The 72,089-nt window shown below is 45.3% G+C and overlaps 1 protein-coding gene across 1 annotated transcript; it reads left to right on the top strand.

The window, feature by feature from the left end:
* The first annotated feature begins 16,576 nt into the window (after window positions 1-16,576).
* Window positions 16,577-61,104, top strand: LOC137356014 (probable G-protein coupled receptor 139). The gene is made up of 2 exons (XM_068021715.1): window positions 16,577-16,757; window positions 60,206-61,104. The coding sequence occupies exons 1-2, from the start codon at window positions 16,577-16,579 to the stop codon at window positions 61,102-61,104; spliced, it is 1,080 nt and encodes a 359-aa protein (XP_067877816.1).
* The last annotated feature ends 10,985 nt before the right edge of the window (window positions 61,105-72,089 follow it).

The following is a 72,089-nucleotide window of genomic DNA, read 5'->3' as shown; positions in this document are numbered from 1 at the left end:
AACACATGTGGTTTCCTATCAACCATAAGATGGGACAACTGCCTTCATAAAGATGGCTGGAGCTACACAAGGCCGCGGGATGGGTTTCATCCATCTTGCTGTTGTAAATTGTTGAAGCTGCACTCAGCAGGCAAGTGGGAAGTACTCTACCAGCAACTGACATGTGCTTTGTAGATGGTTGAATGTGCTTGTGGAGGCAGAAGACGAGTAGCCGTCCGTGTTATACCAAGCATTTGACTTGAAAAAAAGGACTCTTGTGTGGAGGGTTTGGGAAGGTAAGGTTTTCCTTTTTTTAAAATCTCTGTTGTCAATTTAGTGCGGAGGGGATGGAAGCTCGGGCAGTTGCATGCTCCTCTTGCAGGATGTGGGAGGTGAGGGTCACTACTTGTGTCCCTGCTGACTTCACCTGTGAGAAAGGCACCCAACTCCAGCTCCTTGCAGACCGCGTTAGGGAACTGGAGCTGGAGCGGGTTGAACTTTGGATCATTCAGGATGCTGAGGGGGTGATAGCAACCAGTCATAGGGAAGTGTTGATACCTAAGTTACAGGATAAAGGCAGCTGGGTGACCGTCAGGGGAGGGAAAGGGAATAGGCACACAGTGCAGGGACCCCCTGTTGCCGTTCCCCCCAATAATATGGATATCGTTTTGGATACAGTTGGGGGGGACGACCTACCAGCGGAAAGACACAGTGGCCAGTTCTCTGGCACTGAGCCTAGTTCAGTGGCTCAGAAGGGAAGGGGGAGAATAGGAGAGCGACAGTGATAGGAGATTCAATGGTTAGAGGAACAGGCAGGAGATTCTGTGGTCACGAACGAGACTCCCGGATTGTATGTTGCCTCCCGGGTGCCAGGGTCAAGGATGTCTCGGATCGAGGCGACAGGATTCTAAAGGGCGAAGGGGTGCAGCTAGAGGTGGTGGTACATAACGGTACCAATGGCATCGCTAGGTAAAAGAATGAGGACCTGAAAAGTGAACATAGGGAGTTAGGTTGGAAGCTGAAATGCAGGACGAACAGAGTAGTAATCTCAGGATTGTTACCGGTGCCACGTGTTAGTGAGGATAGAAACAGGGAGCGAGCGAAGCTGAACACGTGGCTACAGAACTGGTGTGGGAGGGAGGGATTCAGATATGTGGATCATTGGTATAGCTTCTGGGGAAGGTGGGACCTGTACAAGAATGACGGGTTGCATCTGAACTGGAGGGGTTCCAATATCCTGGGCGGGAGGTTTGCTAGAGCTCTTCGGGAGGGTTTAAACTAGTTTGGCAGGGGGATGAGAACCAGAGCTAGAGAACAGTAGATAGGGTAGCTGTTGAACAGGCAGATATCGAGTGCAGAGAGTCTGTGAGGAAGGTTAGACAATTGACACGACAAAGGTGCAGCCAGTATGATGGGGTGAAGTGTGTCTATTTTAACGCAAGATGTGTCAGGAATAAGGGTGATGAACTTAGAGCATGGATCAGCACTTGGAGCTACGATGTTGTGGCCAATACGGAGACGTGGATATCACAGGGGGAGGAAAGGATGATGGATTTTCCGGGGTTTAGATGTTTCAAAAGGAATAGGGAGGGAGGTAAACTAGGTGGGGGAGTGGCATTGTTAATCAGGGATAGTATCACAGCTGCAGAAAGGGAGGTCGTCGAGGAGGGTTTGTCTACTGAGTCATTATGGGTGGAAGTCAGAAGCAGGAAAGGAGCAGTCACCTTGTTGGGAGTTTTCTATAGAGCGCCCAATAGAAACAGAGACACGGATGAACAGATTGGGATCCAGATTTTGGAATACTGCAGAAGTAACAGGGTTGTTGACATTGGTTAACCAACTTCCCTAATATCGATTGGAACCTGCTTAGTGCAAATAGTTTGGATGGAGCAGTTTTTGTCAGGTTTCTCCAGGAAGTTTCCTGACACAATATACAGATAGGCCGTCTAGAGGGGAGGCTATGTTGGACTTGGTGCTTGGCAACGAGCCAGGCCAGGTGTCAGATCTCTCGGTGGGAGAGCATTTCGGTGATAGTGATCACAACTCCCTGACCTTTACTATAGTCATGGAGAGGGACAGGAGCAGACGGGATGGGAATATATTTAGTTGGGGGAGGGGGCATGACAATGCTATTAGGCAGGAACTGGGGAGCATAAATTGGGAACAGATGTTCTGAGGGAAATGCACGACAGAAATGTGGAGGTTGTTTAGGGAGCACTTGCTGCGACTGCTGGATAGGTTTGTCCCGATGAGGCAAGGAAAGGATGGTAGGGTGAAGGAACCTTGGATGATAAGAGATGTGGAGCAGCTAGTTAAGTGGAAGAAGGAAGCTTACTTAAGGTTGAGGAAGAAAGGATCGGGCAGGGCTCCAGATGGTTACAAGGTAGCCAGGAAGGAACTGAAGAATGGAATTAGGAGAACTAGAATGGGACATGAAAAAGTCGTGGCGGGTAGGAATAAGGAATATCCTAAGGCGTTCTGCACTTATGTGAGGAACAAGAGGATGGCCAGAGTGAGGGTAGGGCCAATCAGGGATAGTGGCAGGAACTTGTGCCTGGAGTCGGAGGAGGTAGGGGAGGTCCTAAATGAATACTTAGCTTCAGTATTCACTAGTGAGAGGGACCTGGTCGTTTGTGAGGACAGCGTGGAACAGGCCGATATGCTCGAACAGGTCGATGTGAAGAAGGCGGATGTGCTGGAAATTTTGAATGAAATGAGGACAGATAAGTCGCCGGGGCCAGACGGGATAGAACATAGAACAAAGAACATTACAGCGCAGTACAGCCCCTTCGGTCCTCGATGTTGCGCCGACCTGTGAAACCATCTGACCTATACTATTCTATTTTCATCCTTATGTCTATCCAATGACCACTTAAATGCCCTTAAAGTTGGCGAGTCTACTACTGTTGCAGGCAGGGCGTTCCACGCCCCTACTTCTCTCTGAGTATAGAAACTATCTCTGACATCTGTCCTATATCTATCACCCCTCACCTTAAAGCTATGACCCCTCCTGTTTGCCATCACCATCCGAGGAAATGACTTCTCACTATCGACCCTATCTAACCGTCTGATTATCTTATATGTCTCTATTAAGTCACCTCTCCTCCTCCTTCTCTCTAACGAAAACAACCTCAAGTCCCTCAGCCTATCCTCGGAAGACCTTCCCTCCATACCAGGCAACATCCTAGTAAATCTCCTCGGCACCCTTTCCAAAGCTTCCACATCCTTCCTTTAATGCGGTGACCAGAACTGCACGCAATACTCCAGGTGCGACCGCACCAGAGTTCTGTACAGCTGCAGCATGACCTCATGGCTCCGAAACTCGATCCCCCTACTCATAAAAGCGAACACGCCATATGCCTTCTTAACAGCCCTATTAACCTGGGTGGCAACTTTCAGGGATTTATGCACCTGGACACCAAGATCTCTCTGCTCATCTACACTACCAAGAATCTTCCCATTAGCCCAGTACTCTGCATTCCAGTTCCACCTTCCAAAGTGAATCACCTCACACTTTTCCGCATTAAACTCCATTTGCCATCTCTCAGCCCAGCTCTGCAGCCTATCTATGTCCCTCTGAACCCTACAACATCCTTCGGCACTATCCACAACTCCACCGACCTTCGTGTCATCCGCAAATTTACTAACCCACCCTTCTACACCCTCATCCAGATCATTTATAAAAGTGACAAACAGAAGTGGGCCCGAAACAGATCCTTGCGGTACACCATTAGAAACTAAACTCCAGGATGAACATTTGCCATCAACCACCACCCTCTGTCTTCTTTCAGCTAGCCAATTTCTGATCCAAAGCACTAAGTCACCTTCAATCCCATACTTCCGTATTTTCTGCAATAGCCTACCGTGGGGAACCTTATCAAACGCCTTACTGAAATCCATATACGCCACATCCACTGCTTTACCCTCATACACCTGTTTGGTCACCTTCTCGAAAAACTCAATAATGTTTGTGAGGCACGACCTACCCTTCACAAAACCGTGCTGACTATCGCTAATGAACTTATTCTTTTCAAGATGATTATAAATCCTATCTCTTATAACCTTTTCCAACATTTTACCCACAACCGAAGTAAGGCTCACAGGTCTATAATTACAAGGGCTATCTCTACTTCCCTTCTATTATGGGAAGTGAGGGAAGAGATTGCTGCGCCTTTGGCGATGATCTTTGCATACTTACTGTCCACTGGAGTAGTACCGGATGATTGGAGTGTGGCAACGTCTGTTCCCTTGTTCAAGAAAGGGAATAGGGATAACCCTGGGAATTATAGACCAGTCACTCTTTTGACAGTAGTGGGCCAATTATTGGAGAGGATTCTGAGAGACAGGATTTATGATTATTTGGAAAAGCATGGTTTGATTAGAGACAGTCAGCATGGCTTTGTGAGGGGCAGGTCATGCCTCACAAGCCTTATTGAATTCTTTGAAGATGTGACAAAACACATTGATGAAGGAACGTCAGTGGATGTGGTGTATATGGATTTTAGTAAGGCGTTTGATAAGGTTCCCCATGGTAGGCTCATTCAGAATGTCAGGAGGCATGGGATACAGGGAAAGTTGGCTGCCTGGATACAAAATTGGCTATCCCATAGTAGACAGAGGGTCGTAGTAGATGGAAAGTATTCAGCATGGAGCTCAGTGACTAGTGGTGTTCCGCAGGGATCTGTTCTGGGACCTCTGCTCTTTGTGATTTTTATAAATGACTTGGATGAGGAAGTGGAAGGCTGGGTTAGCAAGTTTGCCGATGACACGAAGGTTGCTGGAGTTGTGGATAGTGTGGAAGGCTGTTGTCGGTTGCAACGGGACATTGACAGAATGCAGAGCTGGGCTGAGAAGTGGCAGATGGAGTTCAACCTGGAAAAGTGATTCATTTTGGAAGGTCGAATTTGAATGCAGAATACAGGCTTAAAGATAGGTTTCCTGGTAGTGCGGAGGAACAGAGGGATCTTGGGGTCCATGTCCATTGATCACTCAAAGTTGCCAACCAAGTCGATAGGGTTGTTAAAAGGGCGTGTGGTGTGTTGGCTTTCATTAACAGGAGGATTGAGTTTAAGAGCCGCGAGGTTATGCTGCAGCTCTTTAAGGCCCTGGTTCAACCACACTTGGAATATTGTGTTCAGTTAAGGTCGCCTCATTATATGACGGATGTGGAAGCTTTAGAGAAGGTGCAGAGGAGATTTGCCAGGATTCTGCCTGGACTGGAGCACATGTCTTACGAAGAAAGATTGAGGGAGCTAGGGCTTTTCTCATTGGAGCGAAGAAGGATGAGAGGTGACTTGATAGAGGTGTACAAGATGATGAGAGGCATAGATAGAGTGGATAGCCAGAGACTTTTTCCCAGGGTGGAAACGGCTATCACCAGGGGGCTTAATTTTAAGGTGATTGGAGGAATGTTTCGGGGAGATGTCAGAGGTCGGTTCTTTACACAGAGAGTGGTGGGTGCGTGGAATGCGCTGCCAGTGGTGGTAGTAGAAGCAGATACATTAGGGACATTTAAGCGACTCTTGGATAGGTACATGGATGGAAGTAGAATGAAGGGTAGGTAGTTAGTTTGATCTTAGAGCAGGTTAAAGGTTCGGCACAATATCGTGGGCCGAAAGGCCTATACTGTGCTGCACTGTTCTATGTCATATGTTCTATGTTCTACTCCTGGAGCCACAGTATTTTAATACCTGGACAGGAAAGTGTCTGGTCAATGGTAAACCCCAGGCTGTTCATGCTGTGGTATTTGGCAATGTTAACGTTGTTTTATTTCGAGTCAAATTGGTTAGATTCTCTCCTGTTGGAGGCGGTAATTGACTGGCATGTGTGTGGTGCGAATGTTACTGACCAATTATCACCCCAAGCCTGTATCAGAAGGACATCTTACTTGAAATGTAACGGGAATTGTGAAGCAAACGGGATTATTCTTCTCCTGTTATAAGTACGCTTTAGAATGAGGGAGATTTCAGTAAAGTGATTCAGCTCATGTCATTTGCTCTCGATAGTTCTTCCCATTAGATTGTGAGGGAAAGATGAGGACTGTGATTTAGCCCATGCTCCAAAAGAGCAATTATGTATCACCTGTAATTGCATGGGATGATGCCATGGAAAGACGTGTGAGAATTAGGGGTGTTGGAAGATTAGCCAAGGTGTCACAGAGGGAACTGTCCATTCAGAATGATACAAGTAAAGGGGAGGGGAAGATATGTTTGGTGGTGGCATCACCAGAACAAGTGCGACAGGGACAGGGACACTAGGAGAATGGGGACACAGAAGTCAAGGAAGGGAGGGAAGTGTATTTTCATTTCTGTAGTCAAGCTGTCAACTGGCATGTGCAAAAAGCCCACTGATTGTCCCAGTTATATTGATTACAATTCCTCACACCCTGCTTCCTGTAAGGACTCTATTTCATTCTCCCAGCTTCTCCGTCTCTGTCACCTCTATCGTTACAACGCTGGACATTCACTGCAGAGCTTCTGATGTGCCTTCATTTTTCTCAACTGTGAGTTCTCTTCCACCACGGCTGCAAGGGCCTTTGAACCTCGCCATTCCATTACTCACATTTCCAATCTCACTTTTTCCATCCTTCCATTAACCATAATAAAGTTGTCTTTACCCTCAACTTGCACGCCAGCAGCCTCTGCATTCAATGAACTATCCTCCACCACTTCTGCCAAATTCAGCACAAATTCAGACATCCTCCACTCCATTTTCAGCATTCTGAAGGTATTGCTTGACTTACTTTTCCTTCACTCAACACACCCGCTACTCTTCCAATGGCACCTTCCAATGCAAGTTCTGGGGATGCATTACCTGCCCTTTCACCTCCTCTCTTTCAACCTTTTATTTCATCCATTGTATTCATTCTTAACAATTGTCCTCTATACTACGGAGATCAATCATACATTCTGCAATTGTTTTGCTGAACACTTCCATTAACTCCCTTAGCTTCCGTTCGCTTGCAATTATAATTCCCCGTCCCACTCCCAGTTGACCTCTCTGTTCTCGGCCTCCCAAACTATTTCATTCTTCCTGAATCAGCGTCAACTTTAAAAAAAGTAATCTGGTAACTACTTGTCCATTAGTTTTTGACAGTAGGCGCTGGAAATGATTCTGCTCGTCATATCATCATTACTGCTTTCCACCCCATCACAGTTTCTCACTTTATCTCCGGCAACTGGATGCACTTAGGAGAGCGTCATAGACAGGAGTTTTAGAGAAGTGGTTACACCCAAGGTGCAGGCAGATAGATGGGTGACCGCTAGAAGAGGCACGCAGTCAGTGCAGGAATCCCCTGTGGCTATCCCCCTCTCTAACAAGTATACCGTTTTGGATACAGTTGGGGGGATGGCCGATCAGGGGAAAACCGCAGCAGCCAGAGCAGTAGCACCATGGCTGGCATTGTTATTCAGCAGAGAGAGACAAAGCGCAGACGAGCAATAGTTATCGGGGACTCTATAGTCAGGGACACAGATAGGCGCTTCTGTGCACGTGAAAGAGACTCCAGGATGGTCTGTTGCCTCCCTGGTGCCAGGGTCCAGGATGTCTCTGAACGGACAGGGTGAATTCTGAGGTGGAAGGGTGAACAGCCAGACGTTGTGGTACACATCGGTACCAATGACATTGGCTGGAAGAGTGACGAGGTCCTGCAGGGGGAGTTTAGGGAGTTAGGTAGAAAGTTAAAAGACAAGACCTCGAGGGTTGCAATCCCGGGATTACACCCTGTGCCACGTGCCAGTGAGGCTGTAAATAAGAAGATAGCACAACTAAACACATGGCTGAACAGCTGGTGTAGAAGGGAGGGTTTCAGATATCTGGACCATTGGTATCTCTTCAGGGACAGATGGGACTTGTGCAAATAGGACGGGTTGCATCTAAACTGAAGGGGCACAAATATCCTGGCTGCGAGGTTTGCTAGCGTCACTCGGGAGGGTGTAAACTAATGTGGCAGGGGGTGTGAACCAGAGCAGTTAAACAGCAAGTGAAATAAATGAGGGGGAACGAGTAAAAAAGGCCAGTAAGACTAAGAGGAAGAGCAGGCAGGGAGATGTTGCGGAGCACAGCGGAACTGGCGGTCTGAAGTGCATTTGTTTCAATGCAAGAAGTATAACAGGTAAGGCAATGAACCTAGAGCTTGGATTAGTACTTGGAACTATGATGTTGCTGCTATTACACAGACTTTGTTGATGGAAGGACAGGATTGGCAGCTAAATGTTCCAGGATTGAGAAACTCCAGGCGGGATAGGGGGGGATGTAAAAGTGGTGGGGGTGTTGCACTACTGGTTAAGGAGAATATGACAGCTGTACTGCTGGAGGAAACCTCCGGGGGGTCGTGCAGCGAGGCAATATGGGTGGAGTTCAGGATAGGAAGGGAGCAGTCACGATGTTGGGGGTTTACTACAGGCCTCCCAGCAGTCAGCGGGAGGCAGAGGAGCAGATATGTAGGCAGATTTTGGAAAGATGTAAAAGTAACAGGGTTGTAGTGCTGGGTGATTCTAACTTTCCCTATATTGACTGGGACTTACTTAGTGATAGGGGCTTAGAAGGGATAGAATTTGTAAGCAGCATCCATGAGAGCTTCTTGAAACAATATGCAGATAGTCCAACTGGGGATGGGGCCGGACTGGACCTGGTACTGGGGAATGAGCCCGGCCAGGTGGTCGAAGTTTCAGTAGGGGAGCATTTCGGGAACAGTGACCATAATTCCATAAGTTTCAATGTACTTGTGGATAAGGATGAGTAGTCCTTGGGTGAAGGTGCTAAATTGGGGGAAGGCTAATTATAACAATATTAGGCAGGAACCGAAGAATTTAGATTGGGGGCGGCTGTTTGAGGGTAAATTAACATCTGACATGTGGGAGTCTTTCAAATGTCAATTGATTTGAATCCAGGACCAGCATGTTCCTGTGAGGAAGAAATACAAGTTTGGCAAGTTTTTGGAAGCTTGGTTAACGCGTGATATTGTGAGCCTCGTCAAAAGGAAAAAGGAAGCATTCGTAATGGCTGGAAGGCTAAGAACAGACGAATCACTTGAGGAATATAAAGACATTCGAAAGGAACTTAAGCAAGGAGTCAGGAGGGTTAGAGGGGGTCATGAAAAGTCATTGGCAAACAGGATTAAGGACAATACCAACGCCTTTGGTAGATATATAAAGAGCAAGAGGGTAACTAGGGAAAGGGTTGGCCCACTCAAGGACAGAGAAGGGAAACTATGTGTGGAGCCAGAGGAAATGGGCGAGGTGTTAAATGAGTACTTTGCATCAATATTCACCAATGAGAAGGACTTGAAGGATGATGGGCCCAGGGAAGGTAGTGTAGATAGTCTCAATCATCTCATTATCAAAACGGAGGAGGTGTTAGGTGTGTTGCAAAGCATTAAGGTAGATAAGTCCCCAGGGCATCATGGGATTTACCCCAGAATACTAAGGGAGGCAAGGGTAGAAATTGCTGGGGTCTTGACAGAAATATTTGCATCCTCATTGGCTACAGGTGAGGTCCCAGAGGATTGGAGAATAGCCAAAGTTGCTCCTTTGTTCTGGAAGGGTAGCAAAGATAATCCAGGAAATTATAGGCCGGTGAACTTTCCATCAGTGGTAGGGAAATTACTGGAGCAGATTCTTCGGGACAGAATTTACTCCCATTTGGAAACAAACAAATTATTAGCGAGAGGCAGCATGGTTTTGTGAAGGGGAGGTCGTGTCTCACTAATTTGATTGAGTTTTTTGAGGAAGTGACAAAGATGCTTGATGAAGGAAGGGCAGTGGATGTCATCGATATGGACTTCAGTAAAGCCTTTTGTCAAGGTCCCTCATGGCAGACTGGTACAAAAGGTAGCTCACACGGGATCAGAGGTGAGCTGGCAAGATGGATACAGAGAAGACAGAGGATAGCAGTGCAAGGGTGCTTTTCTGAATAGAGGGCTGTGACTAGTGGTGTTCTGCAGGGATCAGTGCTGGGACCTTTGCTCTTTGTAGTTTTTATAAATGATTTGGAGGAAACTGTATGTGGTCTGATTAGTAAATTGTGGACGACACAAAGGTTGGCGGAGTTGCAGATAGTGATGATGATTGTCAGAGGATACAGCAGGATATACATCGGTTGGAGACTTGGGCGGAGAAATGGCAGATGGAGTTTAATCCAGACAAATGTGAGGTAATGCATTTTCAAAGATCTAATGCAGGTGGCAAGTATACAGTAAATTGCAGAACCCTTAGGGGTATTGACAGGCAGAGTCATCTGGGCGTACAGGTCCACAAGTTACTAAAAGTGGCAACGCAGGTGGATAAGATAGTCAAGAAGGCATACGGCATGCTTGCCTTCAGCAGTTGGAGCACAGAGTATAAAAATTGGCAAGTCATGCTGCAGCAGTACAGAACTTTAGTTAGGTCACACTTATAATATTGTGTGCAATTCTGGTCGCCATACTACCAGAAGGACGTGGAGGATTTGTAGAGGATACCGAAGAGGTTTACCAGGATGCTGCCTGGTCTGGAGAGCATTAGCTATGAGGAGAGGTTGGATAAACTCGGATTGTTTTCACTGGAACGACGGAGGTGGAGGGGTGACATGATCGAGGTTTGCAAAGTTATGAGCTGCATGGACAGAGTGGATAGTCAGAAGCTTTTTCCCAGGGTGGAAGAGTCAGTTACTAGGGGACATAGGTTTAAGGTGAGAGTGGCAAAGTTTAGAGTGGATGTGCGAGGCTAGTTCTTTACACAGAGGGTGGTGAGTGCCTGGAGCATGTTGCTGGGGAAGATGGTGGAAGCAGGTACGATAATGACGTTTAAAAGGCATCTTGACAAATACATGAATAGGATGGGAATTGAGGGATACGCTCCCCGGAAGTGCAGAAGGTTTTATTTTAGGCAGGCATCAAAATCAGCGCAGGCTTGGAGGGCCGAATGGCCTGTTCCTGTGCTTTACTGTTCTTTGTTCTTTGTTCCTCCGCTGCCCTTTTCCCAGCCTCTGTCCTTATATCAACACAGTTACAGTACAACATTTTCCAGTTCTGAAGTATATTCTCCATCTGGGATGTTTCAGTCTTTTTCTAAAAATACTTCCTCGCCTGCTAAGTATTTCCAGCATTTTCTGTTCATGTTTCAGATTGCCAGCATCCACAGTATTTTCCTTTTTAAAGAAGGTGATGTCATGCATAAATGGAGACGTGGGTTTGCAATTGAAGGTAAAGACATAGACAGACACAAAATAGATAAATAACGTTGGAAGAGGTTGTCAAAATGGAATATGATGGGATCAGGAGTTTGATCTCCTTAGACTCACGCTTGACCAAATGCTGCCTTGATGCTGAGGGCAGTCATCTCGATTACCAGTACCAACTCCTTTCCTGCTATTACCCGAAATACAGCAATCACTGTTTATCTTGACCAGTTTTGCTGTATTTGCCCGCTGTCGAGCGGCAGAGTGGATCTGAACCATTCCTCTCAAAAGTGTTACACTCCATTTCAGAACTGTGTAGCTTTACCGGGAAACCTGCCAAATATTTGAGAAAATGTGATCATTCATTGAGACTGTCGAGAGACGCAGAACACATAGACATACCAACTGCTTGTGATATGTTGCGAATTTTCATCACTGTTGAACTATACAGGGAGAGATGTGAAATGTTCCCTCTGAAAAAGGAGTTTGTTTTCTGGAAGGTGATCAGTTGTAAGCAAGAAGGGCTTTCCATGACCGAAATATATAAAAAGCAGCTCACAGTCTGCAGAACCTCAGAACAGTCACTGTGTGTTTTGTTGTTCTGCTGAACTGAGAGGAAGCACCTGGCATTGTGGTAATTTCTGTGCTTCTGTTTTTCTTGCTGCTGCTCTGTAATATCAAGATACTGCAGCAGGATATTTCACATCGGAATTTGAGATTAAGTTGCATCAAATCCAAACGGGCAATGTCTCGGGGGAAGCATGTCAGGGCAATATCATTAATTCATTGGAAAAAAAATGACAGCTTAGTGTCTGCAAATAAACGTATCTTTTATCACAAACACTGAATCGCAGTACAGATTTGCGGTAAGCTGTGTGCAATTTCCAAATGTATAAGACACAATATTAACAGGTCAGGGTAAATGATCCGGTGTCCAAATCAATCAGCACAGTCAGGTTCACCAGGAGCATCAATTTAAACTGGAATAACCCACGTGATATTGAGACTGTTTCCTGTCTCGGTTAAGAAAGAAGGAATACTGTTAAGAATCAAATACAATCAGGAGGATTGAGTCTGTGCTAATGTAAATCGGAAATGCAGCCTGTATCAATGTCAGTTCTGATTCATTTCAAAGAGGGGATCTGATTTTTCTATGAGTGAAAGTCGATCTGGACAATGAAAAGAGTCTGAAGAATTAAAACAAATCAATAACTGATTACAGCTGAGGTGCCACTATCAAGTTATTACAGGTAGAAAAACTTCAAACGAATAATTCCCCGGATCTCACATAGAATGAAACTAAAACTCTCCAGAAATGGACATTTAATTAAAGAATTCCATACGAAAGTCATTTGAAAAAAGGTAAAGCCCCCCATAACTCTGCCAACCACTCTTTGGTTTCTGCAGGCGTATCCGATCGTTTCCCAAACTGATAGACTCGTCCCTCTGAGCTGTGTTTGCAGATATCACAGAGTGACAATTTCAGTATGACCTATGGGTGTTGACAGCAACCGGTTATCAGAGAAACTTGAAACACACACACAGAATGGTGGAGGTTTAAGATATCTGGGTCAGTCTGTTGTATCTGCGAGGAGAATGCAGTATAAAAGGAGAGATATGGGGATCTCTCTGTCAACACTGTAATTTCCTGGGATCCCAGTTCATAATTTGATATTCAGGCGACCCAATAAATACTGACGTTATAAAACAGAAAGTGATGGATATAGTCATTACATCTGACCTCATCTCATAGAGTGATAGAGGTATACAGCACATAAACATCCTATTCAGCGATTTGTGTCTGTGCCGGCCATCAAGCACCTAATTATTCGAATCCAATTTGCCAGTTCTTGGCCCGTAGCCTTGTGTGCTATGACGTTTCAAGTGCTCATCTAAGTAACTCTTAAATGTTGTGAGGGTTCCTGACTCTACCACCTCTTCAGGCAGTAAATTCTGTATTCCAACCACCCTCTGGGTGACACAAACTTTCCTCAAATCCCCTCTAAACCTCCTACCCCTTACCTTAAATCCATGCCCCCTACATATTAATCCGTCCACTAAGGCAAAATGTCTCTTCCTATCTCACCTATCAGTGCCCCTCTTAATTTTTTATACCTCAGCCGTGACCCCCGCCCCCTCAGCCTTCTCTGATCTAAGGAACACAACCCTATCCTTTTCAGTCTTTCTACATAGCTGAAATGCTCCAGCCCAGGCAACATCCTAACGAATCTCCTCTGCATCCTCTCCAGAGCAATCACATCCTTCCTATAGTATGGTGCCAAAACTGAGCACATTCCACCAGCTGTGGCCGAACTGGAGTTTTATACAGCTCCATCACCTGCTCTTATATTCCATGTCTCAGCTAATAAAGGCAAGTATCCCATATGCCTTCTTAACCTCCTTATCTACCTGTGCTGCTGCCTTCAGTGATCTATGGACAAGTACATATGGGCGGCACAGTGGCGCAGTGGTTAGCATCGCAGCCTCATAGCTCCAGGGACCCGGGTTCGATTCCGGGTACTGCTTGTGTGGAGTTTGCACAAGTTCTCCTTGTGTCTGCGTGGGTTTTCTTCGGGTGCTCCGGTTTCCTCCCACAAGCCAAAAGACTTGCAGGTTGATAGGTAAATTGGCCATTATAAATTGTCACTAGTATAGGTAGGTGGTAGGGAAATATAGAGACAGGTGGGGATGTTTGGTAGGAATATGGGATTAGTGTAGGATTAGTATAAATGGGTGGTTGATGTTCGGCACAGACTGGGTGGGCCGAAGGGCCTGTTTCAGTGCTGTATCTCTAATCTACACCAAGGTCCCTCTGACCTGCTGTACTTCCTAGGGTCCTGCCATCCATTGTATATTCTATTGCCTTGTTAGTCCTCCAAAAATGCATCACCTCAGGATTCTCACGATTAAATTATATTTGCTACTGCTCCACCCATCTTACCAGCCCATCTATATCATCCTGTAGTCTAACGCTTTCCTCCTCACTATTTATGACACCACCAATTTTCATGTCATCTGCGAATTTACTCATCATACCTCCTATATTCACGTCCAAATCATTTATGTGCACTGAAAACAGGAAGGGTCACAGTACCGAACCCTGTAGTCACAGTCTTCCACTCACAAAAACAACGCTCAAACATCACTGTCTGCTTCCTGCCACTAAGTCAAATATGTATCCATTTTGCCAAATTGACCTGGATTCCATGGGCTCTTACCTTCTTAACCAATCTCCCATGTGGGACTTTATCAAAAGCCTTACTTAAATCCATGTAGACTACATCAACTGATTTACCCTCATCTGCACATCTGGACACCGCCTTGAAAAATTCAATCAAGTTAGTTAGGCACGATCTTCCCCTGACAAAACCATGCTGACTATCACTGAATAATCCCTGCCTCTCCAAGTGGAGATTAATCCTGTCCCTCAGAACTTTTTTCCCAATAATTTTCCAACCACTGATGTTAGGCTCACCGGCCAGTAACCTTGTTTAAAACCTTGTTTATCCCTACTACCCTTCTTGAATAATGGTACCACATTCGCTGTCCTCTAGTGCTCTGGTACGTCTCCTGTTAACAAAGAGGATCTGAAAATTTGTGTCAGAGCCCACGCTATCTCCTCCCTTGACTCACATAACAGCCTGGGATACATCTCACCTGGGCCTGGGGATTTATCCACTTTTAAGCACGCTACAACATCCAATACTTCCTTTCAATGCTAATATGTTCAAGTATATCGCAATCAACTTCCCTGATCTCTACACCTACACCTTCCTTCTCCATAGTGAACAGCGATGAAAAATAATCCTTTAAAACCTCACCTATGTCCTCAGGCACCTCACACAGATTGCCACTTTGATCCCGAATGGGCCCTACTCTTTCCATGGTTATCCTCTTGCCCTTAATATACTTACAAAACGCCTTAGGAATTTCCTTTATCTTGCCCGCCAATGTTTTTTTCATGTCCCTTCTTCGCTCTCCTAATTATATTTTTAAGTACCACCTCCACTACACTTTCTATACTCCTCTAATTCACCGCTGTTTTCAGCGCACCGAATCTACCATAAGCTTCCTTTTTTTCCTGATCCAATAGTCTATATCCCTTGACATCCATGGTTCCCTGCACTTGATGGTCCTACCCTTCACCTTAACGGGTGCATATTGGCTCTGAATCCTCACTATTTCCTCTTTGAATAATTCCTACTGATCTGATGTAGACTTACCTACAAGTAGCTGCTCCCAGTCACTTTGGCCAGATCTTGTTTTATCAGATTTAAATCATCTTTCTCTCAATTCAGTACATTTATTTATGGTCCGTCGTTGTCCTTTTGCATAACTACCTTAAATCTTACAGAGTTATGATCATTATTCCCGAAATGTTCCGCCACTGACACTTGTACCACTTGTGCGGCTTCATTACCGAGGATTAGGTTTAGTACTGCCCCTTCTCTTGTAGAACTTTCTACGTACTGGCTCAAAAAGATCTCCTTTATGCAGCTGAAGAACTCTGCCCCCTTTAAGCCTTTTGCACGAAGCCTATCGCAGTTGATATTAGGGAAGTTGAAATCCCCAACTACTATTGCCGTATTATTTTTACATATCTCTGAGATTTGCCTACATATCTGCTCCTCTTTCTCTCCCTGACCTGTAGTACACTCCCAGCCAAGTGATTGCCCCCTTTTTGTTTTTAATTCTTCCCATATGGCCTCTTCCGACGTACCTTCTAGGATATCCTCCCTCCTTACTGCAGTATTTGACTCATTGATCAACAGTGCAATACCACCTCTTCGTTTATCCCCTTCCCTGTCACGCCTGAAAATTCTATACCCTGGAATATTGAGTTGCCAGTCCTTCCCCTCCCTCAACCATGTCTCCGTGAAAGCAATAATATCAAAATCCCATGTGCTAATCAATGCCCTTAATACATCTGCCTTATTAGTAAGACTCCTTGCATTGGTTAAAAGTCATCCAGCCTTGCATTTTGTAATTGTGCCTTAACAGGACTATATTTTCTCTGCCTTCCAGAATGACTCAGTTTCTCTGCTATATTTGACTGTACATCATCCCCAACTATCCGCAGTCACCACTTCAATATCCAAAGAAGATTGGAGGATTATGGTCATTGCCTCTGCTATTCCCATCATTCTTTTCACCAGAAACCCTCATGCATCCTATTTGGATCAGGTGAATGTTCTAATTTATTCTGGTTCAAAAAGTGTTGGATTGAAAGTGGTTAACTGAACCTGTTTGTTCAGTGACTGTAATTAATGTCAATCTCCATGGGCCCTGATTGTGTCACTGGAGAGTTCCCTTTTTCTATTAATAAGAGACTCCTTTCAATGTGTTATCCTATAATGTCAGAAAGAGCATCACGCCCAGTACTAACAGGGATCTGCGGCTCCAGAGAGAGGTAGAGGACAGATCAGAATCTGTTACAACAATGAGTCAGAATCTGAAAACGATAGAATGGAATGTTACAACAATGAACAAGGGTTTCTCCTATTGGTTTAACCATCTTACCGCAGATGATGGTTGGATGCGATTAGAATGGCGGATCGAATACGCATTGAAGATGATTCAAAGCATTTACTATCCACTTCTGGCTATTGTTGGTGTCCCTGGTAAGTTTCTCTGTCCAGGTATTAATTTTAGAAATCATGTTTACCTGTATTGGTGATTTTGTCTTTCACTCTGCCCTCATTGCTAATGTTGTTATTCCTGGTAAATTTCTCTGTCCAGTTATTAGCTCCATAAACTATTGCTAACTGTATTTCTGTTCCTTTAATTTACTGAATCATCTTTGATTGTGCTGGTAAGTCTATCTCTACAGCCATTACATGCGTAAACTATGATTCAATGCATTACGGCCTTGTTATTTAAGTATTAGAAACACAGAAAATAGGAGCAGGAATTGGCCATTCAGCCCTTTAGGCCTGCTCCACAATTCATTATGATCATGGTTGATCATCCAACTCAGTAACCTGTTCCCAATTTTCCCCACATCCTTTGATCTCTTTCGACCCAAGAGCTATATATATATATATATATATATATATATATATATATTGCGAGATACAGCACTGAACAAGACTGATGTCCCTCACTCCTTCACGTGCATGAAGTGTGTCCAGCTGCAGCTCTTGTTAGACTGCATGACGGCTCTGGAGCAGCAGATGGACTCACGTTGGAGCATCCGCGATGCTGAGGAGGTCGTGGAGAGCACGTTTAGTGAATTGGTCACACCGCAGATTAGGATTGCTGAGGGAGAAAGGGAATGGGTGACCAAAAGGCAGAGAAAGAGCAGGAAGTCAGTGCAGGTGTCCCCTGCGGTTATCTCCCTCCAAAACAGGTATACCGTTTTGGATACTGTTGAGGGAGATGGCTCACCAGGGGAAGGCAGCAGTAGCCAGTTCATGGCACAGTGGCTGGCTCTGCTGTTCAGAAGGGCGGGAAACAGAGTGGAAGGGCTATAGTCATAGGGGATTCAATTGTAAGGGGAGTAGATAGGCGGTTCTGTGGTCGAAAACGAGACTCCCGAATGGTATGTTGCCTCCCAGGTGCACGGGTCAGGGATATCTCAGATCGGCTGCAGAACATTCTGAAGGGGGAGGGTGAACAGCCAGTTCTCGTTGTGCACATAGGCACCAATGATATAGGTAAAACCGGGATGAGGTCCTACAAGCAGAATTTAGGGAGTTAGGAGCCAGGTTTGAAAAGTAGGACCTCAGAGGCAGTAATCTCAGGATTGCTGCCAGTGCCACGTGATAGTTAGAGAAAAAATGAAAGAATAGTCAGGATGAATGCGTAGCTTGAGAAATTGTGCAGGAGGGAGGGGTTCAGATTTTTGGGACATTGGGACCGGTTCTGGGGGAGGTGGGACTATTGCAAATTGAATGGTCTACACCTTGGCCGGACTGGAACCAATGACCTTGGGGGTGCTTTTGCTAATGCTGTTGGGGAGGGTTTAAACTAATGTGGCAGGGGGATGGGAACCAAATGAGGAGGTCAGTGGAAAGTAAGGAGGTAGTAAATAAAGCCTGTAAGGAACTAAATAATGAAGTCAGCCTGACTGAGGGGAAGAGTAGGCAGGGAGCAGATGATGTAGGCAAAGGGACTGGTGGTCTGAGGTGCATTTCTTTAATGCAAGGAGTGTAGTAGGTAAGGCAGGTGAACTTAGGGCTTGGATTAATACCTGGGAGTATGATGTTATTGCTATTACTAAGACTTGGTCGAGGGAAGGGCATGATTGGCAACTAAATATCCCAGGATATCGATGCTTCAGGCGGGATAGAGAGGGAGGTAAAAGGGGTGGAGGAGTTGCATTCCTGGTCAAAGAGGATATCACAGCTGTGCTGAAGGAGGGCACTATGGAGAACTCGAGCAGTGAGACAATATGGGCAGAATTCAGAAATAGGAAGGGTGCGGTAACAATGTTGGGGCTGTACTACAGGCCTCCCAACAGCGAGCGTGAGATTGAGGTTCTTCTTTGGCCTCCTTATCTCGATAGACAATGGATACGCGCCTGGAGCCGTTCAGTGGTTTGTGAAGCAGCGCCTGGTTTGGCGGTAAAGACCAATTCTAGAGTGACAGGCTCTTCCACAGGTGCTGCAGAGAAATTTGTTTGTCGGGGCTGTTGCACAGCTGTCTCTCCCCTTGCGCCTCTGTCTTTTTACCTGCCAACTACTAAGTCTCTTTGACTCCCCACATTTTAGCCCCGTCTTTATGGCTGCCCGCCAGCTCTGGCGAACGCTGGCAACTGACTCCCACGACTTGTGATCAATGTCAGAGGATTTCATGTCGCGTTTGCAGACGTCTTTGAAGCGGAGACATGGACGGCCGGTGGATCTGATACCAGTGGCGTGCTCGCTGTACAATGTGTCTTGGGGATCCTGCCATCTTCCATGCGGCTCACATGGCCAAGCCATCTCAAGCGCCGCTGACTCAGTAGTGTGCACAAGCTGGGGATGTTGCAAACCCCCCCCCGCCCCCGAGGACTTCTGTGTTGGAGATACGGTCCTGCCACCGGATGCCAAGTATTCTCTGGAGGCAGCGAAGATGGAATGAATTGAGACGTTGCTCTTGGCTGACATACGTTGTCCAGGCCTCTCTGCCATAGAGCAAGGTACTGAGGACACAGGCCTGATACACTCGGACTTTTGTGTTCCGTGTCAGTGCGCCATTTTCCCACACTCTCTTGGCCAGTCTGGACATAGCAGTAAAAGCCTTTCCCATGCGCTTGTTGATTTCTGCATCTAGAGACAGGTTACTGGTGATAGTTGAGCCTAGGTAGGTGAACACTTGAACCACTTCCAGAGCGCGGTCGCAAATATTGATGGATGGAACATTTCTGACGTCCTGCCCCATGATTTTCTTGAGGCTGCTGGTTCTGCCAAATTCATTGCAGGCAGCCGCAAACCTGTCGATGAGACTCTGCAGGCACTTTTCAGTGTGAAATGTTAAAGCAGCATCGTCAGCAAAGAGCAGTTCCCTGATGAGGGCATTCCGTACTTTGGACTTTACTCTTAGACGGGCAAGGTTGAACAACCTGCCCCCTGATCTTGTATGGAGGAAAATTCCTTCTTCAGAGGACTTGAACGCATGTGAAAGCAGCAGGGAGAAGAAAATCCCAAAAAGAGTGGGTGCGAGAACACAGCCCTGTTTCACACCACTCAGGATAGGAAAGGGCTCTGATGAGGAGCCACCATGTTGAATTGTGCCTTTCATATTGTCATGGAACGAGGTGATGGTACTTAGTAGCTTTGGTGGGCATGTAATCTTTTCTAGTAGTCTGAAGAGACCACGTCTGCTGACGAGGTCAAAGGCTTTGGTGAGATCAATGAAAGCAATGTAGAGGGGCATCTGTTGTTCACGGCATTTCTCCTGTGTCTGACGAAGGGAGAACAGCATGTCAACGGTCGATCTCTCTGCACGAAAGCCACACTGTGCCTCAGGGGAGAGGCGCTCGGCCAGCTTCTGGAGCCTGATCTGAGCGACTCGAGCAAAGACGTTCCCCACGATGCTGAGCAGGGAGATTCCACGGTAGATGCTGCAGTCACCGCGGTCACCTTTGTTTTTACAGAGGGTGATGATATTGGCATCGCGCATGTCCTAAAGTATTGCTCCCTCGTCCCAGCACAGGCATAGCAGTTCATGTAGTGCTGAGAGTATAGCAGGCTTGGCACTCTTGATTATTTCAGGAGTAATGCTGTCCTTCCCAGTGGCTTTTCCGCAATCTAGAGAATCTATGGCATCACTGAGTTCCGATTTGGTTGGCTGTATTTCCAGTTCATCCATGACTGGTAGAGGCTGGGCTGCATTGAGGGCAGTCTCAGTGACAACATTCTCCCTGGCGTACAGTTCTAAGTAGTGCTCAACCCAGCGGTCCATTTGTTTCTGTTGGTCAGTGATTTTGTCCCGTGATTTAGATTTGAGAGGGGCGATCTTCTTGATGGTTGGCCCAAGAGCTCTCTTAATGCCATCATACATTCCCCTGATGTTTCCGGTGTCTGAGGCCAGCTGAATATGACTGCAAAGGTGTTGCCAGTAGTCGTTTGCGCAGCGCCTGGCTGCTCTTTGTGCATTGCTTCTGGCTGCTTTAAGTGCTGCGGATGTTAAATCGTTGGGGGCTTTCTTGTACTTCAACAGTGCAATGCGGTTAGCGGCTATGACAGGTTCCAGCTCTTCATTATGAGATTGAAACCAGTCTGTAGTTCTCTTCGCACTTTTGCCATAGGTGGTCAAGGCTGACTCATAGATGGCGTCTCTGATGTGGGCCCACTTGGTCTCAGCATCCCCGGTGGGAGTGTTTTGAGGTACAAATATATAACCAGATTATGGAAAGATGTGGGAGCAACAGGGTGGTGGAGATAGAAGATTTTAATTTCCCAACATTGACTGGGATTCACTTCGTGTTAGAGGTCTAGATGGAGCAGAATCTGTTCATCCAGGAGGGTCTTCTAGAGCAGTATGTAAATAGTCCAACTCGGGAAGGGGCCATACTAGACCTGGTGTTGGGGAATGAGCCCGGCCAGGTGGCTGAAGTTTCAGTAGGGGACCACTTTGGGAATAGTGATCACAATTCTGTAAGTTTTAGAATACTCAGGGATAAAGATGAGAGTGGTCCTAAAGGAAGAGTGCTAAATTGGGGGAAGGCCAACTATGCCAAAATGCGGCAGGAGCTGGGGAATGTAGATTGGGAGCAGCTGTTTGAAGGTAGATCCACATTTTTTTTAAGAACATTGCAGCGCAGTACAGGCCCTTCGGCCCTCGATGTTGCGCCGACCATCTGACCTACACTATTCCATTTTCATCCATATGTCTATCCAATGACCACTTAAATGCCCTTAAAGTTGGCCAGTCTACTACTGTTGCAGGCAGGGCGTTCCACGCCCCTACTACTCTCTGCGTAAAGAAACTACCTCTGACATCTTTCCTATATCTTTTACCCATCAGCTTAAAGCTATGTCCCCTCGCGTTTGCCATCATCATCCGAGGAAAAAGACTCTCACTATCCACCCTATCTAACCCTCTGATTATCTTGTCTGTCTCTATTAAGTCACCTCTCCTCCTCCTACTCTCTAACGAAAACAACCCCAAGTCCCTCAGCCTTTCCTCGGATGACCTTCCTTCCATACCAGGCAACATCCTAGTAAATCTCCTCTGCACCCTTTCCAAAGCTTCCACATCCTTCCTATAATGCGGTGACCAGAAGTGCACGCAATACTCAAGGTGCGGCCTCACCAGAGTTTTGTACAGCTGCATCATGACCTCGTGGCTCCGAAACTCGATCCCCCTACTAATAAAAGCTAACACACCATATGCCTTCTTAACAGCCCTATTAACCTGGGTAGCAACTTTCAGGGATTTATGTACCTGGACACCAAGATCTCTCTGCTCATCTACACTACCAAGAATCTTCCCATTAGCCCAGTACTCTGCATTCCTGTTACTCCTTCCAAAGTGAATCACCTCACACTTCTCCGCATTGAACTCCATTTGCCATCTCTCAGCCCAGCTCTGCAGCCTATCTATGTCCCTCTGTACGGTACAACACCCTTCGACACTATCCACAACTCCACCGACCTTCGTGTCATCCGCAAATTTACTAACCCACCCTTCTACACCCTCATCCAGGTCATTTATAAAAATGACAAACAGCAGTGGCCCCAAAACAGAACCTTGTGGTACACCACCAGTAACTAAACTCCAGGATGAACATTTGCCATCAACCACCACCCTCTGTCTTCTTTCAGCTAGACAATTTCTGATCCAAAGCTCTAAATCACCTTCAACCCCATACTTACGTATTTTCTGCAATAGCCTACCGTGGGGAACCTTATCAAACGCCTTACTGAAATCCATATACACCACAACCACGGCTTTACTCTCATCCACCTGTTTGGTCACCTTCTCGAAAAACTCAAGAAGGTTTGTGAGGCACGACCTACCTTTCACAAATGAACTTATTCTTTTCAAGATGATTATAAATCCTATCTCTTATAACCTTTTCCAACATTTTACCCACAACCGAAGTAAGTCTCACAGGTCTATAATTACCAGGGCTGTCTCTACTCCCCTTCTTGAACAAGGGGACAACATTTGTGATCCTCCAGTCCTCCGGCACCACTCCTGTCGACAATGACGACATAAAGATCAACAACAACGGCTCTGCAATCTCCTCCCTGGCTTCCCAGAGAATCCTAGGATAAATCCCATCTGGCCCAGGGGACTTATCTATTTTCACTCTTTCCAAAATTGCTAACACCTCCTCCTTGTGAATCTCAATCCCATCGAGCCCAGTAGGCTGTATCTCAGTATTCTCCTCGGCAACATTTTCTTTCTCTAATGTAAATACTGACGAAAAATATTCATTTAACGCTTCCCCTATCTCCTCTGATTCCGCACACAACATCCCACTACTATCCTCGATTGGCCCTGTTCTAACTCTTATCATTCTTTTATTCATGATATACCTATAGAAAGCCTTAGGGTTTTCTTTGATCCGATCCGCCAATGACTTATCGTGTCCTCTCCTTGCTCTTCATAGCCCTCCCTTTCCATCCTTCCTGGCTAGCTTGTAACTCCCAAGCGCACTAACTGACCCTTCACGTCTCATCCTAACATAAGCCGCCCTCTTCCTCTTGACAAGCGCTTCAACTTCTTGAGTAAACCACGGCTCCCTCGCTCGACAACTTCCTCCCTGCCTGACAGGTACATAATTATCAAGGACACGCATTAGCTGCTCCTTGATTAAGCTCCACATTTCGTTTGTGCCCATCCCCTGCAGTTTCCTTCCCCATCCTACACATCCTAAATCTTGCCGAATCGCGTCATAATTTCCTTTCCCCCAGCTATAATTCTTGCCCTGCGGTATATACCTGTCCCTGCCCATCGCTAAGATAAACCTAACCGAATTGTGATCACTATCGCCAAAGTGCTCACCTACATCTAAATCTAACACCTGGCCGGGTTCATTACCCAGTACCAAATCCAATGTGGCATCGCCCCTGGTTGGCCTGTCCACATACTGTGTCAGAAAACCCTCCTGCACACACTGGACAAAAACAGACCCATCTAAAGTACTCGAACTATAGTATTTCCAGTCAATATTTGGAAAGTTAAAGTACCCCTTAACCACTACCCTGTTACTCTCGCTCCTGTCGAGAATCATCTTCGCTATCCTTTCCTCTACATCTCTGGAACTATTCGGAGGTCCATAGAAAACTCCCAACAGGGTGGCCTCTCCTCTCCTGTTTCTAACCTCGGCCCATACTACCTCAGTAGACGAGTCCTCAAACGTCCTTTCTGCCGCTATAATACTTTCCTTGATTAACAATGCCACACCCCCCCCTCTTTTACCCTCTTCTCTGTTCTTACTGAAACATCTAAATCCCGGAACCTGCAACATCCATTCCTGCCCCTGCTCCACCCATGTCTCTGAAATGGCCACAGCATCAGGATCCCAGGTACCAACCCATGCTGCAAGCTCAATCACCTTATTCCAGATGCTCCTGGCGTTGAAGTAGACACACTTTAAACCAAGTTCTTGCTTGCCAGTGCCCTCTTGCATCCCTGTAACCTTATCCCCTGCCTCACTACTCTCAACAGCCTGTACACTGGAACTACAATGTAGGTTCCCATTCTCCTGCTGATTTAGTTTAAACCCCCCCCCCCCCCCGAAGTGCACTAACAAATCTCCCCCCCAGGATATTGGTCCCCCTCTGGTTCAGGTGAAGACCATCCTGTTTGTAGAGGTCCTACCTACCCCAGAAAGAGCCCCAATTATCCAGGAAACCAAAACCCTCCCTCCTACACCATCCCTGCAGCCACGTGTTCAACTCCTCTCTCTCCCTATTCCTCTCTTCGCTAGCACGTGGCACGGGCAACAACCCAGAGATAACAACTCTGGTTGTTCTCGCTCTGAGCTTCCACCCTAGCTCCCTGAATTTCTGCCTTAAATCCCCATCTCTCTTCCTACCTATGTAGTTGGTGCCTATGTGGACCACGACTTGGGGGTGCTCCCCCTCCCCCTTAAGGATCCCAAAAACACGATCAGAGACATCCCATACCCTGGCAACTGCGAGGCAACACACCAACCGTGAGTCTCTCTCGTTCCCACAGAACCTCCTATCTGTTCCCCTAACTATGAAGTCCCCAATGACTAATGCTCTGCTCCTCTTCCCCTTTCCCTGCTGAGCAACAGGGACAGACTCTGTGCCAGAGACCTGCACCCCATTGCTTACCCCTGGTAAGTCGTCCCTCTCAACAGTATCCAAAACGGTATACCTGTTGTTGAGGGAAACGGCCACAGGGGATCCCTGCACTGCCTGCTGGTTCCCTTTCCTTCCCCTGACGGTAACCCATCTACCTACTTCTTTTACCTGAGGTGTGACCGCCTCCCTATAACTCCTGTCAATAATCCCCTCCGCCTCCCGAATGATCCGAAGTTCATCCAGCTCCAGCTCCAGTTCCCTAACACGGTCTGCGAGGAGCTGGAGTTGGGTGCACTTCCCGCAGATGCAGTCAGCAGGGACACTCTTGGCGACCCCTACCTCCCACATTCTGCAGGAGGAACATACAACTGCCTTTACCTCCATTCCCACTATCCTATGTGATTTGATATGTGGGAGGCTTTTAAAGAGAGGTTGATTAGCGTGCAGGAGAGACATGTTCCTGTGAAAATGAGGGATAGAAATGGCAAGATTAGGGAACCATGGATGAAAGGTGATATTGTGAGACTAGCTGAGAGGAAAAAGGAAGCGTGCATAAGGTCTAGGAGGCTGAATAAAGACGAAGCTTTGAAAGAATATCGGGAATCTAGGACCAATCTGAAACGAGCAATTAAGAGGGCTAAAAGGGGTCATGAAATATCTTTAGCAAACAGGGTTAAGGAAAATCCCAAAGCCTTTTATTCATATATAAGGAGCAAGAGGTTAACTAGAGAAAGGATTGGCTCAATTAAGGACAAAGGGGGAAAATTATGCGTGGAGTCAGAGAAAATGGGTGAGATTCTAAACGAGTACTTTGCATCGGTATTCACCGAGGAGAGTGACATGACGGATGTTGAGGTGAGGGACAGATGTTTGATTACTCTAGGTCAAGTCGGTATAAGGAGGGAGGAAGTGTTGGGTATTCTAAAAGGCATTCAGGTGGACAAGTCCCCAGGTCCGGATGGGACCTATCCCAGGTTACTGAGGGAAGCGAGAGAGGAAATAGCTGGGGCCTTAATAGATATCTTTGCAGCATCCTTAAACACGGGTGAGGTCCCGCAGGACTGGGGAATTGCTAATGTTGCCCCCTTGTTTAAGAAGGGTAGCAGGGAAAAACCAGGTAATTGTAGACCGGTGAGCCTGACTTCAGTGGTAGGGAAGCTGCTGGTGAAGATACTGAGGGATAGGATCTTTTCCCATTTGGTAGAAAATGTGTTATCAGTGATAGGCAACATGACTTTGTGCAGGGAAAGTCATGTCTTACCAACTTAATAGAATTCTTTGAGGAAGTGACAAAGTTGATTGATGAGGGAAGGGCTGTAGATGTGATATCCATGGACTTCAGAAAAGCTTTTGATAAGGTTCCCCATGGTAGGCTGATGGAGAAAGCGAAGTCGCATGGGGTCCAGGGTGTACTAGATAGATGGATAAAGAACTGGCTGGGCAACAGAGGACAGAGAGTAGTAGTGGAAGGGAGTTTCTCAAAATGGAGTCGTGTGACCAGTGGTGTTCCACAGGGATCCGTGCTGCGACCACTGTTGTTTGTGATACACATAAATGATTTGGAGGAAAGTATAGGTGGTCTGATTAGCAAGTTTGCAGACGACAGTTAAATTGGTGGAGTCGCAGATAGTGACGGGGACTGTCAGAGTATACAGCAGAATATAGATAGATTGGAGAATTGGGCAGAGAAATGGCAGATGGAGTTCAATCAGGGGAAATGCGAGGTGATCCATTTTGGAAGATCCAATTCAAGAGTGAACTATACAGTAAATGGAAAAGTCCTGGGGAAAATTGATTTACAGAGAGATTTGGGTGTTCAGGTCCATTTTTCCCTGAAGATGGCGACGCAGGCCAATAGAGTGGTCAAGAAGGCATACGGCATGCTTTCCTTCATCGGACGGGGTATTGAGTACAAAAGTTCGCAGGTCATGTTACAGTTGTATAAGACTTTGGTTCGGCCACATTTGGAATACTGCGTGCCGTTCTGGTCGCCACATTACCAAAAGGATGTAGATGCTCTGGAGAGGGTGCAGGGGAGGTTCATCAGGATGTTGTTTGGTATGGATGGCGCTAGCTATGAAGAGAGGTTGAGTAGATTAGGATTATTTTCATAGAACATAGAACATTACAGCGCAGTACAGGCCCTTCGGCCCTCGATGTTCCGCCGACCTGTGAAACCATCTGACCTACACTATTCCATTTTCATCCATATGTCTATCCAATGACCACTTAATTGCCCTTACATTTGGCGACACCACTACTGTTAATTTTCGTTAGAAAGACGGAGATTGAGGGGGGACCTGATTGAGGTGTACAAAATCATGAGAGGTATAGACAGGGTGGATAGCAAGAAGCTTTTTCCCAGAGTGGGGGATTCAATTACTCGGGGTCACGAGTTCAAAGTGAGAGGGGAAAAGTTTAGGGGGGATATGCATGAAAAGTTCATTACGCAGAGGGTGGTGGGTGCCTGGAAAGCGTTGCCAGCGGAGGTGGTAGACGCGTGCACGATAGCGTTTTTTAAGATGTATCTGGACAGATACATGAATGGGCAGGAAGCAAAGAGATACAGACCCTTAGAAAATAGGCGACATGTTTCGATAGAGGATCTGGATCGGCGCAGGCTTGGAGGGCCGAAGGGCCTTTTCCTGTGCTGTAATTTGTTTTGTTCTTTTGTTCTTTCGCCCAACGAGTCTGTGCCGACCATCAAACACCCATTTACACTAATCCTACACTAATCCCATATTCCTACCACATCCCCACCTGTCCCTATATTTCCCTACTACCTACCTATATCTAGCTCCTTCTTGAAAACATAAAAAGTTTTGGCCTCAACTGCTTTCTGTGGTATCGAATTCCACAGTGCCACCACTCTCTGGGGAGATTAAAACCATTGTTTTCCAACCACAACATAAATTCTGTTTTCTATCCAACGAATCGTCCAATATATGAGGCTCAAACAGACTGCTCACTTCCTTGTTGATCTTTTTGACCCTGAGCTGAATTCCAATACCATACCACGTCCATCACCAATCCTGTCTACTACTACCCCCTTCTGTCTAAGGCCATCTGCTCCGTAAACTACCATCTATCTATTTGTTAAATCCAGTCTCAACTGTCCTAATGCTTCTGTTTGAAGGGTTTTATTTTGTATCAAAAACTTAGAATTTTGTGTGTTTAAAAAATAAAAATAAAAAGGATTTTCAGTAGTTATTGACAACTGCAAATAGCTAATTTTGTGGATGTCTTGTCAAGGAAGCTGCAATTGCACAAGAACAAGGTAACAAGCAATTGCAAGGTAAGCAGCCATGGGTTTGACCTCCTCTGAGCAACTTTTTCAATGACAAGGGCGACTCGATGTCTGGACATGCGACCTGTCCAGAAAGGTTTTTGCTTTCATTTTGGACCCTTTAAACAACAGCAACGTGGACAAAGAACAGATATTTGACATTTGGTTTTTGACCTGCCTACATCTCTTGAGTAGAAACCCTGCATTTGAAACATGGCCATTTTATATTTTCCCTGACTGTGAATAATCCCTGCATCCAGGGTGGTTCATGTTACCTCCTGTGTTTTAAAAATTCCTGCAATGTGAATAAATCTTCTACTGATATACTTCTATTGTAAGACATATGCAGACCTGTTGCGACACACCTCCTGAAAGATCTATGTGACACTTGCTGCAGTTGGAGTGCTTTAAATGCTTACCCATCACAGACTGTTCATCAACCTCGCCTGTAGATACTTCGAGTGACGTCTGATTGTTCAACTCTGGGACACCTCACCAAACTGAAGAACCTCCTACCAGAATATGACATACTAAGTTATTTTATTCCTTTTATTCCTATTTAAACCAAAATCCTACCCACCACCACCCCCCACTCCCCCACTTTCCCAGTTAACCGTTTTTTCATGTATTTGAGTATGCATGAGGGCACGGGAAATAAGGTGTTTAGATTGATCTATCTCATTATTGGTTGAGTCTGTTTTTATCATAAATATTCAGTGTTGATGTTGATTAAAGGAACCTAGACAGTGTGCTTTATTCCGGGGGACAACGAGAGTATCTAATTGCCTGTGCATCGGTCGGGAGGATCATTCATTGATATGCTGTGGCCCATGGAGAAGTCGGACTCAATTAACAGTGCATTCCTCCACCTTGGTCGTAACACTACCCTGGTAAGTCTCAGTTACAAACCTACATAATGCACAGCCCATTGAAATTTCGGCTGCCCGTATCCTCACTCACACCAAATCCCGATTACCCTTCACTGTTGTGCTCACTGACCTACAATGGTGCCTGGTTTAGTTAAACCCCAATAGCATTATTCTTATTCTTGTGTTCAGGTCAACTAGGGCCCCACTCATCCAATTAGTCCCATTCTCTTATCAATTTTTCCATATTCATGCAAATTGTTTCCGATTGGGTATTTATCCATTTCACTTTGAAAAGTGTTTTTTTTTCTCCCTCTGTATAACCGTGGCAGCAGGTCCGGCTCTGTCCAGCCACTGGTTCCGAGGCTATGAAACCAAGAAGCTTTAAAATAGTAGGGGATGCACCACCGGCTACTTGTGGCTTCTTTACAGTGGTGTTTCATGATAAGCAGTGTCTTTCAAACTTGGACTCTGCATTTCCATGTCCACTGACGGCCTGTGGTAGTCACTGTCACTGAACATACATTCAGCAGCATGAGGAACCCCCTCTAGTGTTACTTCAAAGGAACAGGCATCTAACTTACAGGTGAGTGGCTTTTGACTTAGTTCTGCGATTGTAAAGTTAGTAGAAGTGCTGTGGATGGTTTTCTGGAGGTTGTGTTGTGAGCTGCTGCAGACATTCAGGGAGGACAGAGGATTTGGTGTCTCAGCTCTGGACGATGTAGTGGCACCGTAGTTACTGTGTCTCTGAGTCTGTAAAATGACCAAACAATTGAGCACAGGCTGCAGATAGGAAGTTCTGCAAAGAGAAAGGAGGAGGGGGATCTTCCCTCCCCACCCTGGGTTTTCCAAGAGCACTTCTCCTACCTACACCTAACTCAGGAGGAGAGTGTGAGGAGACACTGATTCAATAAAGAGGTGGTCACAGAACAGTGTCATCTCTTGCAACACGACCTGGAGCCTCACACCAGCGTGCGTACAAAGCTGTCAGTGGCTTTAATGTCACAGTTTCATTGAATGTCTATGCACCTAGATCTTTCCAGGCAGCAGCGGGTGACGCATCCATTATCTCTCTCGATGCTGTCCATTGATGCATCTGCTTGTTGACAGCGGCATTCTATATCAACTGAGGTGAATACATAATTTTCACCCCAGCAGGGAGAAGCAGGATTTCAGGTCTGGTGTCTTTGCCAGGTTAGCTGCATTCTTGAATTTGTCGGTGGGTTAGCGGGGCTCCCATGACAAGGTGCAGGAACTGAAAGAACTCTCACTCCATTAATGCACAGTTGGTGTTTGAGCATGCCCAGTATATCATGCTGGTGAATGTCCACTATCCTGGGTGCAACGACGATACCTTCATTCTGAAGCAGTCAGCAGTTCCCAACATTTTCGGGCCGACAGGGAGAACCAGAATGTGGCTCCTCAAAAATAAAGGCTACCCATCTTTACATGACGCTTTAACCCCGTCCCTGCCCACCTCCCACATCTAACTCCAACCAACCACATGATAAAAACCCGTGCATGACGTGAGTAATGGAGCCACAAGGAACATGGTGTAACAGACCATCGGTGAGATGAAGTAATGCGTCTGATGTCTGAACCGCTCGGGGGAGCACTCCAGTGCACACTGGAGCAGATGTGCAAGTTCATGGCGTTCGGCTGCAACCTTCATATCATCACCATCATGAGGACATAGACATTGCCACCAAGCATCCGGAACCCACCTGAGGAGGAGAAAGGGGATATAGGAGGCAGGAACTCCTGCAATTATATCCTGGGACAGAGATAATTGATCTCCAACAACTACAAATATTTTCCTTTCGGCTAGTTATGACTTCCAACAGTGGAGAGTTTTCCCCCGATTCCCAATTGACTCCAGTTTTGCTAGGACTCCTTGATGTCATGCTCAGTCAAATACACGATGGGCCTAAAGGCTTCATTCGGTTCTTTAACATCCTGTGATACTGTGACTTAGTACTTGCAGATTTCGACTATATACCAACCTCTAAGTTCCACGCAGTGTAAGCATTTGAGCTGGAGACTGCGATGATTAGCTCAAGAGATGGGGCTTCACCATCAGTGCCATCATCTGTTGCTATCTCTCTCTCTGCCTCCTGGAGCTGCTGTGACTGGGAAGGTGGCAGTTCTGGGTTATCATTGGAAATTATGAAATAAGAAGGGGAGGGTTGGGGTAAGGGATTGGGTGTGGGATGGAAAGCAGGAGGTCCATGGTCCCACCATCTGCAGCTTGTAAATCATCCCAGCCAACAGGATGAGGGGGAGGTAGGAGTTCAGAAGGGAGATCAGGCAGAACATAGCATCATCCTGAATGCTCTCGGTGATTCTGGATGCGACGGGCTCTGTCACAGCCGGTCCCATGATGTGGAGAACCATCTCCTCCCTCAGGATCAGGGAATGAAGTTATGCCTGGCTCCCGCCGGTTCACTGCTGCTCCATGTGATTATGGAGCACCTTGTCCTGTAAGAGAGAGCAGTATGTCAGTGATTGCGTTGCACTGTGTTTGGGTGACATGCGTTCCATAGCTGAACAGCTGGGGTCTGTGGAGGTGGGTGTGAGAGATGGGTGTGAGGCTGGTATCAGTGGAAAGTGTGTGATGGTGAGTGGGGTATATGAGTTTACAAGAATACATCTGACATGCATGAGAGTGTTATCGACCCAAATATCTTCAGCTGCTTCATCAATGACGTTCCATCCCTCATAAGGTCAGAAATGGAATGGTCGCTAATGACATTCAGTGGCATTCACAACTTCTCAGATAATGAGACAGTCCGTGAGCAACATTCAGGCTTAGCGCATGCGTGAAAATTGAAATTTGGGCCACACATGTGCCAGGCAATGACCATCTTCAATAACAGAGAAGAAAACCATCACCCCTTAATATTCAATATAATTACGATTGCTGAATCCCCCACTGTCAACATCCTGGGGGTTACCATTGACAGAAACCGAACCGGAACCAGCCATGTAAATACCGTGACAACAGGAGCAGGTCAGAAGCGTGGAATCCTGCGGCGACTAACTCACCTCCTGACTCCCGAAATCCTATCCAGACACAGGTCAGGATGTGATGGCATACTCTCCTCTTGCGTGGATGAGTGCAGCTGCAACAACACTCAAGAACCTCGACGCTATACAGGACAAAGCAGCCCACGTGATCGACATCCCATCCACAAACATTCACTCCCTCCTCCACCGACACGTAGCAGCGGGACTGTGTACCACCTACAAGATGCACTGTGGCACCTCACCAAGGCACTTGTCACAGCACCTTCCAAAGGCGCGGCCTCTACCACTGAGAAAGAGTGACTCAAAGAGTGGTGTCGGAAGAAAGGGTTTTGATTCTTTGGGCACTGGCATCAGTATTCAGGGAAGAGGGAGCTATTCCGTTGGATGGGCTTCACTTGAAACGGACTGGAACCAGTGTCCTGGCCAATCGGAAAACTAGTGCTTTGACAGGGCACTAAACTAACAGTGGTGGCGGGGGTGGGGGGGGAGGGTGGTGTGGCGGGGGTTGGGTAAAGGCCAATTTAGAGATCCAAGGATAGAAGGCAGGGCATCGGAGCAGAATAGTGATGTGGGCAACTCCCAACATAATGGGGCAGGAAGGGAAAGAGAGTTTAACAAAAACTGGAGATTGTCAAATAAGATAATTGCAGGGAATAGAGATTAAAAAAATAAATTAAATTTCCTCTGTCAGAGTGCATGAAGCATCTGTCATAAGACGAATGAAATATTGGCACGGATGGAGGTACGATATCTAGATCAAAGGGCCATCACCAAAACATTGTTACACGGAGACCAAGGTTGGGGAATGAGTATTCCAGGGTGCACAATATTTCAGATAGGTAGACAGACAGAATTCTTAAGGAGGAGTGCAAAGAGGGAATGTGGGAATTGTAACAACAAAACAAAAGTAATGTTGGAAATACTCAGCAGGTCTGGCAGCATCTGTTGAGAGAAACAAAGTTAACGTTTCAGGCCCATGATCTTATGGTCAGCATGTTCTCTGTGACCTTGTCCTAGCAACACCTTCTCTTTTGTTAACTCTTGCCCCACCCCCGCTTTACTTGGTTAAAACATTTTATATTTCAAATATTTGTCCGTTCTGATGAAGGGTCACTGACCTGAAACGTTAACTCTGCTCCTCTCTCCACAGATGCTGCCAGACCTGCTGAATATTTCCAGCATATATTGTTTTTATTTAAAATTTCCTGTATCTTTTATGATATTCATCTTTTAATCGTGGTGAACTTTAATTTGCACGTAGACTGTGACAATCAGATAGGCAACAGTGGTCTAGAAAATGAATTTGCCGATATTATCATGGCATGTTCTTGGAGAAATACGTTTTATAACTGACCAGGTACAGTGCTATCTTATATCTCGTATTGCGTAATAAAGCACGGTTAACAAGCCATGTCATAGTAAAAGATCAGCTGGGAAATAGTGATCATAATACCATTTAAATTTATGTCAAGTTTTAAAGTGAGACTTTTCAATCACAAACAAGAATCTTAAACCTAAACAAAGCCAATTATGAAGGTATGAGTGGAAAACTGGCTAAGGTTAATTGGGTATATAGAATGGGAGATATGGCAGCAAATGAACAATGGGAAAGAGCTAACAAAACAATTCAAAGCGTTCAACAAAAGTGCATTCCATTCAAAAACATTACCTCGTCAGCAATGACACATCCGTGGCTCACTCACAAGTTAAGGAGGCTATTAGACTAAAAGCAGCAGCTTACTATGCTGCTAAACGATCGTAGCAAGGGCCAGCACTAATTTGACAAAAATGTAAAAATATGGAATATGAGAGTAAGCTAGCCAGCAATATAAAAACAGATTGTAAGAGCTATTATAAGTACATAAAAAAGAAGCGAGTTGTAAAAGTAAACGTCGGTCCCTTACAGACAGAGAAAAGAAAAATCATAATGGGGATGAGGCATTGAACACATATTGCATCTATCTTCACAGTGGAAGGCATAAATTCCATACCAGAAATAGGCAGTAACATAAGGACGAAAAAGAGAGGGGTCATTAAGGATATCGATATCAGCCAAGATAGGGTATTGCAAAAAAAAAACTTGAGGGACTAACATCTGACAAGTCCACGCGACCACATGGCCGACATTCTCGGGTTCTAAAATAGATAGCTGCAGAGATAGTGGATGCCCTCGCTATGACTTTCCAGAATTCCTTACATTCAGGAATGATCCCGTCAGAGTGGAAGTTAGCAAATGTAATGCTACTTTACAAGAAAGGAGATTGAGAGAAAACGGGAACTGCAAGCCAGACAGCCAATCATCAGTCATTGGGAAAATGTTGGAAACTGTTATAAAAGTGCTAACGTTGCACTTTCTGCCAATTTGTTATCCATGCTGCTGTTGAAAATAAAAAAAGACCTGTATTCATATAGAGCTGTTCATGACCACCGGATGTCCCAAAGTACTTCAAGATCAATTAAAGCAGCAGATAATTTGGACAATGCAGCAAGCTGCCCCAAACAGCAAATGGATGTAAACAGATAATATGTAGTTTTGCTGTTGATTGAGAGACAAACATTCGGCAGGATACCGGCATAACACACCTGCTTTTCTTCAGAATAGTGCCCTGGGATATTTTACATCCACCTGAGAGGGAAGGAGGGGTATCCGAAAGACAGTATCTCTCACAGTGCAGTACATCCTAAGTAGTGCGCTGGAGTATCAGTCTTGACTATTTTCTCGATTCCTGGAGTGGAGCATGAAGCAATAACCTGGATGTCTCTGAACGGACAGGGGGCATTCTGAAGGGGGAGGGTGAACAGCCAGAGGTTGTGGCACACATTGGTACCGACGATATAGGCAGGAAGAGTGACGAGTTCCTGCAGGGGAATCAGGGAGTTAGATAGAAAGTTAATTTCAGAACCTCTAGGGTTGTAATCTCGGGATTACTCCCTGAGCCTCGTGCCAGTGAGGTTAGAAATAGGAAGATCGCGCAGCTAAGCACGTTGTTAAACTGCTGGTGTAGGAGAGAGGGTGTCAGATATCTGGATCATGAGTCTCTCTGCCAGGACAGGTAAGACCTGTGCAAGAAGGACGGGTTGCATTTAAACTGGAGGGACACAAATATCCTGGCTGCGTGGTTTGCTAGCGTCACTCGGGAGGGTTTACACTAGTGTGGCAGGAGGGTGGGAACCAGAGCAGTAGGTCAGCAGGTGACAAAACTGAGGGGGAACGAGTGAATAAGGCCAGTAAGACTGAGAGGAAGAGCAGGCAGGGAGATGTTGGCTGAGCACAGCGGGACTGGTGGTCTGAAGTGCATTTATTTCAATACGAGAAGTATAACAGGTGAGGCAGATTAATTTAGAGCTTGGATTTGTACTTGTAACTATGATGTTGTTGCGATTACAGAGACTTGGTTGAGCGAGTGACAGGATTGGCAGCTAAATGTTCCGGGATTCAGATGCTTTAGGCGGGAGAGAGGGGGATGTAAAAGGGCTGGGGTAATTGCATTTCTGGTTAAGGAGAATATCACAGCTGTACTGCGGGAGGACACCTCGGAGGGATCATGCAGCGAGGCAATATGGGAAGAGCTCTGGAATAGGAAGGGTGCAGTCACAATGTTGGGGGTTTACGACAGGCCTCCCAACAGCCAGCGGGAGACAGAGGAGCAGATATGTAGACAGATTTTGGAAAGACGTAAAAGCAACAGGGGTTGTAGTGGTGGGTAATTTTAACTTCCCCCATACTGACTGGGACTCACTTTGCACTAGCGGCTTGGATGGGACAGAATTTGTAAGGAATATCCAGGAGAGCTTCCTGAAACAATATGTAGATAGTCCAACTAGGGAAGGGACCACACTGGAGCAGGTTTTTATGGAATGAGCCGGGCCGAAGTTTCAGAAGGGGACCATTTCGGGAACAGTGACCATATTTCCGTAAGTTTTAAGGTATTTGTGGAGAAGGATAAGAGTAGTCCTCGGGTGAAGGTGCTAAATTGGGGGAAGGCTAATTATAATAATATTAGGCAGGAACTGAAGAATTTAGATTGGGGGCGGCTGTTTGAGGGTAAATCAACATCTGACATGTGGGACTATTTCAAACGTCAGTTGATTAGAATCCAGGAACAGCATGTTCCTGTGAGGAAGAAGGATATTTTTGGCAAGTTTCGGGAACCTTGGTTAATGAGGGATATTGTGAGCCAGTCAAAAAAGAAAAAGGAAGCATTCATAAGGGCTGGAAGGCTAGGATCAGACGGATCCCTTGAGGAATAGAAAGACAGTAGGAAGGATGTTAAGCAAGGAGTCAGGAGGGTAGCCAAGAAAATGGTTGGCCCGCTCAAGGACAGAGGAGGGCATCTATGTGTGGAGCCAGAGGAAATGGGCGACTTGCTAAATAAGTACTTTGCATCAGTATTCGCCAAAGAGAAGGACTTGGTGGATGATGTGCCTAGGGAAGGGAGTGTAGATAGTCTCAGTCATCTCATTATCAAAAAGGAGGAGGTGTTGGGTGGCTTGCAAATCATGAAGGTAGATAAGTCCCTAGGGCCTGATGGGATCTACCACAGAATACTGAGGGAGGCAAGGGAGGAAATTGCTTGGACCTTGACAGAAATCGTTGCATTCTCACTGGCCACAGGTGAGGTCCCAGAGGACTCGAGAATAGTCACTGTTGTTCCTTTGCTTAAGAAGGGTAGCAAGGAAAGTCCAGGAAATTATAGGCCGGTGAGCCTTATGTCAGTGGTAGGGAAATTATTAGAGAGGATTCTTCGGGACAGGATTTGCTCCCATTTGGAAACAAAAGGACTTATTAACGACAAGCAGCATGATTTTTTGAAGGGGAGGTCGTGTTTCACTAACTTTTTTTTGAGGAAGTGACGAAGATGATTGATGAAGGAAGGGCACTAGATGCTGTCTACATGGACTTCAGTAAAGCCTTTGACAATGTACCGAATGGCAGACTGGTACAAAAGGGGAAGTCATACGGGATCAGAGGTGAGCTGGCAAGAAACGACAGAACTGTCTCGGTCATAGAAGACAGAGGGTAGCACTGGAAGGGTGTTTGTCTGAATGGAGGGATGTGACGAGTGGTGTTCCGCAGGGAGCAGTGCTGGGCTCTTTGCTGATGTGGTGCAAAAAAATATTTTGGAGGAAAATGTAGCTGGTCTGATTCGTAAGTTTGCGGACGACACAAAGGTTGGTGGAGTTGTGGATAGTTATGAGGATTGTCAGAGGATACAGCAGGAGAGAGCGCGGTTGGAGACTTGGGCAGAGAAATGGCAGATGGAGTTTAATCCGGACAAATGTGAGGTAATGCATATTGGAAGTTTTAGTACAGGTGGGAAGCACACAATAAATGACAGAACCCTTCGGAGTATTGGCAGGCAGAGAGATCTGGGCATACAGGTCCACAGGTGGATAAGGTAGTCAAGAAGGCATATTAGATGCTTGCCTTCATCGGTCGGGGCAAAGAGTATAAAAATTGGCAAGTCATGCTGCCACTGTGGAAAACCTTAGTTTGGCCACTCTTGGAATATTGCGTACGATTCTGGTCGCCACACTACCAGAAGGACGTGGAGGCTTTGGAGAGGGTACAGAGGAGGTTTACCAAGATGTAGCCTCGTCTGGAGGGCATTAGCTATGAGGCGAGGTTGGATAAACTCTGATTGTTTTCACTGGAACGACGGAGGTGGAGGGGCGACATGATCGAGGTTTACAAAGTTATGAGTGGCATCGACAGAGTGGATAGTTAAAAGCTTTTTCCCAGGGTAGAGGGGCAAAGTTGAGACGGGATGTGCGAGGCAAGTTTTTTGCACAGAGGGTGGTGAGTGCATGGAACTTGCTGCCAGGGGAGGTGGTGGAAGCAGGTACGATAGCGACGTTTAAGACGCATCTTGACAAATACATGAATAGGATGGGAATAGAGGGATACGGACCCCGGAAGTGCAGAACGTTTTAGTTTAGACAGGCCTCACGGTCGGCGCAGGCTTGGAGCGCCAAATGGTCTGTTCCTTTGCTGTATTGTCCTTTTTACTTTGTTCTTTGTAACACAAATCCAGGAGAGCTGCAAACTGAGGCGGACCTGACATTGGTCCTTTCATCCTTTGTGTTGCGAATTGATAGCTAGTCTTAATGTGGTACTTTATCAAACAACTTTTGAAAATGTTGGAGAAATTAGAAAGTATGGTCAGAATCAATCATAGAACCATAGAATCGCACGGCACCAAAGAGAGTCTATTGTCCATCCAATTTGTGCCGACCTTTTTCAAAAGTAATCCTGTTTGTCCAACTGCTGGTACTTCGTCTATGTCCTTGCATTTTTGTCCTTCAAATATTTATCGAACTCTGTTTGGTTACTATTCAATCTGTATCCACTGCCATATCAGACAGGCATTCCAAATCCAAACCACTCATTATGTAAAAAAAAAAAGATTTTCTTCCGGTTCCAACTGACCTCTGGAGTTCAGCTCTTTTGTCCATGTTTGGACGAAGGCTGCAATGTGGTCAGGAGCTGAGTGCCCCTGGCAGAACCCAATCTGAACGTCAGTGGGCAGGTTAATGTTGAGCAAGTGCCAGTTGTTCGCATTGTCAATGACACCTTCCATCACTTTATTCATGACTGAGGATGGTCTGATGGGACGATAATTGGCCTGGTTTGATTTGTTCAGCTTTTTGTGCACAGGGCACACCTGGGCAATTTTCCAATTTGGCAGGTAGATGCCAGTGTTGCAGCTAGCCGAGTATTAGCTGATGGCATAAAGAGTAGGGCACACAGATTTAAGGTTGTGCCAAGAGACACAGGGGATGTAAGGAAGAGCTGTTTTCACATAATTATTGCTAATGACCATGAACCCGCTACCAACACGGGTGGTGGAAGTGGAGACAATCAATTATTTCAATCGGATTTTCGATGGACGGTTGAAAGAATTAAACTTGTGAGCTATGGTGACAGAGCGGGGGAATGAGGCTGATCAGGTTGCTCCACAGGGTGTTGGTATGGATTCAATGGGCCGAATGGCCTCATTCTGTGGCATAATAACTCCATGACTGTGTGCCATGTTACTCCTACTTTTATATACAGGGATGGTTTATAATGGACTGGGCAGTATCACTGGGCTGAACCTCGTGATGTAAGTGAAATGTTTTATGCTCCAGAACATGGTTAACAAATGCCCTTCACAAACAGAGTAAATCAGTTCATCCCCACTCACAATTCTGGGGTAATTCACAATGGGGAGTAGTTTCTCCTGGTTATCTCTACATAGGGCAGCAGCCAGAATTTTCACTGTGCCCCCACCTCCATGTGCAAAGTCTTATCAAGGTTAGGTGAGATAAGACACGTTGCCTGGTCGATAGCTTTCTTCAATTGTGTTACTGCATCCGTGCTCTCTTCAGGCCAACCGGGATAAAGCTGGTCATCATCACCATAGGTAGTTCACAAAGAGGAGCCACAGTCTCTGCAAATCGAGGGATCTGGGTCCACTGATACACCACGAGCCTAAGGATAGGACACAGGGCTGTCTTTGAGGTGGACAGGGGTAGACACTAGATGAGGGTCCACTGATACCCCACCAGCCTGAGGATAGGATGCAGGGCAGTCTTTGAGGTGGGCAGGGGTAGAAACTGGATGGTCTCTACCTGATGTTGGTCTGGGCTGATGCTGGAGGATCCAATCTGGATACCTCGGAAGGTGATACGATATTGCATCAATTGGGCCTTATATGAGTCGACCTTTGCTCCAGCTCCAAAGTAGCTGCAATAGTTCCTATGAAAGTGTTTAATGCGTGCACAGGGTCTGTGGAGAGAGCATCAACATATTGCAGCATGCAAGAAGATTGCAAACATCCGATATGGCACCGGCCAGAGGTTTGTGTGAGGATGAATGGGGTTATTTTGGTATCCCTGTGGCAGACATGTCGAAGGGTATCTCTGGTCCTCAGAAGCCAATGCAAATTTAAATTATTTCTCCAGTTTTATGGGGATGCTTCAAATAACCATTCGAGATAAATAAGGAGAAGAAGACAACCTTGCTTCTGGGAATTCCCGACAGGAGGGTGGATATCTCTCAGACAACCAGGTTCATATAGAGATGACTAAGTTCTGTTTGTGGTCGTCAATAGTCATTCATCAACTCCCATCCAGTTTTCTAACCGACCAGATCAGGGAGGATAGCGGGAATCACTGTTAATATCACCCTCAACAATGTGCCTATTGCAAAAGTGACAGGGACACCGGCCAGCCTGGAGGATAGCGGGAATCACTGTGAATGTCCGCCTCACCAATGTCCCTATTGCAGCATTCCCAGGTTCAGTGGTCCATACTGGATGGTAGCGGGGATCAATGTTACTGCCAGCCTCACCAATATGCCTATTGCAGCATTCGCAGACACAGTGAAACAGGTGGTAGCAACTGAAACTCTTTCTGGATCAATTTTTGTATGCAGGTGTTCAGACCATCAGAATGTCTGAATGGCTGGTGGACTCGACAGCCACTACCTTAAATTTGGTGGATTTTTGGGGAATAATAGCATGTGTCTGCACCCAAGCCTTTCAGCAATGTGTATGCAGTTGGACAGAGGGTATGTTTTTGGTGATGCAAATGCCACAACTAAATGGATTATGGTTGGACTCCATTCAAGATGAGGGGTTTCAAACCTGGGGTATTAAAATAGTTTACACCATGGTCTCTGGTGTGCCTCAAGAATTCATCGAGACTATCTGTGAAGACTCCCGGACTCTCGGTAAGTCCTGCTTGTCATTGGCCAGAACCTGATAGACGTCAATGTTCCCTGTGCCAATGCTCCCAATAGGTCAGTGTCTATATCCTCTATCGTGTCCTCGACCAGAATTATCAGATTCACCTGTTGCTTTAACTTCTTAGAACACGTGGGCAGGCGAACCTGTTTAAGATCGATCCCTTCTAATTCAGAATAAGTGACTTAAAAAATGTTCACCTTGGTATGCAATCGAGGGAACTGCTGCTCTTATCCACTGTTCCCAGTTTCTTTTTTAGAGCTCTGGCCTCAACGGGGGTAGAGGCCCCGTTGCATCAGCTGGGCCTTATATGAGTCGACCTTAGCTCCAGCTCCCAAAGTAGCTGCAGTAGTTCCTGTGAAAGTGTTTAATGTGTGCACAGGGTCTGTGGGAAGATCATCAACATATTGCAACAACCAACGGTGGTTATTGGGATGACATGTCCCTCACGGTCAGTGACCGTGAATGATTGTTCACAGATCTTGTTCTTAGTCTGGTCTGTAGCTTCGGCCCAGGTTACCACACCCTGGCATTTTCCCAATTACCTTAGCGACCTTGGATGGAGGAGGCGGTGCAGAGAGTGTGAGGTGCATAAATACGTTGTCCCGACAGGAATTGGGAAATCCGGCTTTGGGTTGGGGATTACAGCCGCCACGACTGCCCACTGTTTACTAATTGGGTCTAAAGCTGTTGTGTTGTAGGTAAAGACAGAGTTTGGTCAGATTCAGTGGAGTCATATTTCTGGCACTGGTCTAATTACCGCAAATTACCTCCTCACATCTTCTAACCACTCACCTAGTCTGGTATTTTCTGTCAGTAGCTCAATATTGTGGTTCACTGATTGTTCCATTTTTCTCTGAATATAATATAGTCCGTCATGAGCCTCCTGTTCCCAGAGTAACTTATTGTTCGGGATGCAAACTGCACTTTCCTTCTCTAACTTGTCCACCTATTCCTTTAATTGGTCGTTTTTTTAATTTATGCAACTGTCAGGTGCACAGGTATGCCCCATTGTCCAAATTATGCCCTCCCTTTATCAGTTTAAATTTGCAATTCTGGATGTTCTCAGAGGTTCTCCCTAGAATGTAATTGGAATCCCCATTTCACTCCCCTAAAAACCTTAGGATGTGTATATCCCCAGGTGTGACTGTTTCTCTCTGTTAGGCCATCTATCAGTTATTTCCTGTGATATGCTAATGACATTGCACTTCTGGCTTTAATTATTCAAAAAATTCCCACGGTTCCCGACTTGTTCTTACCGATGATTACACGTGGTTGACCGAGTGTAAACACTATATCTTTGTCTCAAAATTTCCTACCCAATCTTAGCGATGGTCATATGTATTTGATAGAGTGTCAAGTCTCTTTCACAAAAGTTACTACCTGATTCCAGCGATGATCACACATGTTTGAGCGAGAGTAAACTCTCTCTCTCGGTCCCGAAATGTCTTATCCGGCCCCAGTGATGATCACAAATGGTCAACTGAGTTTGTCCTTTCTCACAAACCAAGGAAATCAAGGCAATAATCCCAGCCTCTGTGATTCCACTCCCGAAACCACTGTAAGAGCTGATTAATAGTCACAGATTATCCAAAGGGAGATCGAGGAGTATCAAGCAGTTTATTGAGGGGTGACAGTTCAAATGCAACACAAGATCGGAATAGACAGTGCAGATAGGTTAAAAAAAAGACTTTCTGGGCCTGGGTCGCATGGATAAAATGGTTTGGCCTCTTCTGTCTGTTGTATTGATCTTTTTGTTGCCTTTATGCCGATCAAGATGTGAAGTGGAAGTGAGCACAGATCCAACCTGATGAGCCTCCCACTCTTGACCATGTTTTTCTCTTCTCCGCTTCCCGTTTATGTACTTTAATATGGGGGGTGATGCCAATCACTCGTTCAGTAACATCTTTCCATTCAATTGTCCAGTTGCCAAGGGACAGGTACCTAGGGGGGACAACTCCTATTCCACGACCGCCTACACATAACACCATCCCTTTGCTTATCTCTTGTAAGGACCTCTCATCATCTCCAGTCCGGCAGTGCAAGAGGTACTAATATTACTTGAATCAAAATTTGTGGTTGAGAATTGTGGGACTATTCAACCCAGCAGAATCGATAGTTTAACTGAAATAGAGGAAGCTATGCTTTAACATATTTTTTCATGAGATGTGAGTGTCACTGACAAGGCCAGCATTTGTTCCCCAATCACAAAACCCTTTGTTGTCTCCAGGTGTACAGAAAACTGATTGAACCTGACCAGCATGTATTGCGAAGGTCAAAAAGGCTTTTCCGAGCTGAAGTCCCCTGTCAACAGCTGCAAGCTTTTTTTAAAATTGCATATTAAGAGTCACTAGCGAAGGAAAACATTTAAGTCTATGGAATAGAAATATAGAAACATAGAAAGTAGGAGCAGGCCATTCGGCACTTAGAGCCTATTCCACCATTCATTGTGATTATGACCGATCATCCAACTCAATAACCTGCTCTCGCTTTACCCACATATCCTGTGATCCCTTTAAAGCCAAGAGCTATATCTAACTCCTTCTTGCAAACAGACAATGTTTTGGCCCCAACTACTTCCTGTGGTAGCGAATTCCACAGGCTCACCACTCTCTGGGTGAAGACATTTCTGCACATCTCATTCCTGAAAGGTTTACCCCGTACTGTTAGCCTATGACCCCTGGTTCTGGACTCCCCCACCATCGGGAACATCCTTCCTGCATTTAGCCTGTCAAGTCCTGTTAGAATTTTAAGGGTTTCTATGAGATCTCGCCTCATTCTTCTGAACTCCAGCGAACATAATCCTAACTGACTCAATTTCTCCTCGTATGTCCATCCCGCCATCCCAGGAATGAGTCTGGTAAACCTTCGCTGCACTTCCTCTATAGCAAGAACATCCTTCCTCAGTTAAGGGGACCAAAACTGCACACAATATTCCAGGTGTGGCCTCAGAATAATTACAGCAAGACATCCCTGTTCCTGTACTCGAATACTCTCGCCATGAAGGCCAACATACCATTTGCCGTTTTTTACCACCTGTTGCACCTGTTAAACCTTCAGCGACTGGTGTACGAGAACACCCAGGTCTCATTGCATATTCCTCTCTCTCAGTTTATTTGCGTTCAGATAATAATCTGCCTTCCTATTTTTGCTACCAATGTGGATAACAAAACATTTATTATGCATCTGCCATGCATTTACCCATTCACTCAACTTGTCCAAATCATCCTGAAGCCGTTCTGCGCCTCCTCATAACTCACCCTCCCACCCAGTTTTGTGTCATCTGAAAATTTGGAGATATTGCATTTAGTTCCCTCATCGAAATCATTAATATGTATTGTGAATAGCTGGGGTCCGAGCACCGATCCCTGCAGTACCCCACTAGTCACTGCCTGCTATTTGGGGGAAAAAAGACCCGTTTATTCATACTCTTTGTTTCCTGTCTGCCGACCAATTTTCTATCCATCGCAATGCACTACCCCCAATCCCATGTACTTGAATTTAACATGCTAATCTCTTGTGTGGGACTTTGTCGAAAGCCTTCTGAAAGTCCAGATAAACCACATCCACTGGCTTCCCTCATCAACTCTCTCAGTTACGTCCTCAAATAATTCCAGCAGATTTGTCAAGCATAATTTCCTTTTCGTAATTCCATGCTGACTTTGTCCCACTCTACCACTGTTCTCCAACTGCTCTGCTATGACATCTTTGATAATGGGCTCCAGAATTTTCCCCACCACAGACATCAGGCTGACTCGACGATTTCCTTTAGTACTCTGGGATGCATACCATCAGGCCCTGGGAATTTATCGGCCTTCAACCCCATCAACTTCCCCAACACTATTTCTCGACTAACACTGATTTTCCTCAGTTCCTCCCTCCCACTAAACTCTGCTTTCCCCAACATTTCTGGTATGATATTTGTGTCCTCTTTTGTGAAGACAGAACCAAAGTATGCATTCAGTTGGTCAGCCATTTCTTAATTCCCCATAATAAATTCCCCTGTTTTTGTCTGTAAGGGAATTACATTTGTCTTCACCAATCTTTTTCTTTTCACATCCCGATAGAAACGTTGGCAGTCAGTTTTTATGTTCCCCACAAGCTTACTCTCGTACTTTATTTTCCCTTACATAAGAAGTCCCTTAGAACATAGAACATAGAACATTACAGCGCAGTACAGGCCCTTCAGCCCTCGATGTTGCGCCGACCTGTGAAACCATCTGACCTACATTATTCCATTTTCATCCATATGACTATCCAATGACCACTTAAATGCCCTTAAAGTTGGCGAGTCTACGACTGTTGCAGGCAGGGCGTTCCACGCCCCTACTACTCTCTGAGTAAAGAAACTACCTCTGACATCTGTCCTATATCCATCACCCCTCAACTTAAAGCTATGTCCCCTCGTGTTTGCCATCACCATCCGAGGAAAAAGACTCTCACTATCCACCCTATCTAACCCTTTGATTATCTTATATGTCTCTATTAAGTCACCTCTACTCCTCCTTCTCTCTAACGAAAACAACCTCAAGTCCCTCAGCCTTTCGTCGTAAGACCTTCCCTCCATACCAGGCAACATCCTAGTAAATCTCCTCTGCACCTTTTCCAAAGCTTCCACATCCTTCCTATAATGCGGTGACCAGAACTGCATGCAGTACTCCAGGTGCGGCCGCACCAGAGATTTGTACAGCTGCAGCATGACCTCGTGGCTCCGAAACTCGATCCCCCTACTAATGAAAGCTAACACACCATATGCCTTCTTAACAGCTCTATTAACCTGGGTGGCAACTTTCAGGGATTTTTGTACCTGGACACCAAGATCTCTCTGCTCATCTACACTACCAAGAATCTTCCCATTAGCCCAGTATTCTGCAATCCTGTTACTCCTTCCGAAGTGAATCACCTCACACTTTTCCGCATTAAACTCCATTTGCCATTTCTCAGCCCAGCTCTGCAGCCTATCTATGTCCCTTTGTAACCTACAACATCCTTCGGCACTATCCACAACTCCACCAACCTTCGTGTCATCCGCAAATTTACTAACCCACCCTTCTACACCCTCATCCAGGTTATTTATAAAAATGACAAACAGCAGTGGCCCCAAAACAGATCCTTGTGGTACAGCACTAGAAACTGTACTCCAGGATGAACATTTACCATCAACCACCACCCTCTGTCTTCTTTCAGATCGCCAATTTCTGATCCAAAGCACTAATTCACCTTCAATCCCATACTTCTGTATTTTCTGCAATAGCCTACCGAGGGGAACTTTATCAAACGCCTTACTGAAATCCATATAGACAACATCCACGGCTTTGCCCTCATCCACCTGTTTGGTCACCTTGTCAAAAAACTCAATAAGTTTTGTGAGGCATGACCTACCCTTCACAAAACCGTGCTGACTATCGCTAATGAACTTATTCTTTTCAAGATGATTATAAATCCTATCTCTTATCACCTTTTCCAACATTTTACCCACAACCGAAGTAAGGCTCACAGGTCTATAATTACCAGGGCTGTCTCTACTCCCCTTCTTGAACAAGGGGACAACATTTGCTATCCTCCAGTCTTCCGGCACTATTCCTGTCGACAATGACGACATAAAGGTCAAGGACAAAGGCTCTGCAATCTCCTCCCTGGCTTCCCAGAGAAGCCTAGGATAAATCCCATCTGGCCCAGGGGACTTATCTATTTTCACACTTTCCAAAATTGCAAACACCTCCTCCTCGTGAACCTCAATCCCATCGAGCCTAGTAAGCTGTATCCCAGTATTCTCCTCGACAACATTTTCTTTCTCCACAGTAAATACTGACGAAAAATATTCATTTATCACTCCCCTATCTCCTCCGATTCCACACACAACTTCCCACTACTATCCTTGATTGGCCCTAACCTATCTCTAGTCATTCTTTTATTCCTGATATACCTATAGAAAGCCTTAGGGTTTTCTTTGATCCTATCCGCCAATGACTTCTCGTGTCCTCTCCTTGCTCTTCTTATCTCTCCCTTTCGATCATTCCTGGCTAGCTTGTAACTCACAAGCGCCCTAACTGAGCCTTCACGTCACATCCTAACATAAGCCTTCTTCTTCCTCTTGACAAGCTCTTCAACTTCTTTAGTAAACCACGGCTCCCTCGCTCGACAACTTCCTCCCTGCCTCACTGGTACATCCTTCTCAAGGACACGCAGTAGCTGCTCCTTGAATAAGCTCCACATTTCGATTGTGCCCATCCCCTGAAGTTTCCTTCCCCATCCTCCGCATCCTAAATCTTGCCTAATCGCATCATAATTTCCTTTCCCCCAGCTATAATTCTTGCCCTGCTGTATATGCCTGTCCCTGCCCATCGCTAAGGTAAACCTAACCGAAATGTGATCACTATCGCCAAAGTGCTCACCTACATCTAAATCGAACACCTGGCCGGGTTCATTACCCAGTACCAAATCCAATGTAGCATCGCCCCTGGTTGGCCTGTCTACATTCTGTTTCAGAAAACCCTCCTGCACACATTGGACAAAAACAGACCCATCTAAAGTACTCGAACTATAGTATTTCCAGTCAATATTTGGAAAGCTAAAGTCCCCCATAACCACGACCGTGTTACTCTCGCTCCTGTCAAGAATCATCTTTGCTATCCTTTCCTCTACATCTCTGGAACTATTTGGAGGTCTATAGAAAACACCCAACAGGGTGACCTCTCCTCTCCTGTTTCTAACCTCGGCCCAGACTACCTCAGTGTACGAGTCCTCAAACGTCCTTTCTGCCGCTGTAATACTTTCCTTGATTAACAATGCCACACCCGCCCCCCACACCTCTTATAACATCTTCTCTGTTCTTCGTGAAACATCTGAATCCCGGAACCCGCAACATCCATTCCTGTCCCTGCTCTACCCATGTCTCTGAAATGGCCACAACATCGAGATCCCAGGTACCAACCCATGCTGCAAGCTCACCCACCTTATTCCGGATGCTCCTGGCGTTGAAGTAGACACATTTTAAACCAAGCTCTTGCTTGCCAGTGCCCTCTTGTGTCCTTGTAACCTTATCCCTGACCTCACTACTCTCAACATCCTGCACACTGGAACTACAATTCAGGTTCCCTTGGTCCTCCTTTGCTGAATTCAAAACTGCTCCCAGTCCTCAGGTCGTTTTTTTATAATTACTATTTTGGCGAATTTGTGTGCCTCTTCCTGGGATCTGATGCTGTCCATAATTTCCCTTGGAAGCTATGGTTTATCAAAAAGCAGAGCAGTCGTAAAAATCATGCCAAAAGAAATTTGGAGACATACTTCAAAATTGTTTCCTTTTAATGCCGAGTTTGAACTTTGGAGAAGTTATACCTGCACAAAACCTACAATCACTGTGTCTTGGTATGACTTAAAATGTTTTAAAATGCTAATGCAGCTGGTCTAAGAGGTCCAACGTGTTTTGAAAGGTTACCAGTGAGTGACACAAACTAAAACGAATTAATGATGTCAGAGTTTGTCTTCTTTTAAAATGCAAAGAAGCTAGAAATTCTCCAAGCAACAGTCTGTATGACATGAGGAATTTAATTGACTTGGATTTCTTAATTGTCTAGTGTTTTTAAAATGTGTGTGTGTGCCTATGGCCAGGAGGCGAAGCTGCTATTGTGTGTGCTGATATCTGGCTTGAAGGCATCTGTAACATCCACGAGGAGTGATGAAATTACTGATTGCCAACCGACAAGGCAGCCTTTCCTATCATCGTCTGAACAACAAATTAGACCCCTGAATGGCCAATTGAATCTTAAGGTGGATTTTGACAGGGCAGTGAGATCTTGTGAATGATTCATCCCGCAACCTTGGAAAGAGCTTTATGCAAATCATCGCAAATAGTGATTCGGTGCTTGAGTCGGGTAGTTTTGCCAGCAACTGAACAGAACGATCGGCAGGGAAGTGACTGCTCACTGGACAATTATGTCTGTTGACTCCTTGTAACGTGCTTGTGAGTAATGGGTGTATTGATGACAGGTGTATGGCTAATGGGTGTTTTGCACTGTTGTTAACTAGTAGTATTCCCACAGAAACTCTTAACGTCTTAAGTGTTTAATTTGAACATTTAATTTTGTCTCTTTATTTCTCGTAATTCTCATGTTCAAACCATAGAGTCAAGGGTAAAACATTACAAACTATAAGCAACAGCTGTCTATAGATGGAGACATGAGGCTCCACATTAACAAGCTCAGGAATTTCTACATAAAAGCATGTTACCTGAGTAATGTCTCTGATTAGATAACACGCCTTGTAGAACACGCAATCTACCTGAATGTGCTTTCTCTGTTTGTGCTCGCTCTCGCAGGCTGCTGAATTATTATGCATAATAAGGGAACGAGACCATTGGTATAATACTACAACATTTTTATGTTTTTTTCTGTAATTCTATAACGCACTTAAAAAAACCACTACTGACAACATTCCACTGAATGTAGAAGAATGAGAGGTGATCTAACTTAAACATAAAGCAGTCTTCCAAAGTTCGTTCAGATCGATGCTGTGTGGTGGTGGCTGTATTTTCTTTGGCTATTGAGTATAGAACAGGAGCCCAAGTCACAAATTAATGGATTAGCCATTTAGGAATGCGATGATAAGAAATATCTTCACTTAGAGAGTTGTGAATCTTTGGAATTCTCTATCCCAGAGAACTGTTGATGTTCATTGGCTGACTATATTCAAGACACAGACTGATAGATTTTGGGGTACTCAGGTTATTAAGGACTACGTGATATTTTGGGAAGGTGGAGTTGAGGTACATGAACAGCCGTGATTTTCTTGAATGGCAGAGCAGGTTCGATGGCCTGATGGCCTAGTCCTGTCCCTATTTATATTCTATGTAAGTTATTAGAGAAGGGGGAAGAGCGAGAAAAGGTACTGTGATAGAGTGAAAATGAACAGCAGAGTGTGGAGAAAGAAAGTAAGACAGACAGAGTAATGGGGACAAACAGAGACAAATGTACTGATAGAGGCAGGGATGCAGAGATAAGAAGACAGAGAGAGGTGGAGAAGGGCAGATAGATAGACCATGTGAGAGCCATAGGCAGAGTTTAAAAGATAAGTATGGTAAAATAGGCATTCTTTGGGACAGAGAGTGAGGGACATAAAGAAAGAAACAGAGAGACACAGTTCATCTGATGAAACCCTCATCCATGCCTTTGTTACCTCGAGAATTGACTATTCCAACAAACTCCTAGCTGGTCTCCCACATTCTATTCTCTGTAACCTTGTGGTCATGCAAATCCCTTCCAGCCTAATCTAATTGGCAAAAAGAAAAAATCTGTTCACCCAACATTCCTGTGCTTGGTGACCTACGTTGCCTCCTGGGCCAGTAACAACTGAATTTTAAAATTCACACTCGTGTGATCAAATCCCTTCATGGCCTCACCCAGTGATTATCCCAATCCCCTGTCCGTTTCCAATATTCCTGCAACTTGTTTACCTTAATGTATTTTTTCTAACTACCTTTTTAAAGAGAATTTATTGCCGTCTGTATCTATCCCTGTATTTGCACTTCAGCTGTCCAGCTACGCTGGTGTTGTGGAAGTTTGAATCCATGAAATCGAGTGAGCTGCACTGCCAGTCACAGCCAGCACATAGTGCAGGACAGCCAGACTACCTGATGCACGAGCATGGGCATACCGTGCGTGCCTGTAACGTGAGGAGGGGTCTGAATATAGTGTCAATCGGCCATTCTGACTGCATTTATGTACGTCTTTGAAACTTGGTCTGTTCATGTCCACTGACCGCCTGTGTTATTCACTCTCAGCTGGGCATTCATTCAGCAGCACGAGGAACCCCCTCTCGTGTTATTTTAAAGAATCAGGCATACAACGTTTGACTTACTATCGCTATTGTAAAATGAGTGGAGGTGCTGTGGATGGTTTTCTGGAGGTTGTGTTGTGAGCTGCTGCAGACATTCGGGTGGACAGTGGATTTGGTGATCCAACTCTGGATGAGGTATGGGGACTGTAGTTACTGTGTCTCTGTGTCTGTAACATGAACAACAAACGGAGCAGAGTCTGCAGAGAGCGCAGCTCTGTAAAGAGGGAGGAAGAGGGGGCTCTGCCCTACCCACTCCGGGTTTTACAAGTGCACTTTTCCTACCTGCACCGAACACAATAGCAGTGTGTGAGGCGACTTTGATTCAATAAGGAGGTGGTCACAGATTGCTTCACCTCCTGTAACAGGACCTTGATCCTCACACCAGGGTAAGGACGCAGCTGCAATTGGCCATTGATGTCCTGCTTTCTTTGAATTTCTATGCATCCAGATCTTTCCAGCCAGGAGCGGGTAACGCATCCATCATAGAGTCATAAATAGTGATAGGGTCATAAAGACACAGAAAGAAATGATTCAGCTCAAGTCAGTGCCGGTTCTCTGACGAACAGTACAGTCAGTCTCGCGCCCCCGCTCGATCCCCGTAAGCCTGCCAGTTCATTTCCTTGAAGTACCTATCACTTTTGGTTTTGAAATAATTGATTGCCTCTGCTTCCACCACCCTCGTGGGCAGCCAGATCCAGATCATTCGATGCGCTGTACAAATTTGCTCTTCTTCATATTTCCCTTGCATCTCTTGCCCAAAACCTTCTGTCTGTGTCACCAAGTCCTTCATTGATCAATTAATGGAAAGATGTTTCCTTGTCTTCCTTAACCAAGCCTGTCAGAATCTTATACACCGCAATCAAATCTCCCTTCAAATTCTTTTGCTCCAGGGAGAATAAACCCAGCTTCGCCAACCTAACTTTGTAACCACAATTCTCCATCCTGGGAGCCGTTATGATAAATCTCCTATTCAAACTCACTATGACCTTCCTAAAGTGTGGTGGCCAGAACTGGACATAGTAATCGAGTTGGGGCCTAACCAGAGATTTATCAAGGTTCAGCATATCTTATTTTCTTTTATACTCTATGTCTGTATTTATGAATCCCAAGATCTCATATGCTTTGCTAACTATTCTCAATATGACCCGCTAAAGTTCGACAAACATACATCCCCGGTTCCTCCGTTCCCTCACACTCTTTAGCACTGTGACATTGAGCATACATTGCCTCTCCCTATTCCTTCTGCCAAAATGCATCACCTCACATTTGTCAGTATTAAATTCCAATTGCTATTTGACAGTGCAATCTGATAGTCTATCTATTTCCTGTTGCAGGCAGTTAGTATCATCCTCACTGTTTCCCACACCGCCATGTTTGGTAACAGAGACATATTTTGAAATTCTACTCTGTATTCCAAGATCCAAGTCATTTCTATGTAGCAAAAAAGTGTTCCTAGCACTGACCCTTCACGAACAACACATTCCCCCAGTCTGAAAAGCAACCATTGACTATCACACGCCTTTTTCTGTTCTTCAATAATGTTTTATCCAATTGGTCACTGACCGTCCTATTCCATGAGCCTCTCATTTTCTGAACATTCTTTTGTGTTGTACTTTATCAAACACCGTCTTAAAAGCCATCGAAACAACATCCACCGCATTTCCTTCTTCGACATTCTCTGTTGCTTCGTCAAAGCATTCTATTCGATTAGTCAAGTCTTTTACAATTCCATGACGTTTATCCTTCATTAAGTCAAACTTCTCCAAGTACCTGTTGATTTTTACCCGATTATTGTTTTTAAAACCTTATTCACCAGTGATGTTAAATTAACTGGCCAGTCGTTGCTCGGCCTGTGTGTTGTCAATTGATAATTCTGAGAGGTGAGGGTGACCAGCTATGTCATTATTTTCTCCCTCAGCAGAGAGAAGCAGGATGAGAGATCCCGTGGCTTTGTCAGGATAGCGGGATTCCTGATGGTGCAGGTGGCTCTGCGTGCCTCCATGTCAACGGGGAGAGGTTCAGAAACTGAACGAACTCTCACTCCATTAACAAAAATAAGAAATGCTGGAATCACTCAGCAGGTCTGGCAGCATCTGTGGTAAGAGAAGCAGAGTTAACGTTTCGGGTCAGTGACCCTTCTTCGGAACTCCGAATTTTGCTTTTATCTCACTCCATTAATGTTGGTGTGTGAGCATGCCCAGTACATCATGTTGGTGAATGTGCACTATCCTGACAGCAGCCACCATTCCTTCATGCTGAAGCAGTCAGCCATTACCTACATTTTCGGCCTCCACAGAGAACCGAATCTGTCTCTTCGGATACAATGGATACCCCCTCTATGCACGGCTCATGTTTCTTCGCGCACGAATAGTCGGAACAACCCCGCTACTGACCAATGACACACATATACCTCGTATAGAACGTGAGCAATGGAGCCACCAGGAACATCACGGAGCAGCCCAACGGCTTTCGATTCCTGAAAAACCCGGAGTGAGCCCTTCAGTACACATTGGAGCTGGTGGCCAAGTTTAAGGTGTTCTGCTGCACCCTTTATATCATCACCATCATGAGGACACAGACAGTGGCACCATGAATCTGGTGGCCACCTCAGAAGGAAGAGGAGGAGGTGGCAGGGTGTATATTTCCAGGATTTCTTCGACCAGTACAGGTGGCTGAAGAGTGTCTGGTAAGATTCTGGTTCCCATAGGACAACTTCCCATTCCCACCATGGATCCCCCATTCTCCATCATTACACCCATCTGACACGCCCCATCACAGCGTCCCTTTGGTTACCATACTGCAATAAAAACCACTAACAAAACCTTTTCATTAACATCTTTATCCAACAACACATCCAATTATACAAACAAAACTAACATCTTCGCCCTTTTGTATTCCCTTCGTGCCTGTCTTGCGGATTCCCTCAACTTGCGAAATGTTCCTACACAGTGTTTCCACAGGGGCTGCAGCTTGGCTGGTGGAAAGCTGCTGACTTTAACTGGGGGAGACTGCCGATAGCCTTGTAGGACGCCCTGGAGTAGTTCTTGACCCTGAGGGCTCGGAATCAGTCTGCACCACCTCGACATGAGCAGCAGTCTGGTCCGGGTGATGAGCAACAGCACGGAAACTGGTTGACTAGCAGTGAAGGGAAAACAGATACTGTCATCCTGAGAGACGACAGCAGGTTCTTGTTCCATGGAGACACTGCCACTCCCACAGGGCACCACCTCAGAAATCCTAGTAATCTACTGGATCAGAGATCGCTGGACTGCTGTGAGAGCCTGCAAACCCCTTTGAGCACTGAGATGCACACCCATGATGGCAACATTATTATCCTGCATGGCAGCACGCATGGATCTCATGACCTCAGTCTGACATTCCACTGCAGCACTGAGACGTTGGGTGCCTGCCGCCTGTGCTGTAGTGTAAGCTGAGGGGGCAGCACAGTGGCGCAGTGGTTCGTACCTCAGCCTCACAGCTCCAGCAACTCGGGTTTGGTTCCAGGTACTGCCTGTGCGGAGCTTGCAATTTTTCCCTGTGACCACGTGAGTTTCGTCCAGATACTCCAGTGTCCTCCCATATGCCAAGGACATGCGTGTTGATAGGTAAATTGGCCATTGTAAATTGCCCCTAGTGTAGACAGGTGGTATGAGAATTGAGGGATGGTGGGGATGGTAGAGGGCAATGGGATTAATGTAGGATTAGCATAAATGGGTGGTTGATGGTCAGCACGGACTCGTTAGACCGAAGGGCCTGTTTTGGTGCTGTATCTCTCTGTATGACTCTATGACAATGGTCACCAGACACTGCATCACGGCTGGGTCCGCTAGTGCTGTCATGGAGTTAGTGATCACTTCACAGTGGAAAGAATGCAAGCTGTCTGCAATGTCCTGTGCCATGTTGGAGCCACACTCCTCCATGTTCCGTGGTAGTGACAACAGACTGTCTGACAGGCCTGTCAATGAGCAAATTATCTCAGAGTGCATGCCAAATCGCATTTTCCTGTATGCAGCCCCATGCAACATAACTTAGCAGTAACCTCAACCCTCTGGGTGCAGCCCACTCGTGTCCAGTACTTCAAGGATAACATTAACAGTCACATGGACAAATCTGAACTAATTAAGGAAATCCAGAACGGATTTGTTAAAGACAAATTATATTTAAGTAACTTGATTGACACAGAGCTTTGATGTAGTGTACATGGACTTCCAAAAGGTATTTGATGACGTGCCACTTAACAGACCTGTTTGTAAAGTTATAGCTTAAGGAATAAAAGTGACTGTAGCAACATGGATGCGAAATTGGCTTAGTGACAGGAAACATAGACTATTGGTGAATGGTTATTTCTCAGGAGGCAGGTTTATAGTGGAGCTCCCCAGGGGTAGGTGATAATGCATTGCTTTGATTGATCTATATTATTGACCTGTACTTTGGTCTGCAGGGATCTATTTCAACATTTGCAAATGACACAAACTTTGACGAGGATAGTGATAAGTCACCAAAGGGCATAGACAGGCTTGTGGAATGGGGGGACACGTGGCAGATGAAATGTAATCTAGAGAAGTGTGAAGTGATTCTATTTTCTAGAAGGATCGCAGAGATACAACAGGAAATAATGGAGCATTGGAGGTGGCAGGACGTGTTAAAACGCAATTGAAACAGATACGGTATCCTGGGTTCTATTAAAGTCGACACAGTGTAAAAGAAGCAAGGAAGTTATCATGAAGCTTAATGAAGCACAGTTTGGACCGCAAATGGAATGTTGCATCCTGTCCTTGGCACACACTTTAGGAAGGTTGTGAAAGCATTAGGGTGGGTGCATAAAAGATTTATGAAAACAGTTACATGAATAATACACTTCAGTCATTTGGATGGATTGGAGAAGCCGTGTCTTTTTCGCTGTGGAGAAGGTAAGGTCAAGAGGAGAGTTGATAGAAACATTTAAAACTATGAGGTGTCTGGACAGGGTAGATAAGGAGAAACTGCGTCCATCAACGTAACGATCAGATGCTACCGATTTTACCCCCAATTCCAAGTGCTCTAACTTAATTTATTAACCTCCTGTGCGGGACCTTATCAAATGCCTTCTTTAAATCCACATACACCACATTCACTGGTTCTCCTTTATCATTCTTACAAGGAACAATCTTTAAACACTTCAAAAGGTTTGTTAAACACGATTTCGTCTTCATAAATTCATGTTGACTCCGTCAATTTTGCCAGTATTTTTAAGCATCCGGTTATCACATCCTTTATAATAGATTCTATCATTTTCCCTACTACTAATGTCAAACTAACAGGTCTGTACTTTTCCATTCTCCCTCTCCCAATCCTTAGGCTTAGACCTTTTTTCTGGAATCCTTATAATCACTTCCTTTGATCTAATGCAATAAACTTCGTTTATTAGCCACTGTCGGTTCAAATGTCCCATTGGGTGTTTGCGCCTCAGAGGAATTATATCTGTTGTAGACCATGCAGTATTCCTTAAATATAAGCCAATTCCTGCCTACTGCCAAAGGTTTTGGTGCATTTCCCAATCTACAACAACCAACTTTCCCCTCATATCCTCATATATTCTCTTGTTCAGATTTAAGACGCCAGTTTCAGAATTATCACATTCAGATGCAATGTGAAATTCTAGCAGATTATGGTCACTATTTCCCCAACGCTCCTTTACAGCAAGGTTATTAATTAGCCTTTTCTCTTTGTATATTACTAAATCTAAAATAGCCGGACCCCTTGTTGGTTCTTCAACGAACTACCACAGGAACCCATTTCGTACATATTGAAGTAAAGTTGGATCACACCTGACTTATCTAATTGCATATGTTGATGAAGTAACAGATAAGGTTGATTAAATAAATGTGGTGGATGTTGCTAATGTGGATTTTAAGAAAAAGTTTGATAAGGTACCACATAAAAGGCTGGTTAACAAAGCTGAGGCTCATGGAATAAGTGAGCCATTGTCAAATTGCACTAAAATTGCTTAAGGGCAGAAAACGGCGAGTCGTAGGAAATGGTTGTCGTTAAGATTGGAGGATGGTCGACAGTGGTGTTCCCTAAAGGTAAGTGTTGGGACCACAGCTTTGTTGCGATATACAAATGACTTGGATCATGCAATTACAGAATAGAATCTCAAAAGTGGCCTAGAATACCAACTTCAAGATGTCACAAACTGTATGGATGATGTGATCAGTCTGCAACATGTCATGACATATATCAGCTAGCAGAATGGGCAGACACGTGGCTGGTGGAATGTAACACTGGTAAGTGTGAGGTGAGACATTTTGGCAGAAGGAATAGCAGAAAGCAATGGCACAGTTTTAAGGAGTGTGCAGGAACAGAAGGACCTGGGGGTTCATGCGCATCTACCTTTGAAGGTGGCCGGACATATAGAGAGAGTGGTTAGTAAAGCATACGGGATCTGGGCTTTATCCATACAAGCATAGAGTAAATAGCAAGGGAAGTTACATTGGACATTTATAAAGCACTCATTAGGCCCCAACTGGACCAGTGCATCCAGTTCAGATTGCCACACTTTAGAAATCATGTGAGGGTCCTTGAGTGGGTGCAGAGGAGATGTGCCAGAGTGGTTCCAGAGATGGGAGATTTAGGTTGGAAAAAATTCCTTTGCTCTCCTTAGCACAAAGGAAGTTGAGTGGAGACTTAATCAAGGTGTACAAGAAAATGCCAGGCTTAGATAAGTTAGACAGGGAAAAACTGTTCCCATTAACTGATAGTAAAAGGACTAGGGGACACAGATGGAAGATTTTGGGCAAGAGATGCAGGGGGAATATGAGGAAGATTTTTTGTTTGCACAGCGGCTGATAATGACCTGGTACTCGCTTCCCCACAAGGGTGGTAGAATCTACGATAATCAATGACTTCAAAAGGAAAGCCTATGGCTACTTGAAGGAAATAAACCTTCAGGGATATGCGGATTGAGGGGGGATTCGGAGTGACTGGATCGCTCAGTGGAGAGCAGGCATGGACTCGATGGGCTGAATGCCTTCCTTGTATACCATAGGTGACTTTATAACTCCATCGAACGTTTTGACATGGGAAATCCTTTCTCCTTCATTACCCTAACAAAGCTATTAATGATATTGAAGTTCTTATATGAATTCTCCTCTTAACTTCACTGTTCTAAAAAGAATAATCCCAGATTTTTCCATCTATCCACACAACTGAATTGCCAGATCCCTGGTACCATTCCAGTAATTCACTTCTGTAGTTTCACGAAGTCCTTGACATCCTTACCAAAGAACTCTAAAATGATGACGGAAACTGCCAGCAATGCTCAGCAGGTCTGTCAGCATCTATGGAGAGATAAACAGTGTTAGTGTTTCAGGTCTGTGACTCTTCATCAAAACAGTTGAACGTTAGAAATGTAACAGTCTGTCATTTAATCTCTCCCCTCTCAGTCGCATCATAGTCTTTCCTTCTTGTGCTTCTTCCCGCTTCCCCTCTTTCATTTGTTCAAAGTCTGGTACATTTCTAAGATGTGCCAGTTTTGATGAATGGTTAAACATTAAACACCCCAACACTAAACAGGAACGCTCACCAACTTTCAAGGTACGATTGGATTGGCACGAGCAACCGCACCACACTCACCTGGAGACTGGGAATTCAAGGTTGCTCCTGATACCATTCCTGGCTTCGTTCTCGCAGTGGCATCTGCTCCCTAACTGGCCTCACTTGCCCCACCTAACTTACCTGGGGTCCAGCGCTCCAGCGATTGCCCTGCTCCCAGGACTGGTCCACTGCCAGAAGTTGTAACTGCTCTGTGACTAGTCGCAACTGCCATGTCACAAATACATGACGACTGGATCTCCAGGATGGTCACGGTCCCAGACCTGGTTTCGTCCTGACTGTGACTCCTACTTCTTTACAGTCTCAGATGGCAGTGCCACACTTATCTTGGCTATGGCTGTCCTGGTCATAGGCCAGCTGTTGCACTGGCACTGGCCACCGTTCCTTGACTGATCCCGGCTATCCCATTACATCTATCTGGGCTCCGACCTACAGTGAAGGTCCTGATCCAAGATCATGTGTAATATAGGCAGTGAACGAGAGTTTCTGACTGGCCCTGAAACCCCACAACACTTACCTAGAGTTTGGAACTCCAAAATGCATCTGTTTCCAGGTCTGGTGTAGCACTGGCAGTGAGCCTCAAACTCTTACTGGCTCCCACAAATCCCTACACTTATCAGGCGTCTGGAACACCAGTGATGGCCAGGTTCCAGTATTACAGTCGCCCCCACTCCCATGCCAACCCCAGTGACCTCAAAATATTTATCTGGGTTGCACGCACCACAGCAGTGGGTTTGGGCTCGGGGTTGCTGTAGTTCCAGCAGAGATCCCGGTACCTGACGGGCCCTGGCGACCCTGCCACACTTACAGGGGCTCCGGAGCTCCAGAGATAGTCCTGGTCCCAGGCCTGGTGCGGTATGGGCAGTCGCCCCACTATTCGACTGGTTCCAGTGTCCTTGTCACACTTATCTGGGCTCTTTGTCTCCAGTATGGTCCTGTTTCCAGGCCAGGTGTATTACCGGCAGTGATCCCGACTAACTGCCTGGCCCTGATGTCCTCACCACAATTACCTGAGGTCCAGGGCTCCGGTGAACGTCTTGCACACAGACCAGGTGTCGTATTTGCAGTTCCACTGCTCCCGGTGATTTTGCCAATACTGTTGAGCTACCAGCCCTCTGATTGCTCAGAAACATTGGGAGAGTGGGGTACTCATCCTTAAAGGGATGTCGACCGTTGTGCCAGGCAGTTAGCTTCCTAAACGCCATTGAATTGCGCTGGATGTGGGCTCCAAATTGCCTAGACGGAGATCCCACACATTCTTGACCCACCATCAGGACCGCAGCTGCCTCCACTAAATTCGGCTCCCTGTCTCCAGTCGAAATCTCCGTCACTGGTACCAGAATTATATACATATCGAATGTGGTAACAGATGAGCAAATATCACCCCAAAATCCTTCAAACCGTTGCTTTTACTCCAAAACTGATGAATTATTTCTTCATAATTTCCCTTGTTTACAGTTTACTTGGTGATGATTGAAATTATTGGTTTCATTAATTTTTCAGTGGACTCATTTACAATTATTGCTTTAAAGTAATTGAATTCCGTGCTGCCTGTCACACCTGAGGGAATCTCTTCGTCAATCCAACATTTAACTTATCAGACAAGAAAAAAGTGCGGCAGATGCTGAAAATCTGAAAGAAAACAGATCATGCTGGAAATGTTCAGCAGGTCTGGCAGCCTCTGTGGAGAGAGAAACTGAGTCACTGCTTTAGGTTGGTGACCCGTCATCAGAACTGGGAGAGATTAGAGATGAAACATTTTTTTAAACCAGACGGGAAAGACGGATGGGCGGAGTATGATCAACATTGAACTTACCAATTTCAATATCATCCATTTGTTATTTAATTTCTCCTATCTTCCACCAAATCACAGACTTTCCCGTTTGTACTTTCAGGTCTAATCATTTCACTGCTTCACTGGATACAGGAAAACATTTCTAAATCTCAGTATGTCCTCAATCAACCTGGTCACGTTGCTCCAGCCTGATGTATAATTTCTCTGTTTATTTCCCTTCTTCATAGTTAACTTGCTCACGATTGGGATCCTGTCTCGGGGAAAGTGCGGTCTCTCCAAATGTGTCAATCTCTACCTGGTGGCCATGTCAGCGGCAGATCTACTGGTCGTAATCCTCGACCTGATATTGAGGCACATTCCCATTGTTTATAAGGAACAGTTTCAGTTCCTGGAGTTAATCCCCGTCTGTAATATCCACGCCGTCCTGGTTTACATAGTCACAGACTGTGCTGTCTGGTTCACCGTCACTTTCACCTTTGATCGATTTGTGGCAATTTGTTGCCAGAAGCTGAAAAGTAAATATTGCAGTGAGAAAACGTCGGCTGTGGTTCTGGGAACAGTGACTGCGCTGAGCTGTTTTAAGAATGTTTTCTGGTATTTTATGTTAACAGGTTGGTATTTGCTGGGGAACGAACCCTGGTTTTGTGATGTAACAGAGGATGTTTATTTCTCTCTCGCCTGGACAACAGGTGAGTTCCTCCATTTCATTATAACGCCGGGGCTCCCATTTATGGTGATTCTAATGCTCAATGCTCTCACGGTCAGACACATTTTAGTGAGCAACAGAGGACGCAGGAGACTCCGGGCTCATAGCAGTGGCGAGAGTCACAGAGACCCCGAGATTGAGAGCCGAAGTAAATCTATGATTTTACTGTTAGTTATCTCGGCCAATTTCATCCTCTTATGGGCACTGTTAATGCTGTATTCAATATGGAGGCGGATATGGGATTTGGGATATGAATTTGTATGGTTACCTGATTTTCTGCTGGAATTAGCCTTCATGCTGCAGCTCCTGAGTTGCTGCACAAACACTGCGATTTACGCCGTGACCCAGACGCAGTTCAGAGAACAGTTGAAGAATGTGCTGAAATATCCCTTTACTACATTTGTTAAATTCATTCAATGATGAGAAGAACGGAATCACTGACGATTTCCAGAAGCTGGGGGGCGGTGTCTGTGTTATGATGTCAGAGCGGGAGCAGGGCCTGTTGCAATAGTGCTCGACTTGGGACGAGGCCTGTCACTATGGTTACAGAGTGGGGGTGGGGCCTGTGTCCCATGGTGACCAGAGATTGGGGGCGGATCCTCTTCATCAGGCTAACGGTGAAGTGGGGGCGGAGCCTGTTTTCTTTGTTGAGAGTTAGAGTGGGTGAGGGGCCTGTTGCGCATGGTGACGGTGGAGTGGGAGGGGGGCTGTTACCTATGGTTACGAGGGGGCAAGAAGGACCTGTTTTACGGTGTCAGGGAGTGGCCTGTCTGTGGTGAACGGCGGTGGGAGTGTGGCCTGTAACCATGGTGAGGAGGATTGCGGGAAGGGCCTGTTTCCCATGGTGACAGGTAAGTGTGGGAGGGGCCTGTTCCAGCTGACAGGGGAATGGGAGAGAGGCCTGGTTCCCAGGCATGGTTCCCAGGAGCGCTGGCAGAGCCTCTTCTGTACAATCATATATCACCTTTGCAATACTTAATATACTTTATAAATCTTCAAAGCCATTTGTAAGCATTTATGCAGCTCTACATCTCTTTATAAACTGTATCGTACTTGATCATCATTTCTATCCAATTTCAATCATTCATAACCTTTTATGATACTTCATAACTCTTTTGAATCAACCATAATCCTTTGTAACAATTTATAAAGCTTTATAACCCTTGATAAACCGTTCTCACGTTTTATGAGACTTTATACTTATTTATTCATACTTTCAATGCCGTGAAGAGAAAACACCGAACATGATCACCATGGATGGCTCTCAATTCCAACAGGCCACCGTGCATATCATTTAAAATCGCCGCACAGCGTGTCTGTTAAAATGACACAGTGCAGGCAATTTGAAATGGCCGCACTACAAATCATTAAAAATGGCCGAACTGCAGATCATTTAAAATGGTTGCCGAGCATGTCCTTCAAATAGGCTGCAGTGCCTAACACTTAAAATGGCCACAGCGCATGCCACTTAAAATGTTCAAATGGCAGCGCATATCACTTTAAATTGTGGCAGTACATGTCACTTCAAATGGCCACAATGCATATCACTTAAAATGGCCGTTGTGCATAGCACTTGAAGTAGTCACAGTGCATCTCACTTGAACTGGCTGCAGGGCATGTCACTTCAAACGGCCATGGAACATGTCACAACAAATGGCCACAATGCATATCACTTAAAATTGCGGTAGTGTGCATTATTTCAAACGGCTGCCGTGCTTAACTGACTGTGGTGCAGGTCAGTTTACACGACCACACAGCATGTCACTTGAAACAGTCGCATTACAGGTCACTTAAAATCTTTAAAGGGCATAGCAGTTGAAATGGCTGCAGTGCATGTCAGTTCAAACGGCCATAGAGCATATCACTTAACATAATCGCACTGCAGATCATCACAAATGTTCGGACGGCATATCACTTAAAATGGCCACAGTGCATTTCAGATAAAATGGTCGCACTGTGAGTCACGCCAAATGGACACAATGCATGTCATTTAAAATGGTCGAAATGCATATCTCTTAAAATTGTCATTTAAAAGGACCACAAAGCACATCATTAAAAATGACAATACCAAATATCACTTAAAATGGTCGCACTGCATATCATACATACACCCAGAAAGGGCCAACTTCAACCAGACCTTTGTTAATCCCAACTATAGTGGTACTGGGCCCCATTTACATATAAGCAAAGAGCCAACTCAAACCATATCTGTGTTAATATCAGCTGGAGTCGTTTCGAGTCCAGCTCACACTCCAGGAAAGGGCAAATTCAAGCCAGGCCTCTGTCAATCCCATCTGGAGTGGTACTGAGTGACACTCGTAGATTAGCAAAGAACGATTTCAAACAAGGCCTGTGTTAATTCCATCTGGAAAGGTACTGAGTTCAACTCTCATAACAGGAACGGGCCAGTTCAATCGAGCCCTGTATTAATCCAAGTTTGAATGGCACATAAGCCTACGCATGCATCCAGAAAGGGCCAATACCAACCAGGACTGTGCTAATACCAGCTAGAATGGTACAGAGCCCCACTCACACACAGAAAAGGGCCCATTCAATACAGTCCTCTATTAATCGCGGTTGGAGTGGAAAGTAGTCACACACACAGGCCAAGAAAGGGCGAATTGAAACCAGACCTGTTTTAATCCCAGCCAGAGTGGTACTGAGTCCAACTCAGAAATTTAGGAAACAGCAAATTTCAACCAATCCTGTGTTAATTCCATCGGGATAGGTACTGAGTCCCACTCACATTCCAGGAACTGCACAATTCAAACCAGGGATGTGCTAATCCCAAATAAATGGTAGAAGTGCTGGAAATACTCAGAAGGTCTGGCAGCAAATGTGGAGAGAGTAGCAGAGTTAACGTTTCAAGTCCATGACCTTTCATAGAACTGGGTGGTGCTTCTGGAGAGAGAGGTCCAGTGTGTACATGTGGCAGTGCATGGCACTGAGTGTGGATATCAGGATGCAGCGATAACAACAGTCTGAGGAACATTGAATTTCTCGAAGATACCTATAATCCTGGATGGATTCAAAACACGAGGGATGGAACTTCAGTTGGAATCCACATGGAATAAGTCGGAGCTGGAAACAGTCATTGAGGAAGGAGATGTGGCGGTGAAAACGACTATTGGTAGCAACTTTATCAAACACCAGCAAGGAAATTGAAAGCATGAAGGTGAGCAAGATAAATGAGACAAACGAAAATCCTGTCGGAAAGAAGAGCAGAACTTCTTCAAGGTGGGCATTCCTGGAAGAGACGTGGCAGTGAAGTAAACACGAAAATAAAAAAAAAATACTGGAAATCTGAGATAAAAACAAGAACTTCTGGAAATACTCAGCAAGTTTAGCAGCATCTCTGACGTTCCAGATCAATGACCTTTCGTCAGAAACGTTAATCCCATCTGTCGTGGTACTGTGCTCAACCTACACACCGGGAAAGGGCACATTCAATGCAGGGCTGTGCTAATCCCATTTGGTGTTGTACTGGGCCCCACGCACAAACTAGTATATGGCTAATGTTAACCAGGACTGTGTTAATTCCATCAGGAGATATACTGAACGCCATGCACAGTCCAGGAAATGGCCAATGTGAACCAGGCCTGTTATAAAGACATCAGGGAAGTGGCTAGTCATAGCAGACCGCTTTCAACCCAGCTGCAGTGCTTCTGAGTACCGCTCACACACCACGATTGGGCCACTCAAACAAGTCCTGTGTTAACCACAGTGGTACTGTGTGCCGCTCACAATCCAGTAAAGGACCAATTTGTACCAAGCCTGTGTTAATCCCATCTGGACTGATACTGAGTCCCAATCACACAGCAGCAAATGGCCAATGCAAAAAAGGCTTGTTAAAAGCCAAGCTGTTGTGGTGCTGAGCCCACCTCGCATTCCAGGAAAGCGCCAGTCAAGCCAGGCCTGTGTTGATCCCAACTCGAGTGGAATTAAGTCTCACTCATACACTATGAATAGCCAATTCAAACAAAACCTATATTAATCCCAGCTGGAGTAGTACTGAGTCCAACTCTCACACTAGAAAAGGGCCAATTCAATCGAGGTTTGTGTTAATCCCAGTTGGATTGGTACTGAGTCCAACTCACTCACCAGGAAAGGGCCAATTCTACCTGGCCTGTGTTAATCCCAGCTGGAGTGGTTGTGAATCCCAGGCACACATCAGAAAAGGGCCAATTCAAACAGGCCTTTCTTAATACCAGCAGCCGTGGTACTGAATGCCACCCACATGCCAGGAAATAGCCAACACAAACAAAGCTTTTATTAATCCCAGCTGTAGTGGTACTGAGTCCCACTCACACACTACGCAAGGGCCTATTCAAACCAGGGCTGTGATATTCCTATCTTTAGTGATACGGATACCAGTCACACAGCAGGAAATAACCAATTAAAACAAAGCTGTTTTAATTACAGTTGGAGTGTTTCAGACTCCCACTCAAAAACCAGAAAAGGGTCAATTGCACCAGGCCTGTGTTAATCCCAATTGGAGTGGCACTGATTCCGAAACACACCACGGAAGGGCCAATATGGAACCAGGACATTGTTAATCCCAATTTGAGTGGCACAGAAGCCCACACACACACCAGGAATCTGAAAACTCTAAACACGTCTGTGCTGAACCCATCTGGAATTGTTGAATCTTACTTACACTGCAGGAAAGGGCCAATATAAGCCAAGCTCGCATTCATCCCAACTGGAGAGGTACTGATACCCATGCACATACACCTCTCAAGCTGATGCGGTCCCGACAATCGATACCAACCCTCCAACCAATGTAGTCGCTCCAAATAATAGAACCCTTCAAACGAATGCTCTGCCCCAGCCCATGCACAGCCTGTAGCCTGGGCAGGCCCTTCAGTGGATACAGCCTCTCCAACTGATGTAGACCATCGAAACAATATGGACACTCGAACCATATTGAACAAATTCTCCTTCAACTCCACTCACTTCCTTCAAGTAAAAGGTGTTGCTATTGCTACCCGCATGGGTCCTAGTTATGCCTGACTCTTTGTGGGATATGTCGAGCATTCTTTGTTCCAATCCTACTCAGAACCCTTCCCTCAACTTGTTTTCCAGAACATCGATGACTATATCGGTGCCGTTTGCTGCTCCCGCCCAAAACTGGAAAACTTTATCAACTTTGCTCCCAATTTCCACCCTTCTCTCATATTTACACGGTCCATCTCTGACACTTCCCTTCCCTTCCTCGACTTCTCTGTCTCCGTCTCTGGGGGCATGTTGTCTGCACATATCCATTACAAGCCCACCGATTCCCACAGCTACCTCGACTACACTTCTTCACACCCTCCCTCCTGTAAGGACTCCATTCCATTCTACCATTTTCTCCCTCTCCGACGCATCTGCTCTGATGATGCTACCTTCCAAGAAGGTGATTCTGAAATGACCTCCTTTTTCCTCAACCGAAGATTCCCCCCCCCCCCCACTGTTGTTGACAGGGCCCTCAACCGTGGCTGGCCCATTTCCAGCACCTCTACCCTCACCCCTTCCCCTCCGTCTCAGAACCGTAACAGAGTTCCCCTTATCCTCACTTTCCACCCCATCAGCCTCCATATCCAAAAGATCATCCTCTGCCATTCCCCCCACCTCCAGCGTGATGCCATTACCAAACGCATCTTCCCCTACTTTCCCTGTCAGCATTCCGAAAGGATCATTCCCTCCGTGACACCCTGGTCCATTACTCCATTAGCCCCCCCCCCCCCACCACCTCGTCCCTGTCCCACGGCACCTTCCCCTGAAATCTCAGGAGGTGTAACACCTGCCCATTTACCTCCTCTCTCCTCACTATCCCAGGCCCCAAACACTCCTTTCAGGTGAAGCAGCGATTTACTTGTACTTCTTTCAAAGTAGTTTACTGTATTCGCTGCTCACAATGTGGTCTCCTCTACATTGGGGAGAACAAATGCAGACTGGGTGACTGCTTTGTGGAACACCTCCGCTCAGTACGCAAGCAGGACCCTGAGCTTCCAGTTGCTTGCCATTTCAACATTCCCCCCTGCTCTCATGCTCACAACTCTTTTCTGGGATTGCTGCAGTGTTCCAGTGAACATCAACGCAAGCTCGAGGAACAGCATCTCATCTACCGATTAGGCACACTACAGCCTGCCAGCCTGAACACTGAGTTCAATAATTTCAGAGCATGACGGGCCCCCCATTTTACTTCTTTTTTTAGTTATTTTTTCTTTTTACTTTTTTTCTATTTTACATTTTTTACAATTTTAAAATAAGTTTCTTTGCTTTCATGTTAGTTTGTTCAGTTTGATTACCCACTGTTTTTTCATGTTTGTACTTGCTGCTGTTTAATCGTCAGTTCGTTAACACCCTATCTGTACTAATGCTTTGTCTTTGAGATTTGGGTGTTCAGGTCCACTGTTCCCTGAAGGTGGCAACGCAGGTAAATAGATTGGTCAAGAAGGCATACGGCATGCTTTCCTTCATCGGACGGGGCATTGAGTACAAGAGTTGGCAGGTCATGTTACAGTTGTATAGGACTTTGGTTCGGCCACATTTGGAATACTGCGTGCCGTTCTGGTCGCCACATTATCAAAAGGATGTGGATGCTTTGGAGAGGGTGCAGAGGAGGTTCACCAGGATGTTGCCTGGTATGGAGGGCGCTAGCTATGAAGAGAGGTTGAGTAGATTAGGATTATTTTCATTAGAAAGACGGAGGTTGAGGGGGGACCTGATTGAGGTGTACAAAATCATGAGAGGTATAGACAGGGTGGACAGCAAGAGGCTTTTTCCCAGAGTGGGGGTTTCAATTACTAGAGGACACGAGTTCAAAGTGAAAGCGGAAATGTTTAGGGGGGATATGCGTGGAAATTTCTTTACGCAGAGGGTGGTGGGCACCTGGAACGCGTTGCCAGCGGAGGTGGTAGACGCGGGCACGATGGAGTCTTTTAAGATGTATCTAGACAGATACATGAATGGGCAGGAAGAAAAGAGATACAGAACCTTAGAAAATAGGCGACATGTTTAGAGAGAGGATCTGGATTGGCGCAGGCTTGGAGGGCCGAAGGGCCTGTTCCTGTGCTGTAATTATCTTTGTTCTTTGTTCTTTGTAACACACCATGAACATATTGTTAGCCTTTGCTCCATGACCTTTTGGTCAGCCATGTGGCCTTGTCCAATCTACACCTTCTCCTTTGTTATCTATTGCCCCACCCCCACCTCACTTACTTATAACCTGTGACATTTCAAATATTTGTCAGTTCTGAAAAAGGGTCACTGACCCGAAACGTTAACTCTGCTTCTCTTTCCACAGATGTTGCCAGACCTGCTGAGTGGTTCCAGCATTTCTTGTTTTGATATCAGATTTCCAGCATCCGCAGTATTTTGCTTTTATTTCAGGGAATGCATCCTGGATACCCAGCAACAACCATTCATGGACACAGGAACGCATATGCAATGTTGCAAATATCTTTAGAAGTGGCTTTTTTGTTGAAAACAGACTTTTCTAGTGAGAGGACACAGACAGACAGCTGGTGTTATCACTTGAAAGAAGAACTCCCATTCGCTAAACTGAAGGAAGAGAATTGAGTCTGTTTATAATTATTATTTTATCAAAAGTTCAAAAAAGTCAAGCCAAAACAGAGATGACTGATTATTTTACCTTAAGGAAGGGAAGGTAGACGGTGACAATCTTTTATCCCTCAAAAACCCCAAAGTTAGATTGATTCTATTGAAAGTGTTTGCAAGTTATTGATTGTTGAAATGCATCACTAAATAAGGAAAGCGTAACTTACTACTGGTAATGGACTGTTCTTTTTTCCCCCCATCAGACGCCTGTGAGAACTTCAAGCAACATTGGACTGTAAACACTGCAAAGACGCTAACATTTTTATTTCAACTGTTGTTTTCCCTAAGAATTTAGTTTTTCTATTGAAACAGTTAATTTGTTTATTTAAAGACACCTGGTTTGGTTAGCCTCATTCGGGGGTTAATAGATGGTAACATTTGGCTGTGCATTTCTTTGATTTGGAAAGTTTGAAATGATATGTTAGGTGATCTGTGGAGGCACGGGATTGAATTAACAGTGCCTTTCTCCCACGACAATCAGAATCATTTACTTTGATTGGGAGCTTTGACTGGAGCGGTCTGTCGTATCATATTAATTGGGACTGGTCCGGGGTATGAATCAAATTTTAATGAGGGGATTTATAGAGATTTTAATCATATATTAATTGTGTTTCTGGATTTGAATCGTATCTTAATTGGGAGTTCGCTCGCATTTGAATCAGATCTCAATTCGAAGGTTCACGTCCTTGATCAGAACCAGACTAATCTGGGGGTCTCACATTAGGAATCATATTAATTACTCGTTTCTGAGATAACATATTCAAATTGGAGTTTTGCGTTTGGCATCCTGTTTAATTACTCTCGAGTCTGGGACCATATCAATTAGAAACTCGATTGTTGGCATCTAAATCTAACACCAATTACAAAGAAGTGAAAAGAAGCAGATGTCGTGTATAATAACGTTCACACTATACCATTGTTATGGAGTTAGCGGTTGCAGCAGAGATTTTTGGAAAACAGAATCTTTCCCTCAGCGACTTGATAACTCTAACTCAGGACAAACTAAAAGAATGGGCAGCGTAATTGGGGCTGTAATTGAAATCAGAGATTATTGACATAATAGCCACACATCTGGAATTAGTAGAAGGAGATTCTGATGATGATAAGGATGAAGCTGAAGGGGAATACCAGAAACAAGAAAGGGAATACGAGAGACAAGCAGGTATCAAGTATGAGAGCAATGCATTGGTATTGATTAGGATTCGGCTAGAAATGAAAAGAAAAAAAAACTGAGCTGCAGCAGGAAAAAGTAATAAGAAGTCTTGAACTTCAAAATGAAAATGAAAAAGAAGAGAGGGAATTCAGGCTAAAAAAGATGGAACTAAGACAAAAGGATCAGGATGAATCTGCGTTTGGATCAGGACCCACTGAGAAGTTGTTTAAATTTATACAAACTCTTCCTAGGTTCGAAGAAAGGGACGTAGAGGCATTTTTCATACCTTTTGGAACAATAGGCAAATGGCTGACATGGCTGAAAGACTGGGAGACAGAGCTCATGAAGTTTATGCCATGGTTCCTGAAGAGGCTGCAGATTATGAGATGGCAAAAAAGGCTGCTCTCGCTGCATATGAGTTAGTTGCTGAAGCTTACCGTCAGAAGTTTAGGAACTGACAGAGATTGATTGGGCAGACATATTAAGAATTTAAGTGGGTGAAGCAATTTACTTTTGACCATTGAATATTCGCATTAAAGATAGAAACTTCATGTGAGAACCTTCGAGAATTAATTCTCTGAGAAGAGTTTAAAAACTTCAATCCTTCAGTCATGAGAACTCATATCGGTAACCTGAAAGTTTTGAAAGCTAGGCAAGCAGCAGAGATTGCTGATGATTTTGAGCTTGTGAATAAGCCAAACTGTTTTGTCTATCACCACCATAAACCCGAGAAGGATAGAAAGTGGGAGAGTGAAAGGAAGGCTGGGGGCCAGGCAGAACAGTTGGGAATGCCCCAGGTTCACCTTCTCAGGTCAGAACGGAAGGTGCTGAGGGTAGAAATGAGGTTTGCAAGCCAAAGTGTTATCACTGCAACAAAACAGGTCATATTCATTTGGAGTGCTGGAAATTGTGAAGTAAGCCCAAAGGACTTGGTGTACGCAAAGTTAGGGCATAGGAGAAGACTCTGACTGAGAGTATAACAGACCAGGTGATAGCTTTAACGGCAGCTGTGCATGAGAAACCAGCTACTAAAACTAAAAGGAGTGTAAAGGTTAAGACTAAAGTACCTGATAGTTATAATGAATTTCCATTCGTATCCTGTAAGTGAGGCAGAAAATCCTAACCTTATACTCAGTGACACAGGAGCAAACCAAAATCCCTTGCTGGGGAAATGTATGAAGTTTCCACCAGAGAGCACCTTGAACGCTAAAGTTTTAGTTAATTGAATTGGCGGGTGTGTATACTGGTACCTTTATATAAAGTACGCCTAGAGAGTGACTTAATAACTGGGATAGTAACTGTAGGCGTTGTCCACAGTTTACCAGTGAATGGAATTGATCTACTCCGAGGAAATTATTTGGCTGGATCAAAATATCAGTTTCTCCTCTGGTGACAGAGGAATTAAGTGAATTTAAGGAAATGGAGCAATTGCAGGAACAAGTGCCAGGAATATTTGCTGCATGTGTTTTTCCCCGAGCAACAGCTAAACATGATCCATTGTCGGAGGTAAAAGGGGAACCACACACAGATAATCAGGCATCTGAAACATTATTTGGGGGATTTAGATAATCTAAATGAGATGTTTAACAGATCATCTATCATTGCAGCAGAGCAAGCTGATCCAGAGATATACTGAGTAGCACAGATGGCTCTGTCAGAACCTGAGGGGAAAGGATTTCCAGAAGGCTATTATGTAGCAAACGGGGTTTTGAGGAAAAAATGGAGACCACCTCATAGACCTGCTGATGAATACTGGACTGTTGTTGAACAGATAGTGGTACCACCTAAATATCAATAATGATTATTTAGGTTAACACCGGACATTCCTTTTGCAGGATATAGGGGAATGCGGAGAAGCAAATCACACACAAGCAAACAATCTTACTGGCCAGGTCTTACAAAGGACATGAGACAATTTTGTACAACATGCCACACCTATCAAATGATGGGAAAACGACAACCTACCATAAAACCAGGGGATGAGGTATTAGTGTGGTTACATCACAGGGAGAACCAGTGAAAGCACGGTTCAATAGCTCACATTGAGGGATAAAAAGAGTGGTTAAAGGAGATTACTTGATTGACACCCCTGATTGCTGGATGAAGAAATGGTTGTGTCACATTAATTTGCTCAAACAATATTACCGCAGGGAGTAGGATAAGCCCATACACGTATGTCATGTAGTCTGGACTGTGGAGAAGGAAAAGGATAGTGAGAATGAGGCAGAAGCAGGCCGAAGAAATTCTCAGATTGAAACTCGGTGGGCCGAAGGGCCTGTTTCAGTGCTGTATCTCTAACCTAGAAAAAACATCCAACTATCAGATTAGCGAATACAGAATGGTTAGGAAAATTAACGAATAGGATTTTACACTTAGAGGCAAAACAGCATGTAGTCCTAACCAGGGTTTTCACAATGGTTCAAACGTTTTGTAGGGATAAGCCAGGATGTACAACCTTAGCCACACATGATATGGGTATAGGGGGAGCCATTCTTTTAAAACAACATCCTTGTTGCTTAGGTCCAGACAGACAGCCCAAGTGAAAGCTGAAGGGCAGCTGAGATGAACATAGTCAGGACAGCTGGAATTCGAAGGTGGTCTTGATGACTAAACCTGGTGGGACGGCTCAAACTTTCATAGCCTCTAG

This window comes from Heterodontus francisci, chromosome 44 (assembly GCF_036365525.1).
Source record: "Heterodontus francisci isolate sHetFra1 chromosome 44, sHetFra1.hap1, whole genome shotgun sequence".
NCBI classification, from domain to species: Eukaryota; Metazoa; Chordata; class Chondrichthyes; order Heterodontiformes; family Heterodontidae; genus Heterodontus; species Heterodontus francisci.
The sequence above is the reverse complement of the archived record's forward strand: the minus strand, read 5'-3'. Positions and strand labels throughout refer to the sequence as shown.

Excerpts from the sequence above, each read along its gene's own strand:
- LOC137356014 (XM_068021715.1), top strand. The coding sequence starts at position 16,577 with ATGAGTCAGAATCTGAAAACGATAGAATGGAATGTTACAACAATGAAC. Across the intron at positions 16,758-60,205 it reads GGCTATTGTTGGTGTCCCTG|TTAACTTGCTCACGATTGGG; the intron begins GTAAGTTTCTCT and ends CCTTCTTCATAG.